Raw genomic sequence first — 72,089 nt, 5'->3', positions numbered from 1 at the left:
TGCAATGTCTATCATCTGCCCTAGAAACTGAGGAATTCTCATTTTCTTCTCTTAATTAAACATATCACCTGGAAAATTTGAGTATATTGGTGTTGTATCAGCCATCCTAAGTGGTATTCCAATATACTGTTCAGTGAGAAGGTAAAATGCAAGAGCATGTTGGGAAAACAACTTAACAAGAAGGCTCTAACCACTTTAGAAGTGTAAAAGTTCTTCCACAGGGGAGTTGTGACACTAAAACTTCCATGAAAGCATATGAAAATGTTATCAGTGGTCTGTTATCCCCTCATAAATGAACCAGACTTGGGCAAAGACGTTTGAGCAGTGTCAACCCTTGTCAAACCCATACCAAGGCCTGACATCTGTTAAATCATTAAAGACACAAATAAAGTGCTAACCAAGACAGAGCAGGGGAGGCAGGCAGGCTGATGGTATGTATTAGGACTGAAAGTAAGAGGCCAGGAAAGAGGTGATTAATCCCTGGATTTTGGAATATTGCTAGAGCTTGTTGGCTAAACTTTCCCAAGTTCCAAGTCACTGGCAACTACTCTGGTAATAAAACCACCATGGAAATCTGTAATAGATGGCTTTAGGGCTTTTAACATTGATATGGTTGTTTCCACACTAAGTGAATACCCTTTGGTTCTCCACATTCTCATCTTCATCCACATCCCCTGTTTCAATTCCATGGAATATAATTCTCCCTGATCTCAAAGAGAAATTTGTCCTTGAATCAGTTCCATAAGTGCAAAACAAAATATTTGTTATTAGTATTCATCCTGGTTTGATACCTGATTAAAGTAGATTCTACTTTCTCTGTTCTGAAAGCCCAGGCGCATACTACTTTGAAGGTTCCCCTCCCAGAAAAGAGAGGAGTTTCCTCATTAAAACTTGTGGCAGAGACAAAGCTAGGTACTCATCAAATTATTTTATTTCTATTTTCCTATGCACAAAGAATGACTACATGTCCCTGATTCTGCTGCAGGTACACGGGGCTTTTGCTTTTCATAGCAAACTTGGAAGTCAAGTTCTAAATGGTAGGAAGTCAGCTGGGGTCCTTGAGTCACCAGGTGGAGGAACGATGCCCAGCAGAATCACCTGATCCACACAGCATCACCTGATCCACGCAGACTGAGAAATATGATTTGATACCATAGTTGGTATTGATTCTTTGACCAATAAACACTGAAACTTGTGGGATAAATGTACCTTAAATGAATGGGGATGAATATGCATTCAGCTGAGCTCAAGGAAACCTGATGGCCTAAAAGGAAACAGAGAGAGACCAACTTCTATAAGTGAGTGAGTGCATGGGAGTCACTTCGGCTACAAGGAAAGTGGCAAAGGAAGCACCATTCCATACCCTTGGACATGCCAGTCAAGGAGGGGACCTTAAAAAGTGGCCACAGTGTATTATTAGTTCACCACAAGAGACTTTTGCTGCTGTGTGGGAGTCAGTCTAGGAAGGGAAAAGCAGGAAAATCGAAAGTAGGAAGAAATGTCAAGTAATCTGGACCAACCCACCCAAATCCCATACAGGCAGCAAAGCAGCCCAATAGCAGAGTCTCCAAAACACAAGACCCAAGTTTGTACCCAGGCCCAGTGATGCTAAGCTGGGGTGACCATGGAAATGGTATCAGTAAAGAGACAACTGGAAAGTGCAGCGTTTTGGTAGGAGTGAGCACTAGCAGCAAAAGCTGCAGAAGCTCCAGTCATCCCGGAAGGAAGTACATGAATGCTGTGACAGCCGGCCAAGGCTGAGGTTATAGCTTGGCCACAGTACAGAGGACTACTTACAGGATAATCCAAGAGCTCCACTGTAAGGTGAGCAGAGAAGACTGAAGGAGAAAGCAGTGATGCAGTACCAATGATCTAACTGGTGGGAGGAGCCAGGGAATGACTTTTCAAAGGAATTTATTTTTCCCCTCCCTGGCCAAGACTGTTCTAGAAAACAGTTTAGTGGGTCTCCCTGTAGCCATCTTCTTGAATCTGTTAAAACCAGGAGAGGAATCCAAATGCATACATTTTAACAAAGAGCTATCTTCTCCCTCCTTTCTACTACCCTTTCCCTGGGAGAACTTTAGGGAATTTACCAGAATGGCCAAGGAAACCATATCACAGGTGTAGGCAGACTCCCCCTGAGTCCCCCTCCCTGGACCAGATAAACCCCATTGCCGGTTACACATAGGAACCCAGGAAGACATGGATCAATACCCACTACTCCACCTTCAGAGAATGGGATAAATGCTCCCCCCACCTCCCACCCCTCTCTCATGTCATCATAAAGTTTACTTCCTTTCTGCCATATTATGTGTATTTGCTAAGGAAAGGAGTTGGATATTTGTTCTGGATTATCCAACCTATACCCCACAATCAACAAGCACATGACTGTGTGCACCCTAGGTTGAGACAAGACAGGAGGACTCAATGCGGAAGGAGACTTCCACGGACAGCTCCAATCCAAAACTTACCAGCCTCTCCCAAACAATGACAATAGTTAGCCTACCACTCTTTTTACACCAAAGTAATTTATGTTCTAAATGGAGGGTCAGATTTAATTCACTAAAAAATATTTATTGATCCCTGTGGGGCAAAACAATTTACTAGCTCTTCGGGGTACATTCATATAGACACTATCCCTGCACCTATGGGACTTTGGTCTAATAGAGATGATAAGAAATATTTCCAACAACTTTAACACAAGGTAGAATGTGTTACATTCCTAAAAGAAGAGGATATAAAGTGCTATAAGAGTTAATTCAGAGGAGAAAGAGATTGCTCTCAGATGAAAAACAGATTGAGGATCAAAAATGTTGGTGCTACATGGTGCCATAAGGACCATCTCATCTAAATACTTCAAGTAAATGCTGAGGATGTTAAGTGATTCCCCAAGCTCATGGAGACAGTGATAAAACCAACGAAGCCTTGAGCTCCTGTCTTCTGACTCCAAGTCCTTGCCTAGTCTGCTATGTCAGGCTGCTTCTCAGAGCTTAGTTGTGGGGCTGAGTCAAGCCAAAGCAAAGCATCTACTGGTCCAGATTCATCCAATAAATACATAACCATAATAAGGATTTTGACCTTGAGAAACTTACAATCTACTAGAAAAAGTCGAATATGCACACATACATCTCCATACTTAAGTCCAGATTCCTTTTACTTGAGATGTCTAAGATGCAACTAATCTTGGAAAGTATAGTATAGAAACTTAGATATGCTGAATTGATATTTAATCCATTATTAACCTTCAAATTTTAAAAGGGGGAGGGAGATGAGTTTATTGGGTACTGAGAAGTGGAATAGGGAAGAAGGAGGATGGACGTAAAGAGAAGCTCCGCTGAAGGTTAATAGTTTGGCTAGTCCTAAGTAGTAGATCCAGGAGAGAAAACTTGTGTCTTAAAATCTAACACCACTGCTGAGTACTTAGCAGGTACTCAGTTTAAAAGCTCTACATAGGGTGCACTGGGCTGCAGGAGAAGGTGGCTGTCTCCACAGATAAATTATAAAAACACAATACATGTCCTGAAAGTAGAATGTGGGCCCAAATACTTTTGACAGGGATGTCAAAAAGTCAAAATTCCTCCATAAATTAGATTTGTAACAAAACAATATGAATGGAATAAATAATTCCAGTGGAATGGTGGATACACAGAGCATACCAGTGTTAGCAAAGTGGCAAAATTCATATAGCAACAAAATTGTACTTCCAGAGCTACAACATCTAATGATGTCCAAAGAAAATATGAAGCCTCCACAACCACCAGAAGGACAAACATACCACAATTAATTTTAGTGGATTTCAAACTTGTCTTAAGTCAACAACCTTCTACTCGTGTTAATGTCTTGAGAGAATCACAATGCAAAATACCCACCCATTAAGTAAAAGAATTCCAGCTGGTAAACATGACCTAGACATTTGTAAGAATATATTTAATATATGTACACCCATTATGTTTTCAGATAACAGAAGAAAAAATGCAGCACAATTCTTTTTTCTCTTATCAAAGCACAGTCATCTAAGCGTAAACTGGAGTACTCAAAGTAGAATTCAGGTTTACAAGATGAAATGGCCAGAAGCATCAGATTACTATGGAAGGATATGTGTCTGAAAACTAATTTCAAGAAGGAAAACTATAAATGTCATGTTTTATCCACTTGCTTAGTGAAAGAGCTGCAGTTTAAGGTATTAATAGCAGGTGAAATGAATATTGCTGCAAATTGTGTTAATTTTTAAAGCAGTAGGAATGCTGATACTAGTAGTATCAAAAATAAGTCCAGGATTGCTTTGAACCTGTATTTATAATTTTATGAGCTGGAGTGTATGTTGATGAATATCCGTTAAAAGCTGTCCCTGAATGTTACATGTAACAGACATGTAACAGGCATGGTAAATAGTTGTTACCATCTTTGTTTAACAAATTATGCGTTTATGTTTAAATGAAACCAAGAAAAAGGAAATAGGTGTATGGGTATGTGATTCTGAGGTTAAAGTTAATCTTTAAACGTAAATAAAATGTTCAGTGTTGGGGGGTGGGGGGAGGACAGAGAAGGAGACTGGGAACAGAAGTGTCGTTTTGTATTGTGTTCCTGCCCCAAACCCCCAATACTTGTAGGAATGCTGACTTTCTTTAGCAACCTGCAAAGCTTAGTGCTACCCTCCACTGCCATCTTCTCCACCCCAACCCCCCCCTAAAAAAACAACAACAAACCTGATATATCTACATCCTCTTGGAGCTCATTCATGCCATGATTCATCCCAACATCACGGTGGTCGTCAGCCTTGGCCCCCACTAGTGACGAGTATTTGTGGCTGCTGTGCAGAGAGGCAGGTGGGCTGGCAGCCTCATGGACTAGCCTGCTCCCATCCTCGCTGGTGCTGGGGAAGTCAGGGATGTAGTCCAGCCACCATCTCCCAACCTTCACTACTCACCCCCCTTCTCTGTTGACTACAGGTGTTTCAATATGTTTCCATTCGGCAGCCCCGGGGCAGGGTGGCGAATGTTAGGTCTAATGTAAAGGTCTGATCCTAACTTAAATCTGGAAACTAGCAGCCCCAGCTACTTATCAGGGTGGGAAATCTCAGTGGCAGACTCCCCACCCCCTGGATTTTATAAATACTTTACCCTTCCGCAGCACAGATTTGTCTCTCTTCTCTGATGGGAAGTGGGATGTTTAGAGCTGCCATCCATGGAACATGACCCAAGCAGTGAGCAGATGGACTCTTCTGGAGACCAGCCACGATGGAATCTCTTCCTCTACTCTTTTGGACCCTTTGTGCTGTGTTAAGTAATTAAGTGGTCATTTGCTGCAAGTTTGTTTTGCCTGAACCTCTGTTCCCAGATGCATCATCATGTATAGCAACCAGTTCCACAGCTGGATCAAAGCAAGCCCATCTTACCAACAACCACTTCTCTCTCCCAGATACAGGCCCCACTCTTCAGGCACTACTGGCAAGTAGAGAGAGTAAGAAAGCTCCGAAACCTTACTCATCTGACTGCACAGACAGATCTAAGAGTCCAAATTTTGGCATTCTCATTTGCTCTGAGCCCCAAAAGTAGAAGTACTCTTGAATGCTTTGTAGATGTGGAAAGGAGGTAAGGAAACCAACATTTGTGGTATGTTGATAATAAAAGCACCAATAATTGCCTAACACTTACACAAATTTCTTAGGTGTCAGGCTCTGTGATATCCCCTCTAGCCTATGGGATAGGTTATCCCCATTTTCCAAAAGAAACTGGGTCTCAGAGAGCAATTAAGTGCCATGCCCAGAGTTACAGCACTACGTAAGTGCAAAAGCCAGCACTGCATTCAGGTCTTTCTGATATCAAAGTTCTAGGCATCAAATGTTATGCAGAGAAGCAGCTTTAGTCTAAATGTACAAAGCGATAATAACCCAGGAAGGGAAGCAGATGTAGCTAAAGTGGTTAAATGCCTGCTTCCCATATGCAAGGTCCTGGGATCAATCCCTAGTACCTCAATAACAAAACAAAACAAAACAACAACAACAATAAAAACAGACAGACAAAAACCAGGAGAAGTATCCATGTGTTTTAAGTAAGAGTGGTAACTGGTCCCTGAAATGGAGTGGCATGTAAAATATGCCATTGCTCCTGCTGCTAATATGATGATGATTATCATCACCTTTGGGAATGTATTACTTCCCAAGAGGAACCAACATGATTTCTCCTTGCGCTCAACGAAGACCATACTTCACTTTTCACCCTGGCTATTAGGAAGCTCAGAGACAAATTTAAAATTCTTCTTTAGTAACTATCTAGTACCGTCATGCCTATCAGAGTTCTTATTCTATTTTCATCTTGACCCTGGATTGTGATTTGTTTTACCTGGTCCCGATCTTCTACTTACCATTTACATATTTATTACATGTATTCTCATGAGACTTTAAAACCTTAGTGGAATAAGGAAAGGTATACATGACATTAATAAGAAAAATAATTTACCTAGGAAGGGCTTTCATCTGTAGCATTACACAGATTCTTTAATCCTTTGAATTCTATTGCTAAAATATCTGAAGAAAAATCAAGAAACCATCTGGCTGCTTTTGGAAAGACAGAGGTAATTCAGGTCTTTGATCTTCTCTGTACATGGATAGGAAGAGGGAGAGAGGACCAAATCTCCCTGACACAGACAATCGTTTGCTTTATTAAACAAATGTCTTGTATTACACACAGAGGAGAGCATTATGTGGACGCACACAAAAAAATTACGATGAAAAGTAGACACTGAGCATGCTGAGTACTTTGAATTTTGAAACATTAACATCACAGCTGTTTCTAATAATTTTTCTCCAAACTGCAAGCTTATTTCCACAACATGTACTAATGTAACTGTATCTGCCCCAAAATGTTTCTTTCTTTCATTTTTTTAAAATGAAGTCTTCTTAAAAATAACTATGCAACTGAGAGTCACCTTATATCGCCACCACACATCCAGGTTACTTTCCTCCCTTTTTTGTTGTTGTCGTCGTCTGCCATGATTCAAGATGAGGGTGGTTTGAAACAGTTGACTACTTATAAACTTGTGAAGTGTGCCTTTCTAAGAAAAGAGCAGAAAACATAACTAATGAGAGAAGTCAAGACAGTCATTAGACAGAGTGCCCTGGAATTCCCTCACTCTCTGGGGCGATGGTGATGGTAACATGTCCTTGGAACTTGGGTGGGAAATACCCGCTAGTTGACTCAGGGCTTGGGGAGACTTAATTCTGTTTTAGTTGGCTGGTTGGTTAGTTCAATTAAAACTCATGGGTTAACCCGCACTCAGATGGAAAGAAAAGGTACTACGTTGATAGTCCTTTCACTGTACTCCTGCTGATTACCTGGTTTTCACTTGTTTCCATCCTGGTGAAAGCGTCCTTTGTCGGATGGTTTTATATTTTTGTAAGGGGTTGTGGGACTTGATGCTTTCGAGTGTCTCTCCGTAGAGGCTTGATACGCAGTGGCGGGTGCCTTCTGAGAGGCTGGTTCACAGTGCCGGAGTCAGGGCCGCCGCTGTCCGGTCTGCGAATGAAAGCCGCCTACAGCGCCCTGAGATACTTTACTTTCAGCTTGGGTTCCGGGGGCATAGCTCCGGCCGCTCTCGCCCCTGGGGCCGCTCGCCGCTCCGGCCGGGGTTCTGGAGACCTCACGGCTGTTGCCCGCGGCTAAATGGCGGGGTTCGCGCGGAGAAGAGTTCAGAGCGCCGGGCGGTGTCGGGAGAGGCTGCTCCGCCCCGGCGCGGGCTCGGATCAGTGCTGCTGATGGTCCCCAGAGGGCGCCTGTGCCCCACCCGCCGCCCCGGCCGCGCCCTTCCACCCGCAGCTTCGGGGGCTCGGAGAAACCTAACGGTCCCTGGCCGTTTCTGTCCCCACGAGTCGTCGGGTCCCCGGTGCTGAGACCCCAGAACGTCCTCTAGCTAGTGGCCTGGCGTGAGGTGGGGTAGGATGGGGCGCAGGCCGTGGCCCACCCCAACCCCCAAATCTGCAAACTACAACACAGCGGAATAGTTGTCAGCCTCTCTGCCAACCTCTCTCCCCCAGGATATTATTCTGCCACCACCGGCGGACAAGCCAGGCAAGGATTAGAATCCCCGCTGGAACGCCGAGGAAGCCGGTCTCGGGGACGCTAAGGCCAGGCGCGGTCAGGGTCACACAACAGATACGCGCGGAATCGCGCCGAGAGCCGCGTCCCGTCGGCCCCCACCCTCCGCCGGAGCCCTGTGGAGCCGCGCCGGCCGCGGGCTGGGCCGCGGGCCGAGGCCGGAGGCCCGGGGTGGGTCCCGGTTTACTTCCGCCGGGGGAAGCGCTGGGCGGGCCGGCTGCCGAGGCCTGCGCGAGGCTGGGACCCGCGAGCCAAGGCCGGGAGAGGTCGCGCGCGCCGCTAAGCCTTGGAGCCACCAAGGGTCTAAGCATCAAGCACCCAGGGCGCGGCTATCCAACCTCAGCAGCCGGCGCAGCGGACGCACCCGTCGTGGGCGCTGAGACCAGAAAGCTCTGCTGCTCCTTCCCGGGTCCTAGAGTCCTCGTGGCAGAACCTTAAATTTGAGCCACTTTACTCTTGATCGTTTTATTTTCATTTTTCATTCCTAATACAAATACATAAGAGAAAGAATATCCTCCTTTTTAGCCACTCCACCCTGGTTTCCCAGAGGTAACAGATGTACAGCCTGGGTGAATCCTTACTCCCCCACCAACGCGCACCGCGCCGTATCTGGGACCTTGGTCGCCCCCTAAGCTGCACCCGCAGGGCGGGGACGAGGCCCGAGATACCGGAGCTTGAATTTGCCCTGTAGTGCGGTCTTATGGGTGAGAGAGGTTTCTGAGCTTTAATGGGCTTTAGTGATAATGATTATTTCCACTAGCAGGAACCCGGCCGCCGGGTGGGACGGGTGTTGCGCAGGCGCCCACACGAATCAGTAACTCTGCGGGCTCTGAACGGCGGGCCGCCGAGAGGCCTCTCCAAGGCAGACGCCGCGGGAGATGATGTATGTATTCTTCGCACTTGCTGTGCACAAAGCACGGAGAGAGGACTGTACTTGGCACTGGTCAACAGAAACCCGCGAGTCCGCCGGCAGCCGCGTGCCACCCCCTGTGCAACTTCTTTCGGCCTCTGTTTAATAACAGGTGGCGAGGCCCGCGGCGACCGGTACGAACGGCCGCTCGCCCTGACACTGCTTCCGGGGCGCCTCGGCGCGGCCGCTTCGCTCCCGGTCCTCGCGGAGGGACGCTGGGGCCAGGGCGCGCCGGGCAGTGCCTCTGCACGCGGCTTGGGACTTCCAGCAGCCCCGCCGCCGCCGTAGAGAGCCTCGAGGGGCGCGCCCGCCGAACTTGCCGGGGCGCCTTCCCCGGTTTCTTGTTTAAAAAAAAGACTTAGTTGTTAATGACCCATGCCTCTCCCTTTCAAGTGGCATGAGCAATCAGAGGTGCTCCTCCGGCGTCCAGAAAGACTGCAAGGTTGTTACCCCCTCTCTCCCCGCTTCTCTCCGCTTCTCCCCTCTCCCCCAAGTTTGCCTCCGGAGTCCTCTTTGATTTTACACACACACACATCACACACAAGAATTCTCGACCGTAATTAGGAGGTCGCCTAGGCGAGTCGTCCTGCCTTCCTAGCTTAACAAGCCCCTTCCCAGGTGACTCCCAGGGAGTCGGTCCACATTCTGCGCCCGCGGCGGAGCCCCGCTGCCTGCCGCGGGGCGAGCCCAGAGGCTGCTCAGAGCCGCGGGCGCCGCGGGCGCGCTCCTGCCGCCGCGCTGCTTCGCGACGCCACCGCGACAGTGATTTATGCTCCAGCGGCTCGGGAGAACCCCAAAGCTCTGACTGGGTTAATTTTTGTCAATTGTTCCTCATCACACGGAGATAGTTTGTAGCTTGAAGCGGTTTTTATTTATCACCCTGCATATTTGAAATACAGTCAGACATAAAAATAACTTACTCTGGGACTCTGGCGCAATATTGGAGCCGTCGGGGAATAATTTGGCTAACTGGCTTGGACGGTTCACCTTCTAAACAGAAATGCACCTCTCAGTCAAACTGTAAATCAGATTGTCTTCGGCAATGAAAAAAAAAAGTCACTCAAGCCAGAAGGGGACGGGAAACAAATGAAAGAAACGCAGATATTGACTAAAGCAAAACAAGCTTCAGAAACCCAAGCAGGGTTTTAATTTTAGTTGTGGGACTTCATAGGGAATGTGAATTCCTGAATTTTTACCAGCGAGATCCGCCTCAGGGAATCTCGGGTGCCCCGGAGAACTGGACCACTTTCTTTTTACTGTTATTGCTATCTTTATTATTAAATAAAAATAAATAAATGCCATCCTTAAAATATTAATAAACTCGAACCAAGCTCACTCTTACGTGAGATCAGGTTTGGATTCCCTTAAAAATCTCTAATATAAGTGGAAACGAAGCAACGCACAATGGCCTATGCAGGAAAAGGTGGGAGCTTAGGAAGCGACCAAAACCTTAGGAAAGAAAGGAATCAATAATTTCCCTGGCGCTTTCATTGTTTTCAATTTTTTTGTGGCTGGATAGTCTTTTCCTGAGCTTCAGGAATCCCTTTACCGCACCTATATCGCGGTGATCATGACTGCTCAATGTCTTACAGCCGCATGTAGACAGAGTAATCAAAAGCCTGACCAGGACGAGCCCACAGGAAGGCAGGAATTAGAAAAGAAGAAGAGAAAAACGATATGGGCCACCACTTACCAATGATCACGAAGCGGAATTCAAAACACAACCAAATGACACTTCTCCCCAAGGACGCACCTGCTATTATTTTGCATTATTCCCCCCCCCCCCCCCAAGGAAATTTCATTCTAGCGCGAAAAACAGAGACTAGTCTAGTGCCTGTTTCCCTAAATTTCCACAACGGAAATCTGAGGATAGTTTTCTTGAAGCGAACTTACACGACTGTAGGTACCTGCCCCAGTCTTAGAATATTTAAAATAGTTAAATATATTTAATTAAACTCATTTTTAAAAACCAAGACCATTCACAACACTTACTTCTAACATTTTGAATAAACTGGAACAAGAGAACTGAAACTCATAAAAATCCATAAAATTAACTTTAGATTTAAAGATACCACAGGGGCTTCAGGTAGAAAATTATAGAGGGATTATCTTAAAATAATTTTGAAGATTTTGGGGGCAGATACCTTGGTAGTTGGAACGTTTTTATACACCGATGTACTGAATGTGTAATATTAAATTATTACTGCAATCAAAACATGTGGCTTCAAGGGTTTTTAAAGAAAGAATTTAAATTAAATATTTTGATGGGCAAGCAGTTGAACGTTTTTCTCAAAAACAAACTGAATTGGTGTGGTTTTGACATTTGCATGGCCCAGTCCTTAATCTGGTGGTTTTTATATCGGCCCCAAGCTGGCTTTGCTCAAGTCCATGTCTCTGCTTCTTTGGAACCGGAACTCAATGAAATTCAGCACGCCCTGCTGTCAGGCAACTCCTGTGTTGTGTGTAATCCTTTGCCAATAGATGGCCTGATGTCCTTTTCTGTATAACCATCTGGGACCTGAAAGAAAAAGGCTTGCCTCCACAAATATTTATTTTTATTTGTTGTTGCTGTTTTCTTTATTTATAACACACAGAGATGAGATCTTTTTGGATCCCAAACCACAAGTATCCCCAAAAAGGTATATTTCAAAAAATAAATCTACAGATGTAATACATACTGTGAACCCTATAAAATGCGTTTACAATGCTGACTTAAAGAAAGAAATTTATAACTTTCATATGTACCTCCTTATGCAATAGGCAACTGCCATATGTTTCCGACTTCCATAATTCAGTTTTTCCTGGACATCTGTAGCAGGTAGTGAGTGCTTCTTAAAGTACATTTTATGTAATTTGAGAAGGAACCTGCACCAAAGACTAAAGGTTAACATTAAAAAGCACAAGTCTTTCTAGAAATGCTAGTTATTCTAAATTTACATTATCCATTATGCATGGCCTGAGATAGCTTGTTTCCTCCTTTCTTCATGCAACTGAAACTGGAAATGCAGTAATTTGGAAATGAAGTATTGCATATATTTTCTTTACCTGCAACATTTCCAAAACTATCTAACTGCTTTGGTAGAGTTCCTCTGGTTACCACTTACTATTCTTTAGACTTTTGTTTGAAGAATCTCACTTGACTCTCCCTAACAACCAGTTTGAAAATATATTCCAGTATGATAATTTTACTGGGGACAAAGTTTTTTTAAAAAAATTTTTATATTGTAAAAGGGAAAAATCACTTTGCACTCTTCCATTTTCCATGTTTGTTAATTGTACATGATGCACTTTTTAAAAGGTGAAAGAGTTTACACAAGTGAGGGGAGAAAAAACCACTAGAAATCACATAGAAAAGTCATAGCTGGTCAAACATTTTGCCCATGTGTTTAAGTGCAAGGTTCATTCCCAAAATTAATACAATTTTTCAATAACACACTTCTTTTTTGTGCAATTACAAGCTGACTTTAAATTAATCTGTTAAATGTCCTTTCAGCTGAAACTGAAATGCCTAATCTGTCAGTAAAAAATATGAATAAATTCCAGGCACATTCTTTATTGTTTATACTTTCAGCAGATTATATAAATGTGCACAAAATTTCCACTGTTTAAGAACCGTCGGCATCTACAGATGTGAAATACGGGAACAGGGTCCAATTTACAGCCAATTAGAGGGTGTAATAATTTTTATTAAAAGTTAAACACCAGATTTCGTGATTCTTAAATGGAGCCTAAACCAGGAAGTGTAGTTCTATTTTCAATTCATTTTATTAAACCAACAGACTCAAAGTAGCTTTTGTTTATAGGGGAAACCTAGCATTAAAAATTTTGTTCAAAAAACATGAAACTGCACATTTCAAATATAGTGTAAACATCATTTTATATGGCACAGACTATTAAAATGCCTGTTATTAACAGTTAGATAATATTATTTAATTTTCCCAGTCATTGTCTCGATTTGATTGAAGGCCATCTCGACCAGCTGCAATATTGGTACCAGCAGAGTCCATCTTCGGGCATTCATTTACTTCTGGGTGTTAATTGCATTACCTTCTTCAAACCATCTTATGTTGGGATCAGGTATAAGAGGTACAGACAAGTGTGGTCCTCTTGAACGATCCTGTTACTACCCCTTTCCAGTAGGACTGTGAAAGGAGGGTATAAGCAATAGAGGGTGCCGGCTTTTCACCCATAAGGAAAAAAAATGCAGTACCGTCTGGAGGCAGAACAGACAGTGCTGGAAATTGTTGGGACATGAATCTGGAAGCTCATTTGCCCAGTCGCGAGCTCACCGTGAGTTTCCTTCTCACATCACCAGGCTCATCACTTCTTCACTGCCCTTGAGTTGACCAGTCAGAAGGCCCGTTCCCCAACGCTTTTCTACCCCTTCCTTAAGCTGAAGTACAGGGAGAGGTTGGGATGAAGAGGAACGCCTCAGAGTATGCACAGCTGAGACTGCGCGTCTCCTTTGAGCCCCAGCCAGCAAGAAATGAGTTTTGATTGAAAAATCAACACCAGAAGAGAGGCTCTCAGAATCGCAAAGTGAGATGGGGCGTCCGGGAACCCCGCATGGTTCTTCGGAAGGCTACTGGGGCTCCTCTGTAGCGAGACCGCGGCTCAGCTAGTAGGAATAGAGAAGGGACGTGTTGTGGGAAGGAAAGAATGAAACGCAGTCGCCAATACGCGGCAGGTCACGTCTGTGAGCGCAAGTCGGCGACAGTCTCGAGCAGCCAAGGACTTGCGGCTCTGGATCGCTTTCTCCACCCGGCCTCGAATTGCTGATACAGCCCAGGACGGGCAGGGAGGCTGGCGGCGAGAGCGCGGCGGTGGAGATCCCCGACGCCTGAATTAACTCCCGTAGTCTTTGCAAATTTATGTAGTTATAACTTCGCATTTTTATTAACCGAAATCAGAGGGAGAGACGAGAAGATTAACTGCAAATAGAAGGACGCGAATGAGAAAGGGTAGGGGCAGGAACAGAGAAGAGAGGGAACCCCCGCCCCCAGAATGCGCTGCCTTGCGACTCTGGGAGGCATTTGATGTCCACGGCCCCCAGTTAGGATAAGATTCCTTCCCAGATGAACGCAGCCAAATACATTATCCTCTTTGGTGCTTGGATTTGACCCTTGCTCATCCCTACCCAGCCTTTTTGGGTATTTCTAGCTCAGTTAATCTTTAAGCTAAGAATAGAAGTCTTTTGTATGAGTGGGAAGTAAGCTTGTTCTTGCCTGTTTGGGACAGTCAGGGACCACCTGATGCACTTGTCCTGGGGCCAAGAATAGACCCTCAAGTTCATCTCCCAGGCCCAAGGGATAGACCCGAAAGAAGTCCGCTTTGCTAACTCTACCTCAGTCTTCAGTCCCGGCAACCAGACCATAAGGGTTAAAAACTCCACTGGGTATGCGCCTAAGGTGATTGCCAAGGGTTAAACAAACAAGCAAAAAACAAACAAACAAACAAACAAAAAACCGTATTTAAGAATGTAGTGCTGACACACGGGGCTTTTACATTTAGAATTTAAAAATAAACAATTGTTTAAAAAATAAAATGCGAACTTATAAATCAGGTAAGGTTTTTATATAAATAAACCTCAATGCTGGGAGACTCCAGGCTGAAAGCACAGCGGGAGTGGACAAAAAAGAATGTTTCAAAAAAAAAATCTGCCCAAACTGTCCACTTTTAAACTGCACCAAGAAAAAGGCGAGACTTTTTAAAAGTTACGTGTTTTTTTTTTTCTTTTTTGCCTTAGTGTTGCAGCTATCTGGCGGGGCGCCGATTCCACTATTCCACTATGTAGCGTTCTCCCCCACCTAGAGACGGAAAGATCATCTACCCTGCCCTCCCTCCGTCCCTGAGACAGACGCATTCTGATAATTTTCTTATCTGTGTGACATTTTTTTGAAATGGAGCCCGGCTGGTCTTGTGAGAAAACTGACAGAGCAATTCAGCTTTAACCTTTTCCCTAACGTAGATCACCCTCGGAAAAGACATTTTCTTCCCTAAAATAAGTATGGCAGACGCTCCCTGGTATATACCCCGTCACCCATATTTGCACGCGCGCAGGTGCATACACGCGCACGCTCGCGTACACGTGCACATGCTGACACGTGCACACGCGCGCGTGCACCCCGCCGAGCTCGCCTCCCCGGTATTCGTGCTGTCCTGGCTTCCTCTCTTTCAACTCGAAAGCGCAAGACCCTCACTTTTTTTTTTTTTTTTTAAAGGCTTTTCTATGTGACTGGCTTTGCCCTTCCTTGGAAGGCCCGCCTGCCTCTTTGGGGCGTCCTTCCTTCCGGAGCCCGGGAAAAATTGGACGCTCCCACGCTAAGAACGCAATGCGCTCCAGTCTGCGACTCCCTGGGCCACGGGGTCGGTGACAGATGGGCTGCTGGGTCCAGGAGCCCAATTCAACGCGATCCCTCGGTGACAAGCGGCGGCGTGGCTCTAAGGCTACGGTGTTCAGAGCTAAGTCTGGACCAGACTAAGGGGCGGGCGGAGCGGTCTTCGCTCTGCCCCCGCGCACTCCTGGAACAGTCCTAAGGGCCACGTTCTGACATGGTGGATCTTTTTGGGAGGCCCGGTTTTCTATGTTATGGTCTAGGCAGACGCAAGTCCTCGGGTGTCGGTGTGGTCTGGGCTTGAGCCTTTCACTGCCAGGGATAAAGACGAAAGAAGTGACGGAGGGCGCAAGGAAGGCTTGGGGCTACGTGATCTTGAGAGTGGCCTACAGGCCGGTGTATTCCTTCCTAAGTCATTTGGTGCTGCGGAGCACAGAGGGGCAAGAACCAATCTACAAAGATGGTTCGGATTCGCGCCTGGAAACCGCAGTAGTCTGGAGGCCTCCGGTTTCTCCCGACTGGCCGCTCCCCCTTTCCCGCCACAGGGTGTAAGTAGGCTCACGGGCTAGGTCGACCCCACCACTGTGCCTCAGTGCGTCTCCAGGGCCATAAAAGGCGCAGAGGCCTGTAAATGCGGCGTGAGGGGCGGCCCCGAAGAGAGCCAGTGGTCGCTGCTCCTTCGGGGCGCCAAGAGCCCGAGCCTGGGCGGGGCGTTCGGTCCTTGCTACCCGCCTGGGTGGGCTTCAGGCGCCTCTCCGAGCTCATTTTCACACGCAGCAACTGACCACATCGGTCGTCTACGCCCGACCCCCATTCTCCCCAAACCCTTGGGGCGGACTCTCCGCGCTCTCCGGGCTGCGTCCGCCCTACTCCCCTTTTCAGAGATGCAGTTAGCGCTCATCTTTGGAGCTAAAATACCGGCCCTGGGGCGCAGCTAAGCTTGGAGGCCCACCCGGGACCCGACAGCCGTAGACGGGTCACAAAACCTTTCCTTTACAAAGGTAAAACAACTCCTCCCACTGGAATATTTTCGAGCCTTCTCCGCCTCAGTCTTTTTTGACCCCGAGGCTGCGGGGCCCGGCTGGGCAGCATGCACCTTCTTCTGGGCACTGTCAGTTCAGGTTCCCGCTCCTTCGGTGCAGTCCGGCCTCAGAAGCAGCCCCGCGTTGCGGAGCTACCGTAAAAAGATCGCGGCGGCGAAACTTCTTCATGAATCAATCTCCCGAAAGCTTAAAGAGCCAACGGCTCCTTGAGGTTGAAGTGAATGGCGGCTGGGGAACAACCTTTTGCTGTCTACTTTATCCCAAAGATTATGAAAAATATACATCACGAACTTTATTATTCAAGAGATTTGCTTTATTTGCAAACCCATTTTTTTGTTATTGCACTTTAATCTGAACCAAAAAAATCGAGTTGAAACTACAAAACTGTACATATACATGTCTGGTGTCATTCAACTAAAAAGCGTTGTTCTTGTTTTAAAATTGGGGTTTCAAAGAAACAAATTAACTCTTTAAAAGCCTGAGGGAAAAGTGGTAAATTGTCAAAAGTAGGACAAACACGAAGTTACGAAGATTCACAGAGATTTTTAAAAAACGCAATGGGAAATTATATTGCACCTTAAAACATTTCATTTTGCGAAGTTTTAAGGGGTTTTAAGACTAAATCTATATCATTACAGTCATATAGAATCAAAATCCCATGGCCTAAGTTTTAAAATAACTACCACGCTTTGAAAAAAAGAGTGTGCTTTCTCTGACAGGTTTATATGAGGAACTGAGCGATAATATAAACTCTACTCCTCTAAATATAAAATATTTAAATATTTATTGACCATCTCTTCCCCCAGAAAAGTTCTCGGAGCAGAACTTAAATAAATAAGCCTAGTATCATGCCTGGTGTAGAGTAGGTGCTTACTAAATGCAGGAATGTTTAAATGAGAAAAGGTGGGCCTGGTGGCAGTGAATTCTTCCCCACCTTCAAAAATATTCAGAGTTGTAGCAACCTTAAGTGGTAAGGGAGTGGGACGGGAATTTGAGGTCCCTTTAAAGATTCTTGATAGTCTAACTCGGCGATCGTCTAAGTTTAAAGCCAGAGCTTGCACCTTTCCAGATCTTGGTGAGGAAAGCCAGAAAGTCTTCGAGGCTATAGGCGGAGGAGAGACCCTTCGGGCGTAGCGCGCTCGGGGCTGGCTAGTCCACGCCAGATGGCGGCGCTTTTCACCCCTTGTTTTCCCGACCTTGTAAGGAAGTGGGCGCGGGCTGCGCGGAGCCGAAGCCCTCTGATTGGCCAGCCGTCTCGATGATTGACAGGTCACAAGGCTCCGCCCTCGCCACTTTATTGACGCTAATGAGCAAGTTCTTCCCACCGCTCTCCTGCCTGGAAGTGCTGACAGATCAAGGCAACAAATTTCAATTACAATCCCTAATTTGTGTCCGCAGAGTGTTTTTACCCATGTTAGTCGTCTCTGGCGCATCAGTCGAGGCAGATCTTGGAGCAGCAGGAGGAGGGGGTGGGAGCGCAAGAGTCCATCAGTGAGAGCGCGCGCGAGAGACCGAGGGAAGGAAGCTTGGCGCGCGCGTCGCTGGTGCCTCAGATCCCAGCACAAGCGAGAGAGAGGAAACGCCAAATTTGTTCTTGCCTGCCGCGGGGAAGGGGGACGATCTCGGCCCGCGGGAAGTCCCGAGAGTTGTTTAAATCTTGGTGGGGAAGGAGAGCGAGTGCTTGTGTGTGCCGGCGTGAGTGTATATGAGAGAGGGGCGCGCGGCGGGCGGGTGGGCGCGGGGCGGCGGGGATGGCCGAGAAGCGGAGGGGCTCGCCGTGCAGCATGCTAAGCCTCAAGGCGCACGCCTTTTCCGTGGAGGCGCTGATTGGCGCCGAGAAGCAGCAACAGTTGCAGAAGAAGCGGCGAAAGCTGGGCGCCGAAGAAGCGGCGGGGGCGGCAGAAGACGGAAGCTGCAGCCGCAGCGACGGCGCTGGAGAGAAGGGCCCCTCGGAGGGAGACGAGGAGGCCGCGCTCCCGCCGCCTGCTGGGGCGCCGTCCGGGCCCGCCAGGAGCTGCTCAGACCAGGAACGGAGCTGCGGCTCCCGTGGAGCCGCGGGTGAGTCGACCCCTTTCCGCTTAACTTCTCCCCGGCGCGTCCTCGCCGGGGTCCGGCCGGCACCGCATCGCGGCCGAGAACCTCAGCTCCTGCGCGTTTGTGCTTGTGCGTGCGCTCCGTGTCCCTACGTGCGGGGGCAGTTTAGCCACTATCGCTGTTGACTGTGGGTGCCAGGGGCGCTAAGCTCGTTGCGACCCTGACCGCTCTCTCGGCGCACATCTTTGGTCACCTTCCAGACCGTAAAAATACCGCGTCCAGCGTCGCCTCGCAGGCTTCCACCACCCGCTCGGCAACTCGCGTTCTCGGCAGCGGCTGTTTGCAGCGCCGGGCGGTGGTTTCCGCAGATCTGTGGTTTCCGCATCTGCCTCTCTTGGGGTCCCAGCCAATAGGTGCTCTTTTGCTCCCCTAACTTTTAAAAGCACGGGAGAGGGGGCAGGCGACAGCATAGCGGCCCCCCCCCCTCCCCCGAAACCGGAACGAATGCCCGAAACCGCTAGTGCAAACTAGGAAGAGGGCGGCGTATTTGCCAACGTGGTTTCCCGGGGTAGCTGAGTCCTTCCCTTGCCTCCCCCTCTAGATTCTGGGTGTACAAGGCCGATGGCAGCTGCCGGGCTGCTCTCTGCGCTCTTTTAGCCGTTTCGCTGCAACGGCTGGTAGAACAGAGCGGCCCGAGAGTTTGGAGAGTTTGGAGAGTTTGGCCTGAAGAGCTTTCTAGAAGATGCCTCGGGCCCGGCCCATAGCGCGAAGAGAAACCCAGGCGCTTTGGACTGCTGGCCGGAGCACCGGGCATTTGGCCCTGTGCGCTTCGGAGCGTAGTTTGTGTCAGGGCCAGCACTGGGGTGTCTGGACGCGGGAACCTGTCCCAGACTCCATCGGCACGCGTCCCAGACCCGGGCGGCGGCGCGAAATTTCTTTTGAGGCCTTGGCCCGGCGGAGGCCGGGAGAGTGGGGTGGACGCTGCCGGCACACTGCTCTCCGTCTCGGGACTTGGGGGCCAGGCAAGTCTCGCTGGATGGCCGAACTTCTCTTCAGCGAGCGTTGTTTATCGATGGGCCTGTTAGAAGGACCCGCTGGCCCCAAAGCTTCCCCTTTTGTCCTGGCCCTTTCCCTCCCCTCAGCGGCCCGCGGGGGTCGGTCTGCCCGACCGGCTTCCCCTCTCAACTCCTCACCCGGTCTCCCCCTCTCTGCCCTTTGCTGCCCAGGCGGCTGTGAGGACGGCTTCCTGCAGGGTGCTTCCCCTCTGGCATCCCCGGGAGGCTCCCCGAAGGGATCCCCGGCGCCCGCCCTGGCCCGGCCCGGCACCCCGCTACCCTCGCCGCAGGCTCCGCGGGTGGATCTGCAGGGAGCCGAGCTCTGGAAGCGTTTCCACGAGATCGGCACGGAGATGATCATCACCAAGGCGGGCAGGTAAAGCACCAGTCGGCACGAATGCCCTCTACGTTCCCAAGCCTTGGTCTCACCCCTTCCTTAGATTAGACGAAGGGCCTGCAGCGCGGTGGGCGCTCTGGTTAGCATTTACAGACCGGATTTCCAAGGGCCGGGACAGTGGTCCACTTCTGAAGCGGCTGTGCCTACCCAGTACAGTCCTCGAGCGGCTCGGCACCGCGCCCTCCTGTTGGATTCCGGGGCGGGGAGGATAGGACGGGATCACTGTCGCTGCTGATGCTGTAGCCGTCACGGTTGATGTCCCGCACGAAAGGTAGTTATAGATTTGAGGTCATATTTAAGTTTGCCTGGGCATTTATTTAATAGGCTCTAGCTATCATTCCTGGAACGAGGGAACAGATGCCCCCACCTCCTTTCCTTAATTTTCCAAACGCAGTTTTACTCTTTAGCCGAACGTAGTTTGAACTTTTTCAGATTCGAGACTTCCAGGTTGTTCTTTATCAAAAGATTTTCTGGCAATTTGAGGACGTGATGTGTTGGGCTATTTTGGTATTTGACAAGGATGAAAAGGCACTGAAATCACCGGTGATACATGCTCAATTACACATAGCTGCAAAAATAACCACCCAGATTTTTAGAAATCATTGTTTGTACATTCACAGTTATGTGGTTATTATTTTTCTAAATGAAATCCAACACAGCCTAAATGTGATGAATATTAAAAAATTTTGTAGACATTATATCAGTTTTTTGAAGTGAAATTCGTATATATATGGATTAGTAATATGAATTGATTTGTTGGCTAGATAAGTATTAATTTGAGGAAGGCACAGGAATATTTGCATTTTTAAGTTTTCAGTTCATTTAGTGCAATGGAATCTATGGAAAATCTACTTCTTTAAAAGGAACTTAAACATACACATAGCTCTTTCAAGGAATACACATGGTAAAAACCTGGATAATATAAAAGTATCCAAACTTATTAGAAATTACAGAAACATTTTATTGAATCCATGTGCTACCTTCTACATTTTCACAGAGCTTTTATTAATGATCCAAATTCAGTCAACACCACAAAGCAACAGTTGTGTTATAAAGATGTAGTTAAAGATCTTTACTCTTTATCTTACAGGTGCACTGAAATAACACTGAAACAACCAGTATATTAAATTGTTCTCATGCCTAGTTAGAAATAATTGGCTTTCTTTTCTCGGGAAGTGGTCTTTAATGGCATTATTGCTGTAGAATAAAAATCTGGTAAATAACAGTACTAAAATTTGTATTTTAAGGTTAAATGAGCAAAAATTAGATTAACTGGAAAGGGTCCTAGACGTAAATCATTAGACAGGAGTTGAAAAAAAAACTGCTGTTTTTTTGTGTTTTTTTTCCTAGCGCACAACCAATAATTTGCTGTTGTATTAATTGCCACTGTGCCTTTTTAAAAGGATAGGGGCATTCACTTTCTCATCTCCTTTTACATGCATCTCTGGGAAGCCAAGAGAAATGGATATTTTCATTTGTTTTAATTAGCAAGTTTTTAAATGTGGTTAAGCAGAGTATTTTCAGGATACTGTGGGGGAAGGAATGATTTGGTAAATATACATTATGTTTGGTTTCTGCTTTCAATAAAGAAGTTTTACTATACCTTTCAAATTTAGAGCAACTTTTGCACTTCACCTTTACCATGCTGCAGACAGGAAGTCCTGTCTCAATAAAGAACATATTGTTTGGTTATACTATGGCACATTGGCTCCTTGTGGTTTTTTATAACCCTTTAAAAATTTCACATTATAATATATTTTATCACTTTCAGAAATTCCATTTTTAAATTTCTACCATTTGGTACATTTTATTGTTTGTATTGAAGTAAATATGCCTATTGATTTTTCTTTAAAAAATAACATGTTTTTTTAAAGTGCCATTACTCCGTCAATGTACTTCTCTTGCTTTTAGCTACACCATATTTCAGTAAACATGGAATGGATGTACAGGGTACAACAAATTACATATGTCCTGCATTCTGATTCCTTGAATTATATTACCAAATGTATGCTAGAAATTTGTCCGTATGAAAATTAGAGGTTTGAGAGGTTTCTTTGCTTATTCATTCTCCATACTTAATCTCAAGCAACAACAAAACCCAAACCCTTTTTCCCCCTTCTCCCTTATACCTAGACGCATGTTTCCAGCAATGAGAGTGAAGATCTCAGGATTAGATCCCCACCAACAGTATTATATTGCCATGGATATTGTGCCAGTAGACAACAAAAGATACAGGTACAGTGATTGGGTATAGGAGGATATGGAGTGCTGAGACTGCAGGCTACTTAGTGCCTATTTGATGGGTGAGGACTGTGATGTTTGTTTCCAGCAGGCTGTAGAATTTCCAGATCTGTAATCCAACCACCCGAAGGTTCTAAACAGCCCCAGCCCAGCCCAGTTCCTTCTCTTGCAGCAAATGTGGAAAGATAATTTTTTATTTTGTTTTTAATAGACAGAGAAATGTCTTCCAAGTATTGAGAACTTTGAATAGGAGCCACCGTTATTGCAGTTTGGTGTTGCTAAACTAAATGTGTCTTTTAAATTCATATTTTGATTAAAATTTTGAAAGGAAACATTAAGTAAAGTTTGTAAATATATTACACCGAATGTTCATTTTCTTCATGATTTTTTTGCTCCTCATATAAATTCACTTTATCTTGTTAATTTCAGAATCATAAAATTTGGACTTTATTTCTGATATTCTTCAGTTAAGAAAAATAAAATCTTATAATTAATGAAGTTATTAAGATAGCTTTAAAATGGCAATAAATTGTTACCTTACTGTTGTTTTTTTGCTTGACAATTAAGACTTTTTTTAAGTCTTATAATATTTAGATTTTGAAATAGGCTATTTAAATATAGGTATCAAGTAAACTTTGTATAGATGCACATTCTTCAGTTTCAAACCAACCTTCATTCTTTTTCTTCTGCAAGAAGATAAATCAACAGTTTTCAATGATATGCTTTTCATTTTCCCAAAGAGTTAAAAATGCTAACGATTTTAAAAGGAGGTTTGGAGTGCTTGAAAGATCAGAAGATATTGTTTTAAATCTTGGTCGTCTTTGCATTGGAATTTTTTCTAAACAGCTAGAGTAGTTTAAAAATTAGTATTTTCATAAATTTTAAAGGAAATCGAAAATTTAGGGAATTGCTTTCTTGAAATAGATTTATCGTGTTCAAAGCACATAGATTTTAATTGACACATGGAAGTATGGAGTACTACAAAAATGGGCAACAGAAAAGACAGTTTTATTATTTGTGTTTTATGTGTAAGTTGCATTATTTAGTTATTTTAATTAAATCATTAGGGAGTTTTGCTAAAATTATCTGACTGCATAACAGAAGGTAGAAGGCATTGAAGTCCATTCTTTAAATATGCTTGATTTAAAACCCATTGATTTCTGTGCTGAGGAAGATAATGTAATTCTTAATTAACTTAGAAATTATTCCATCCTTTTCTAAGTTAGTCTCCTATTTCTTTCTTTAAAACTTGTCCATATATTTTTTGATGGTTTATATTGCTTACCTAATTCTTATTTATTTTTATATAAAGCAAGGGCGTTTATTAAGATGTGTGATTTTAAAAGATTAAGTTGTAGAACATAAATTTGCCTTTGCTTATATAATTTCTCAAGAAATTTGATTTTAGCATTTGTATTTATAGTATTTTACAAAGAATGTGTAACACGTAGCATTCTCTTAGTATGGGTATTTGAACTATTCAATATGCAAGACTTTTTAAGGTTTTGATAGCATTTACTACTCTCCATATTTTGATAATGATCAAAACCATGTTCACAGAGCAATTTTTTCTTTTATTTCTAAGTTTTCCATTGTATTTTTTACATTTTTCAGGAATATTAGGACAATTTTTTTGTTTTATTCTCTAATGTCAAAGAGTGGTATTTGGTCAAGTTAAAAATGAATGTCATTTATAAGAATGTTAAATTAATATTAAAGAAAGCCCAAACTTGGGAACTTATTTTTTGAAATCACAGCATAAGAATTAGAGGAAAGTTTTTAAAAATTTAGTACTCTTAATTTTGTGATTATGTATTTTTCCTCAATGAAAGGAAATAAAGAATAGAAGCTATACTGAGAATTCAAAAAAGAATGATATGTGACCATACTTGAAATAAAGGGTCTCACTAGAGATGTATGTTCTGATGTTTCAGGCAGTTTTAAAAAGAAATTGGTAAGCTACACAGGTGGAATTTTCAGAGACTATTTGCAAATTTTTGCTTTAAATTGTATGCCATATTTTAAAACACAAGTAGGAAAAAAACACCTAAGTATATGATTTCATTTTTTACCCATTTGTAAGTGATTCATCAATATACTGGTCTCTAGTTTTTAGTGATTATATTTTAAATTAATGTTAGTAAATGATAATATGAATATACAAATAAATCTTACCTTATTTATTACTTGAAATGTTTAAAATGTATTATTTTTACTGAATTAACATTTTTGACATATACAAACAAACTGAATAGGATGTTTTGCCTCAGAATTGGAAAAGTAATATTAATTAGATATGCCATCATTTTCAAAGTTTGGTTTGTAGTTCCATTAGTGGTATTTAAAAACTGTTTGAAAAAATTTTTTTACACAGATCAAGAAAGAGAAACATAGGCCTACATTTTCTGATTTCATTACAGAAAATTTAAAAATTAAACTGAATAACTTGTTCTTGGTTTATAGTGTTGTAGCATTAAAAAAATTCTAAATGCTAAGAGGTAAAGTTTTTTTTCCCTGTGAAAATGACATGACTGGAATTTCTGACTATCCCTTTGCCTCAACCACCTATTTGGTCAGCCTGTATATAAACCTAAAATGGGAAGTGATCTTAAAGGAATTGAGATATGTTAAGATGTAATGCTCAAGTATTTTTGAGATCTGCCTAAGTTGAGTTCGATGCTGGACAACTTAATAGTTTTTTCAGATCAACTAAATGTCCAGATGAAAAATGGAAAATATTAGAGTATCAGGCGGAATGACTAACATGAATAAGTGTGATTCATAAGAAAAAAGAGACTTGCATTTATGGTGGTGATAATACGCACATTATTCACTCAGCCCTTAACTTACAGCTTACTCTGAGTTGTCCATCGGCCACTACTGCTTCAGTGAGTTTCTGAATAGCACTTGAAGTCTTACTTTATGCGTACTGGGTGTAAAAGAGGAAATCGGTTTATTTTGACTTAAAAAAAAAAAAGATACCTATTTTTTCTGATTCTACTGAGAAGATTCCAGGAACCTTATAGTACATATCCTGAGCTTTGTCATCGCCTTCTAGGTATGTTTACCACAGCTCTAAATGGATGGTGGCGGGTAACGCAGATTCCCCGGTACCGCCCCGGGTGTACATTCATCCAGATTCGCCGGCCTCGGGGGAAACGTGGATGAGACAAGTCATCAGCTTCGATAAGCTGAAGCTCACCAATAATGAACTGGATGACCAAGGCCATGTGAGTAAACGACTCCCTACATGCCACCATTGGCTAGCACAGCCGTATCAATACTGTGGATGTCTGAAGGAGATGAACTCTTCTAAGATCATAATATCCTTTTTTTGGTTGATTGGCATGTGCATAATCTGTGCAAAACCAAATACATGTTTGCATCAGAGACTATGTGCGTGGCCAGAAAATCCTATGCAACATTTAATAGGTCAAAACTAGATTTTGCCTTTGTACAAGACTGAAAGATGTTTTTCAGCTAAAACATTTATTTGAAATCCCACGAGGTGCTAATTATTATACTCTGGAAATGGATGCTAGGGAGTGGGGTTAACAAGGATAATGATTTATTGTGTCCTGCATGCATCCATCTCTTTTCCCATCTGAGGCTCTTTGCTTCTCAATAACTGGCCCAGGCTTACGCTGTTTGTGTGCTCTGTTTGCAAGCTCCCAGTTGTTTCGTAATGACATCTAATGTGTCAAAATATGTTTAATAATAATTCCTTTTATTCTTAAAACTGCTGAAACATGATATGTAAATCAGTGTTCAGCCATTCCAATAATATAGTCATTTTAACACCTTATTAATATTTATGAGATACTGTTCTTCTGCAATATTTCTGTATTATTATTTTTAATAAACAAATAGCTATGGGTACATGCTGATTTCCATTCAGAGCTAGTATTTCTATTAAGTTTTTGTTATATGAGAGGGTTTTGATTGAGGTGGGATTTAAATACCTTTTCAAGAATGCACGATTCATAAAAGGAATACTAACAACTGATTCATTTCTTTAAGAGTAGACATACAGATAGTATATTTACAAGCACATCTTTCAAAATAAAAATGCAAACTGTCATAAGTTAGTAATAGAATGATGATAGGATATTGTTTGCAAATTGCAAGACCTTAATGAAAACATTCAAATACAAATTTCATGTAGTGTCTAGATTTTTAAGACATTTCTAGCAAAACCTCACATTGCTAGTGCTTTTATTTTTTGTCTTTTTATGATTTAAAACAATTAGAAAATTAACAGCAGATTTCTTTTCTGAATTCAACTTCATGCCTTATATTTTTAATGCATTATGTCATTTCCTTTTTTTTTTTAAAACAGACTTATTTTTTATTTATTTCTCTGGTGGGCCAGCTCACCACATGGATCAGGAAGCCCTGGGTTTGAATCCTGGACCCTCCATATGATAGACGGACGCTCTGTCAGTTGAGCCTAATCTGCTGCCCATTTCCCTTCTTTTTATTCTTTGTTAACATTGTCAAGTTGTAACAATATTTTCTGCTCTGGATTCTCACCAGTATTCCCCTCTAAAATATCTCTGGCAATTGGAAAACTGAAAATCTACTGCAAAGGAAAAAAGAGTGGATGTATTATAAACCAAGATTGGTTCTCCGGCTACCCATGTGCAAATCTGCTTGCTTCTATAGCTATCATGCTTGAGAGAGTATTTCCTTCTTATCATATCTATCTTGATAGATCTAAAGAAATGTTTCCCTATTCACCTGGAATTTGCTATCTGGAGGGAAACATTTAGATGAGGATTTCTTTGAGGAATCGGGAGACACTCAACAGATAGTGATGCACTTACCTTAAGCCTCAGCAGGATTCGCACCTACAGCTTTGGGAAGATGTATGCCCAGGCAGCCCCCGCCTGAGGACCTGGTAGGGCCTGCACTCCCAGCTGCTGAGGATCCAGTGATACAAAGCCACCCTAGCTCTAGGTTTGTCCTCACCCTCTTCCCTTTTCTCCTTATAAATTGATGGGGAAGCAAGTTGTTACCCATTAGGTTGCCAAGTTCTCCCTGGTGAAAGGAACTTATAGTAGCTTAGAAGTACAAGGCATCAGTATTCTGGGCCAAGTCACTCTCTCGGAGGCTTTATTTTCTTGTATGTTATATTGGAATCAAGAATTCTGAGAATCAAATGAGTTGATGAACCTGAAAGTATTACATTTTTAAGGAGTGCTTTATATATGGTATTACACTTGAGATAAAAATATGACCACCTTGCTATGAAGACTATGAGCCAGTGTTACAGGCTGCATCCCTGCCTTTTAAAGTGAGCAGTATCTGGTCTCACCAAACTGCAGGAAGCTTACTTTTTTTTGTTATCTGTACTCCTTGGTCCTTTGCTTGACTTTTTGTGTTACTGGCATTTAGGCCATCTTGAGAATTTCTGAATTCAGCAGGAAGTGTTTCACTAATCAGCCAAAACTGTATGCAGCTGGCCTGTCTTATCAAACCAAAGGCACTTCAGACTTATCAGAGCAGAAATGAGTAATATCGTGCTTCTTTTGACTCACATTTAGTGCCATTAAAGTAGAAAAATGTGTATGAGCCTGCCACATGGGAAAGCACTCTGTATTTAGGGACCTTGGTCCATGTCACTATTATAAAGTAATGCAAAAAAGAAAGAAAAAAAGTCCTCTCTAAACAGAACAGAAAGCTTAGAACATAGAGATAAAATTATTTGAATTAAGGGGATGGGTATTTTCATTGTGGTCTCCTCTGGTTCTATTAAATAAGCAAAATAATATCAATCACTTGTAATTTCAGCCTTGAGAGTTCATTAAAAGGCAGCAATGTGCCTTATAAAGAAGAACTGAGACTTGTTTAATATTCCTTCTCCCCCCCCCAAATTCCCAGAGGTACACTAAATTCCTATAGATAATATTGAGAATATTTTACTTGAACAACTTTCAGATTACTAGTGGCAATTGTTCTTTAACATGCAAACAGGGCTACTACCCCGATGTACCCCACTTTAAATAATTTTTGAAATAAGGTGAGGCTATAAACAAATAAAATTAAAACGTTTATAGCTATAGGGGGAATTCTGCTTGAGAGAACCAAGACTTCATAAAACAGGTACCTGCTTTTTGTTTCATAAACAGAAACCCAAATCAGATTTTGTCTCATTCATTTCTAGTAAGTTCATTCCAGTCTTCTGGAATTGGCCATACACTTTTTTGTTTTGTTTTGATTTTGTTTAAAGGAGCTTTTTTCCAATTTTTGTTCTGCCCTGAGTTTTGCTTCTAAAAGGTATGCTAAATATTCCTGGGATTTTATAACTGATTTAATTTTGTTCAGTTTTATTTCTTACATCTGGCATTTTATTTCTTAACTTGGAGAAGGGAAAAAGTTTTCTCATAACCTCTCCTCTTTCCCCTAAAGATATCCAATTTTCTAAAGAGAGGTATTAGTTAAGAAATTAGAGTTAACATTAATTTATTATTATATAATTGGTCATTTGATGTTTTATATTCTTATTTAAAAGAGTATGTTAGGGAGAGTGGATGTAGCTCAGTGGTTGAGCACCTACTTCCATGTATGAGGTCCTGGATTCAATTCCCAGTAACTCCAAAAAAAAAAAAAAAAGAGCATGTTTGGGTAAAACCTTATCAAAATTAATGATTTGCAGGAAAAGGACCAGGACATTTATTCCAGAGTTAGGTGAAACACCAGTTGGGGCTTAATTACCAGTCTCCACAAGTTGAAAACCTTCTCTGTGTTTCCTGCATTGGGCCCCACACAATGGTGATGCTGACACACGCATTAGAAATTCAGTAGGTGAAGACACATAACCATAACAAGGAGCCCCAGCCAGGGAATCTGACTTCCGGCTCCAGCCCTGAGGACCCAGAACTTTCTAACTTTCTTTATCTCTAAATTGGGAGTGTTAATATGTCAGTTGTTTTCTAGACTTTAAGATGTCAAAAGTAATGTCACCCAGAACCCTACATATAAAACAGAAAAAGGGAGCTGCTGTAGCTGGAGTTCAGGGAGTGGATCCCAGTCTCTGCATCACCTACTTTCTTTCCACAACATGGCTTTGAAAAAAAATCATGACCGGGTCCAAATATCCCCCAAAGCCCTTTCAACCCTGCTGAGATATGGGGCTTCCAAGGACATGAACTTAGATTTCTAATATATCTTTAAAATGTGGATTAGTGGACGTGTCGTTTGGATAATATACTGAAGAAAGGAAAAAAAAATTCCAAATCCAGTAAAACTTTGTTTAGGATTTGCTGATCATTAGAATCATTAGAATTAAATCTTGCTCCTCAGTTTTTCAAAGGTTTTGAACTGACTCAGGGCAAGACATGCATTCTGTGACCAAAAGTCAACACACATGCATATACTTCTTGATAACAGAAAAAGTTTCAGAAAACATTACTATCCTTACTACAAGCAGTATACTCCATTTTCTATGCCATTTCACTTTATAATTTTCTTTATTTAAAAATGTGGTTGTAATTCTTTAAATTGATTTTTTGAGCTACTAATGGGTTATTGAAATGCTGTCCCTTTTTTTTTAAGATCTGGAAAGGAAATTTACCAAAGGTTTCACATTTGTATGTTTTTGTCCATGTGATGATTGGGGCTATTATCTACGCATACTGATTCCCCAACAAGCATTTTGCTGGAAACTATCCAGGCATATCTTCCTCAGATAGAAAGAAAAACTTTAGGGTAAAAAAACCAAACTGACCACAGTGCTGGTTACTACTAGAGAGTAAAGACATCCTCTTGGGGCAGTAGAGATGCTGTCTAGGTATGGGACTATTCGTGTTTGAGCTGACCAAAGGATTTGGCTTATTAAATTGCCCCCATCTTGAAAAACATGAGGCAAGTCAACCACTGTGTTTTTCTAAGGGTCTTTTTTAAGGGTTTCCCCTCCAAACTCACAATACCCCCAAACCTCAAATCAAGTCCAGGAGCTCAGGAAAGATGTAGGTTTGCAAACTAAACTAATGAATAAATACCTAAACATGGAATCACAGCAGCAAATAGAAAATCCCATTGGGTGAGGCTATTTCTTCACTTTGCCTACTCAGGTTTGAAAGCATAGACTATATAAAGAAAAAGAAAAAGCTCATCTATGATCCCATCACCCAGAGATAACCACTGTTCATATCTTTGTAGGGGACTTTTTTACTGGGCCTGTAGTTTGTGAGGTTTATACGCAATTTGGGTCCTGTTTTTGTCATTTAACATTGAAAAAGTTAAATTCACTGTGTTGCTAAAAATTTCCTAAGCACCATTAGTAGTGACTGCTTAATATGGTACCCCATTGTGTGGATTTATTTTCATTTACCTTACCAGTTTGCTAATGTTGGACATATAAGTGATTTATAGTTTTTCGACTATTAAAAATTTTTTTGATGCATATCTTTGTACATGAAAAGCTTTTCTGAATTTGGAATATTTCCCTAGGATAAATTCACAGAAGTGGAATCACTGGGTAGAAGGGTATACATATTTTCAAGTTTATTGAACCTTATTGTCAGATTCCCCCAGCAGAATCTAAGCATGCCAACTTTTCTATTCCTGGGCACCTGAGTTTTGCAAGCCTTGTTGTGATGGAGGTAATGACACTGAGCTCTCCAGGCAACCTAGAGATTTTGAGAGCCAAATATACCTACTCGGACACACAGGAAGATGTGGGTGTCTTTAAAATTCCCTTTTTTCCTTCAATAGGCATGTAGTACTGTAGAAGGATAAAATGCCCACTGTAAAAACCTCATGTGGAAATATTTGTTTTTAGGGGATGGGTGTGTTGGAGTTTAAATAACCATTTAATCTCATTTTTCAGTTTCATTGGTTTGAACTTTGTTTTCTATTTTGCTACTGATAAATAAGACATTTAGGAATTTATTGCTGTTCTTTCAGCAACAGAAAATTTGATGTTAAGTTCACATGATTTTACCCAGGCTTTCACCAACAAAATGATTTGATTTCCTTTCGATTTTCCATTTTTGTGCATATTTTGCAAATAACTTCTTAGCCCTCTCCCTGTAATTTTGACATATTTTATTAGCACTTTTGCATTCTTGGAAGTTTTAATTTTTAACCATAATTTATTTTACATATTAAATATTTAGCGATGGTGTCAGGATTGGGCAGAGGTTCCTGATAAATTTGGCTTTTCTTTCCTTGATGTAGATAATTCTTCATTCTATGCACAAATACCAACCACGAGTCCATGTCATCCGTAAAGACTGTGGAGATGACCTTTCTCCCATCAAGCCCATCCCATCTGGGGAGGGAGTGAAGGCTTTTTCCTTCCCAGAAACTGTCTTTACAACTGTCACTGCCTATCAGAATCAGCAGGTAATGGTCTCAGAATTGGTATCCTCTAGACTTTTCATTTCAGGCTTAAAGAGAAAAGGAGCTATCCCCTTCACTGTTATGATTTCTTATAAAGTATCTGCTGCATATGAAGTCTAAGGAATATATATTGTAATCACAATTACTTACCCATATTTCCCCAAGTAAGGCTACTATAGTAAAGACATCTTTAGATGACGTGTGTCTTGCAAGTGACTGTGTAGGTTTATTTTCTACTTGAGATTCTGAATCATGTTGTCAAAACTGAAATTAGAAAGTGTGTTTATTGCCTAGGAAATTAAAAGGTAAAATATGGAAGATTAAATTCTTGCATGGTATGGGATTTAGCAGCTCACTTTATTTTAAGAGAGTTTATTTTAATTATAGCCCATGTATTATCAGAAATATTTCAGAACTATTTCTCCTATGTTGTCATTTTAGGACATATATCTAAAAGGGTTACTTCTTTCATGATATGCTTTAATTGTAATAGAGATTGATGGACATTCATATAGTCTGAGAGATCAGCAATTATGGAGTACTTTTTTCATAAAATTAGAAATATTGAGAAGTGAAATACATCTTTTCTTTAGGAGTACATGTATATATAGTACGTTAAGGCTGTGTGTACATGTGCTAAGTAGGTGAAGAATCAAATCAGAGGCAATTATTTAATTCATGCAATCCAGGTCAAGTTGTGTAAGAAATAACTACATTATTGAGGCTGATGTGGTCTATGATAGGTTTGCTTTTTAAAATCATTTCAGTGGTCAACAGAGCTATTTTCGGTCTTTACTTCTCATTAGGTTTATAGATACCTCAGTTAAGAATTTAAGACTTTATAGACTGTCTGTTGTGGTATCTGTGTTTGAAAGCTTAAGGGATTTGGAACCCATCCTCTGCATTCTCCCATAGAGCTAAGAGACTCAGCAGCTCTCATCTGCTGGGGAGACCCCAGTGTCCTGCACTTCCCCCACACTCTCATCGCCACCCTTTAATAAAAGCTTTTGGGGTAAAAAAAAGAAAGGCTAAGGAAGACACAGGAAATGTAACCTTTAAAAGGTCTAGAGATAATTAGGAAGATATTCTCAAAATATACAAGGGGAAGTAAATTATTTTTAAGGAAAAAAATTTTGCATGATGAGAAAAGAACAGACATTTAGTATCTTTTTAATAACCCAAATTCAGTTTTTCTCTCTCTGTCCCTCTCTCCTTTCCTTTTTTTAACATCTACACAAGCAAATTAACTGTGTTACATGAGTATTTCTGCCAGCCTTTGTGGTACAATAAGCGAAATGCAGTGAGCTTTTGGTACATGTTGGTAACTAAATCACCAATTAGCAAACATTGACAAGTCAATTAAGAGGGTGGAAAATTAGGAGCAGGGAGCTTGGTAATGATAAAATGCATTCATGCTAGTGTTTTAACTTCCCAACTACTATTTTTAAGAACTGGAGGAAAACTAATAGGCAACGGAGTCTAGTGATTAAAGGCGTGGGCTCTGGCCAAGGGTCCTAGGCTACTTCTACCGATTAGTAACTGTGTGATCTTAGGAAAGTTACTTAAGCCTCACTTTAAAAAATAAAAACAACAACAACAGTAAACTTGAGGTAATAACAACAACATACGTTGCTGTAGGAATTGAATGAGATAATATGTGTAAAAGTCTTTGCACAGCATACATAGTATACTGTCAATAAATGTGATGTTAGTAATAATAATGATTATTATTGTGATATATCTCTAGACAAGGGACCATTATATAAATATAAATAAGTGCTCTTTAAAAATATTATTTAAAAATACTTGGAAATGAGCAGCAAATTGAACCTTAATTGTCTGTAAAAGAAGAATTACTTGAGTGACAGTGGCAGACATGGTGAATTAATTAGCAAACGCTTTCATTATATAATTCATATGTAGCTTTACCCACATACTAAGAAAATATTATATAGAACGCATGTTTTAGGTGTTGTGTGGCTAATTGGAAGATTGCTGAGAGTATGCACAAGGACAATATAGGGAGGTGCAGATGACTTTTTGAAGATGCCTTTCTTTGGCTTAGAGTTATTCAACAGTTTTTAGCCAAAATGGTATAATCAGAAGAATGTAGATTTCATTAAGCCAAGGGAAATAGAAAGCAAAGCATGACAAGCTTCCTAGAAAATAGGCCATACATTCTATTGGCCAAAGTGAGATCTGATTAGAAACAGACATTATTTTGTTTATTAGTGTCAAATTCAGGGTGGTATATCTAAATATATAGACCACTGCACCATTTGTAAAACTTTGCTCCCCAAATTTTGGATCTTTGTGGTCAAGAAGCTGGTTATGAGTCAACAAGTTAGCACTGTAATTAAAATTAAAACAATTTATTTGCACTACATGTATAAGATTTAATATCTTTAGAATCTTCAGTAGTGCATACTTTGGGTTAGACATTCTCTGCAGATATGAGAGGAAAGAATAAAACTTCCAGAGGAGAGCCATAAAGATGAGTAAAGGAGGGACATAGACATTTATAGGGAGGCAGAAAAGTGAAACAAGTATGTGTGACCCAATTCTGAAGAGGAGAGGCTATGTGGATGCCTAACAACATTCTGGCATTATAAAGGGGCTTAAAAAGAACTTGATTTTAGCTGTTCCCCATCACCGCTATTGCAAGAGAAGGAGGATGACACTACAGCACAAAGTTAAAGAGAAGAACTCAGTTCAGAGGGGATTGTCTAACTTTGGGCACATTATTGACAGAAGACTCAATCTCCTGAGATTAAAATCAAAATAAATTTTTACTTATTTATAGAGTTTGAGCAGGGGCAGAGGAATGTCTTTTTATAGATGAATTTTTGAGATGATTCTGAAATTTTCTTTTAGCTTCTAGGATATTAGAAATCTGGTCGAAAGAGAAGAGGAATGCAAATACAATCCTCCAGAAGTTTATTTTTGAGTTGTTTGTATTTCTGCCATCATTCCTGTTTATAATAACCTAATTTGGCATTTATATAAGATCTGATGTAATTTTTCTATTCTGCAGATTACTCGCCTGAAGATAGATAGGAATCCGTTTGCCAAAGGCTTTCGAGACTCCGGGCGAAACAGGTAAGACTTCGTATAGATCATTCAGGCCATGATAAATACGTTTGATTTCTTATTGTGAATTTTCTATTACAAAGTGAACAGTTAAATTTACTGACCATAGTATTGAAATAACTTCTGATGAGGATATAAACTTGTTAATACTACTGAGCTTCGTAAGCACCTTATTTTTTGGTGTAATGGTTCACCTTTCCTAACGTAAACTTCCACGTGTGGTCCTGGGGTGAAGGTGGAAGCTCTCAGAGTATACCTTGATTGCATGCAGCTCCTGAAGGCCCCTTGGAAAGCCTGCCCATTCAGGCCTGGGGGCCTGCGTATCCCAAGTCAGTGTCTTCTCTGCTTCTGCTGTTGGTTTAGAATTTATTTAGGCATAGCACAACTATATATTAATTCTGTCTTCAGAATTTGATAGTGTACCTTGTTCCCTGAGACTTCCAACTAGAACATGAAACTACTACTCATTGCCAAGAGAGCTGATGTTCTTTAGTTTCCAAATTTGTCTTGGATCCTCTGACAGCCACACACTTGTTTATTTTTTCTATGTCTTCTTTTGTGGTGTTTGTACTAAGTAGGAGAGCTACAGTAATGAATTATACTTTATTACTTTTATCAAAAAGCAGATCATTCAGTCTGTGTGCCAAGAGTTTTTGGATTTATCGATAGTTATATTCCAATACAGTTTGGTGCAACATTTTCTAAAATAACCATTAATAGTATTAGCAGTTAATAATAGACTAATGTTCTTGAAATAGTGCTCCAAATAGACTAATGTTCTCTAGAGAGAAACTGCCTTTTCTTGTTTTTTAAAAATAAGTATTTGAGCAATTCTTATTATTTTGCTTCAGAAAATATTCTAATACTCCTTAAAAATTTGATATTAATACGCTATTTCTACATGAAATTAAAAAACCACCGAATATCTAATTTTAGAAACAATTTCATTTGCAATTTTAGAGAGAAAACAATCATACAGTAGACCAGATTTTTAGTTTTCTTGGCTTGTTGATTTGGCAAGGTAGATATAGACAGAGACCTTTTTCTCAGAATACACCCAAGTACTTGCAGACACTTGGTTTTCATCTCCCACAAGAACTGACTTACAGTAGGGCTTCTCTTTTAACATCTTCACTTTGTAACAACATTTGCAGATATTCCTAATACAAAAAGAAGTTGTCTGCTGTGTTAAAATTATTCTGTCTTTGTAGAAGTCTGCTTCAATGTGGAAGAAAACATTGCATCTGGAAACTGCTTGGCTTTTGTTGTGTTGTATTACCTCCTGGTTAACCTTGCTTCTCAGGGGAGGTTTTGAAAATTGAGTGTAAATTGAACCCATAATTTAGTAACCTGAGATGGTCACTAGTGAGGAGACTGAAGGAAACCTTGGGGATGGCTCCTTTTTTACCTTGTCAAATACTTTGATAGAATCTTCTTATAGCTTTGGTTTTTAACAAATTATAACTTACCCATTTAAGTTGCATTACTTTAAGTTCATTTTTGAAACCATAATTTTAAAAATATTTTAAAGGCATATTTTGGGTGGATAATTATAGTTAATGAACCTTTTACAAATAGCAGCAAGATGATAGATACACATGAAAACTTTTCAGGAACAATTTTAGATATATCAGCATAATGAAAAGACGTTTGGTTATTTAAATTTGTTCAGTGAAAAAAAAATCAGTGGTATTGGCAAAAATAAATGATGAGGACTGTTGTTTGGTGTGGTGAAGTCAAAAGGCTAGGTTTGATAGGAATTTTTTTACCTCCCTGTGACTGTTTTGGGAATATGTAGACATGATGTTCACAGTGCTTGCTATTATTTTTTTTTCCCCCTGACTCCAAAACTTTTAATGGATGTACAGAAAATAATGAATTATATTTTAATGCTTTTTAACTTTGGTTAAAATTTAAAATTTTAACTTTGCTCTAAATATTTAAAATATATCTTCATGTAGGAAAAACATTGAGTCTACACATAACTTCTTACTAGTTAAATGGATAATTTCACTTTTTTCTTCATTTTTATATTCCTTCTCCTGTTTATTACAGATAAGTTGTTTGGAATGCTAAATATTTATAAATCAATATTTTCCAGTTTTTAAAAAATGCCTTTAACTTTTTTCACTGACAAATGCAAAAGATAATTCTATGGAGAAGAGAAAATTTGGTCAGATTTAAACATTTCTAACATCTATTATTTCCTTATTATTTCCTTAAAATAAAAAAGAACTTATTATATGTAGACTTGGTAGAGGTTGTGTTGATTTCAGGAGCAATATTTTTTAATATATTAATAGGGAGAAAGGCATGAGAAAAAGTTCAATATATTCCCTTATAAGGCCTGGTTCTGTTGTGCTGTTGTTACTGCTTTTTAAAACAAGGTCTATTTATATTTTTCCCTATACATGAAATAAACAAATTGAGCAAAACAAGAAATAAAATGGGTTCCTGATTGTTTAAACTACATAAAATAATTTGCTTACTTAAAAATTATTCCTTTCTGGCTATTTATGACTCCACAGCCTATTTTATAGCAATCAGTAGCTTCAGCCCTTAAAAGCTCCCCTGCAAGATGTTTGCTATGTGAGAGAGAATTTATGTGCTGAGAATAGTTTCATTCTTCAGTTAGGCCTCAGGTTTGACCCTATAAAATTTTTTATTCAGGAAGGTACAAAAATTTCTTCTCTTTAAATACTTCAGGAAAAACATAACCATTTTACTAAATAAACTTGGCCATTTGATAGCATAAATTAGAGTGGTGATAAAATGTGGAAATTGTTCAAAGGCATCTTGTATAAATTATCACCTTGGCTGCACTCCTGCAGGAGGTGCCTTTTATCTTTTCTTTAACTAGACGGGAAAGTCTCTGTTACTGGAGAAAATGAAGAGGTTTTTTTTTTTTTTTTTTCAAGTCCAGATTCAGCTAATAAATACTTTATAACTGCTTCCAGCAAAATATCTGAAATCCTTTCTGGAACTTGCAGTGTGAAACAGCAGCCTCAGGAAAATATCAATAACCCCAAATCACATCACTTGTAGATATGTCACCTTTCAGAGCACCTCTTTAAGGCTTAGGGTTATGTGTATGTGAGGACCAATAACGTCTCCTTAAGAGTTTAGTCTGTGGATTTGTATTTGAAGTATAATGAAGTTTATACTTCTAAGGCAAATAATGTGGTAATGCTCATCTTTATGCTTAATAATCCAAGTCCAGTGGTTGCTCATTAAATATTCTTATTAAACTCTGCTCAAGACTACTGCATGATCATTTTTGTATCAGTATTTAAAATAATTAATATAATTTTAATATAATTGTTAAAACTCACCTGTGTGGTAATAAAAAGCAGTTTTTACTAAAGCTGTGTCCTAATATTCTTTAGCATTTATATCTTTAAAGCCTGTTTCTAGAAAATCATAAAAATTTAGAATTAATATAAATTGAATATAGGATGATCAGCTAACCAGCACCCAGCACTCATTTTCTAGTATTAAATACAACCTACCAGACACATGGGGTATTGAGGTTGACCAAGCCTGTCAAATTGCCCAGAAATCAAAACTTCATTGTACAGAAAATTTTACTGAATGGAGCAATCTTGGATTTGGCTCATAGTCCAACCACAGATATAATTTCTGATTTGGGAAAAATCACTTAGTATCAAACTGTTTAGAACTGGGAGAAGTGTCAGAAAATTTGTAGTCTAATCCTCAATTTATAGGAAAATGAAGTCTGGGAAGATCAAGACATTTACTTAAGGCTAAACAGAGAATTACAGTGAGCTGCATCCACGGTTCAATTCTCCTCAACTTCAGTCTAGTGCTGTTATCATTAAATAATTCTTGTGACACATTGATTATGTTTGAAGCCAGATTCTGTCCTTTGTTCTCAGTGCAGCCCAGGTAGGGCATATACCAGTCTGTCCTGTGCCTTGCTCTTCCTGTTGGCAACTCAGTACCAGTGCCTGTGGGGCTGGCAATGTCTTCTTGAAGTGTGCCCAAGGCACCCTTCCCACCTTAAAAGAGGGGGGACTTAAAAGAAGGGGGAGGTCCTTGTGTGCACTCATGTGAAGATGCATTCATACATGTAAGCATGAACAGGCACACATGCCACCCATCTGTACAAACGGCTGTCTCCTATCATGAAGATAGTAGCAGTGCTCCTCATAGAATGATGACAGATCCCCACATTAATAGAGAGAGAGACTACACTCTAATGGCTCTAAGCACATTCATGTATAAAACCTTGGAACAGAAGGATAAGTAGTCTGAGATGGGTTCATCTATAGAAATCACTTTTCTCAGGTGTTTAGAGAGCTTTCACTATGTTGTGTAGTTGGTATGGTTCTTTGGGGTAGTTTCTTTTGGTCTTGTTTGACAGTTCATCATGATTTGGGGATGTGGTGAATCCAGAAAAGGAAGCACCTTGGGTCTAAACTATTAAAGGTAGACCCTGCAGCATGTCTGATGATCACAAGAGTGGCTGAGTACTGCTTGACCCCCCAGGAAGCAGGCATTTTCTACATGGGAGCTATATGTTTGATGAAAAACACAATGATACCGAGATTAACAAATTGCTTAGGACTAAGAGGGTTGAGGGAAGAGTGGTGGGGTCTCAGGTGCAGCTGTCTTGGGAATGGGATACTCGAATGAAATATTCATTCTCAAAACCTAGAGGAAGAGAAGACTGTGACTCAGTAATGGTAGGAGGTGATTTATGTAGATGAAACCATCTTAGAGTAGTTACCCTTCTGATCACAGTTTTAAAATATACATTTGTCATGTTAGTAGTCCATAACTACTCTTTAAGTATCCATTCAACAAGTATACGTAGAGACTTTAATTTTAAATGCCATCGTAGATCCATATACAAGGTGGACCTTTTAGATCGTCTTCTCCTTGCTTTCCCACAGTGGCTTGAGAAGCCAGTGCTGCCCTCTGTTGGACCTCATATTGCTGGAGGGAGAGCCCAGCTTGGCTGTACTGGGTGTCATGGCGATTTACGCCTGCGTGAGGTCGGCCTTCTGTGGATGAGTGCTCCTTTAAGCTGGATGCCTAGACAGTGAATGAGGGGACAAGAAAAGATGTGGCTTCACAGGGACATGCTTTTGTGACAAAGCCTTCCTTACCAGAGGGACAAGTATAAGACAGGGGAAGAAGGTACCAAAGCAGACCCTTGGACCTGCAGCATCTAGGATGCACACTCTTCATTTCAGCTCCTTGGCAAAGGGGACAGATTTTTCTCTCCCAAGGTTTGCTCAGTTTTCTGAGGATGTTAACAGGACGTCTTGTATGGTTTCCATTCTTTTGTGCTCCTGGTGACAGAATGGTAGCCCATCTCTGGAGCATTTCTTTCTGCCTGTGGTAAGCTCCTGTCCTGCCAATGTGGGGGATTCCATCCACACCAATGCTGTTTTCTGAGATTCTTATTCGTGGTGAAGAGTATGAAGTACCAGCTGTGCCTGACTAGACTTCTTTTGTCTGCCTCCATCCTGACCCTTCCTTTTAGAATGGGTTTGGAAGCCCTTGTGGAGTCATACGCATTCTGGCGACCCTCACTACGGACTCTCACTTTTGAAGATATCCCTGGAATACCCAAACAAGGTAAATCACAAAGTCTCCAGGTTTCTGTGTGCAGCCTGCTCTTGCCTAGAATCTCAGGCACTGAAATATGCACAAGTCATTATTTACACCCACAGTGGTGACATCAGCACCGGCATCCTTCTGCTATGGATTCCATCTGTTTTCTCTGTGGTATGGGAATGGGCCAGGAAAAGAGGCTGTCGTGGTCATAGGTTAAATCTTGAGTGTTTTAGGTTGTTTATATATTGCATGACCTTTACCTCACCCTTGAATTTCATATTAAAATTAGAGGTGGTCTAATGGGTTCTGGTGCCAGGTGCATGTCACAAGAAATTGTTGGTGCTGGTTCTAGTTCACCCTTTTGTGCCAGCTGCTTTCTTTTCTTCCTTCAGCAGAATTATTTCTAAGCAGAGTTCTCCTGTTAGTTTTTTGACCACAAGGTCTGGCACATTCTCCAGGGCCCACATTTGAATATTTCCCACAAGTCTTGTTTCCTCAGAGGTTGCTGCCCAGGAAGGGAAGGACCTTCATCTCTGGTCAGCTCAGTAGGTAGGAATTTCAGCCTGCTGCTTTTTTTACTCTTCATCTTACCTAGCTCTCCAGTGAGAACTCAGCATCCTGAGTTTTAGAGAATCATCACTGGTTGGACTGGGCTTTTAGACTCTTTTGAGAGGCTATATACAACACTGTCACTAGAGCAATGAAGGTTTTATAACCCGTGCAGTCCTTTGGAATCCCCCTCGCCCATTAAGTCCTGTCAAGTTTGCAAACATCAATCTGCCAGCAAATCCGGAGAAGGGGAATCGGCGGCCATCCCAGTTATTGACTGGTTGCAGGGTAGACCGCCCTTTATAAGATTCCCAGGACTGTTTGCTTGCGGGACCTCTGCTCTCGTGTTAGCATGGGATTCAGCAGCCTGTTTTCTGGTTGGAAATATGATTGTGCCTTATTGCAATAGCCAAGACATGCCAAGACATATATCAGCTCTCAATGGGAAGCCCCCAATATGTTTGAGGCAGGGTATGTTGGTTTAAATCTTTTTCAGTTGCTTCTTTTTCTGGCAAGAAATTATGTTGATCCAGAGGTGGTAGAAGAGAGGTGATAGTTACAGTTTTGGAAATAGATACAGAGTAAGGTGAAATTTATATTTTATAAAGTTGCTCTTAAAGTCAGTATTTTTAATAGTTAATATAGTAAATGAGAAAGCACTGAGAAAGCTAACAGAGGGAGAAAATGTGAGAACTCTGTGCAGTATCAGTGTCCTAATATCTTTTGCAATTAATAAATGCATCATCCCGTGGTAAGATAATATTTTGATCTTAAAATATTAAGAGAATCTGTTTAAATTATTTCATCCTGAATTCAACTAAATTATAAATTCATTAAGAGCTGAGACCATCTCCTTTCCACCTTTATAAAGTCCATATCACACTAAGCCATGCCTGGCTTGTCTTTAAAAAATTGCTGTGGAGTTGTTGCTGTTTACATTTCAACTTCTTTTGTAGGAAATGCAAGTTCCTCCACCTTACTCCAAGGTTCTGGGAATGGCGTTCCTGCCACCCACCCTCACCTTTTGTCTGGCTCCCCTTGCTCCTCTCCTGCCTTCCACCTGGGGCCCAACACCAGCCAGCTGTGTGGTCTGGCCCCGGCTGACTACTCCACCTGCGCCCGCTCGGGCCTCACCCTCAACCGATACAGCACGTCCTTGGCCGAGACGTACAACAGGCTCACCAGCCAGACCAGCGAGACCTTTGCCCCTCCCAGGACTCCCTCCTATGTGGGCGTGAGCAGCGGCGCCTCCGTGAACATGTCCATGGGCGGCAGTGACGGTGACACCTTCAGCTGCCCACAGACTGGCTTGTCCATGCAGATTTCAGGGATGTCACCCCAGCTCCAGTATATTATGCCTTCACCATCCAGCAATGCCTTTGCTACCAACCAGACCCACCAGGGTTCCTATAACACGTTCAGGCTACACAGCCCCTGTGCCTTGTATGGATATAACTTCTCCACATCCCCCAAACTGGCTGCTAGTCCTGAGAAAATTGTTTCTTCCCAAGGAAGTTTCTTGGGGTCCTCACCGAGTGGGACCATGACCGATCGACAGATGTTGCCCCCTGTGGAAGGAGTGCACTTGCTTAGCAGTGGGGGTCAGCAGAATTTCTTTGACTCTAGGACCCTAGGAAGCTTAACTCTGTCATCATCTCAAGTGTCTGCACATATGGTCTGATGAAAACTCTAAACTGCATTTGAATTTGCCTAATGTATTTCCTTTCTTCCTTTTTAAAAAAAGCAGTGTGGAAAGAAACTATTTGTAGCTTGTAAAATGTACATATAAATAGAAATGAAGGCTCACTGATTTTTTTTACTTTTTCATGGTGAGATTATAATTATCTGTAGTAGATATGTAGTCTGTATATACACAGCATGTGGAATTTTGCAGCCTACAAAACCACACTTTCCTTTTTTCCCCCAATTCATCCAGTTTCACAGAGTATTGGTATAAATGTAGTATGTTTAACCAGTGTTCTCAGATCACTTAAAACCCAAATGGTAAATGTAAAAATTGGCTATAATACCAGATTAAGACTTATAACTTAATTTTTCAAAAATAAATGTGCCAAATACTTTCATTCTTCAGTATTGATAAGCAGAAGAAACAAGCATAGTTTTGTGATTTTTCTAATTATTGAACTACTAAGTATGAATACCTTAAATGCAAAAAGCCTGTTGAGGTCTTAGTATTAGTTCTGAGGTATTTATAATAATGAAGGATTAGATTTTGTGTTCAAGCTTGTTCTTATTTACCACAGATGTCATGTGATGTTGGATCCGTAGAAATATATAACCATAAACTTTGTTATTTTCTTAAGGCAGGCAGAGGAGGGGCTTGTTTTATTTTATTTTTTCACTTTCCATTGGGCATATAAGAGGTACTTATATCTGCAGGGAATAAATGGCTAGTATTTTGAATTTCTGTTCATTTTATTTAGCTATTGAACTAGACCATTAAAGAATATTCTGTAATCATTGTAAAATTCTAATTTTCACAAGGGAAGGAATATATGATATGAGTGGAATGGCAAAAAGAAAATAAATCCACCTCAAACCATTTGATTCAGATAAGAAATTTCTGTCTTTTTAAATCAAGAGGAAAAATATTGTCTGTTATCCCTTAGGTTTTTGCATAGTTTGGTTTTTCAAACTATATAAGCAAACTTTCATAATAAGATTTTTTTCAAATTGCTTTGAGATTCCTAACCCATGGTGTATAAGTAGAGAAAAAGACATTTATGTTCCTTAATTATGTCTCACAACTCCTACAGCTTGAAATATCCTCTTTCCTTAACCTTGTCCCTCTGTCTGAATCTTTCTCCAAACAGATCCTAGGCCTTTAAAAAGAGTGCTGGAAGGAATTTCAGGCAGTTATCTCCAGGAATCTGTCTTTTGGGGGTTGTAGTGCAAAGGCCAGACCCCATTACCATAAAGGCCCTCTTGAAAGACTAAGGAGGAAGATACTAATTATGATAAAGAAATTATAAAACTTTTAACCTCAATGCATTTTTAACCTTGAAATGGGAGAACCAAAACAGCATTCATTTTTTAAAAAATCCCTAAAATAATGTATACATGGCATAAGCTTTCAAAACAAGTAACTTATTAGTATATTATAAGATGAATGGAAAAGGCTAGGACTACACACTGAGGAACTTCGTCATGCATCTTTTGAGAAACTGAAATAACGTGTGTCATTGACTCATTACATTTCATAAATTTGCCAAGCTAAAGGAGTATGATTGCCTTTCATTGCCAAGCAGAATTGCTTTAACTCATCTTTCGTTTGGATGGGAAATGGATGTAGTTCCTGATTTGCTTCTTTACTTTAGTATAATATCACTGTTAGATATTTAAGGGAATGTACTGTTTGAATGGAATTTGCAATGGATGTGACTTACATTTTTAGGGATTGACAAATTTCCTCATGAATTCTGTAAAGTTCCTCAAATTAGTATTGAATTTTTATTTAAGATTAGCATGAAGGAACGTGAAATATTTGCAATAGGTAGATCTAGATGAGATGCTTGTATATGGTATTAATAGCTTGACAAAGATTTGGACAAAGGCTTTGAGAATGAGAAGAGTCCTCATGAGTATACCTGAGCCTTAATGTTTGTTGTCTTTCAAAGAAAACGAGAATTTTCCATCTTGAGATAACGTGGAAAATAATGACCTCTACCCTTATGTATTAATAAGAAGGGCATTTTCCTTTTTTGCTGTTGGTATTTTGAGACGATACCACAATACGAGTAGGATTTTTATTAATTTTTTTTTGGTAAAATTTAGCAATATTGTACAAATGCCTTAGATTTTTACTGTAAATATTAACCACCATGTCACTTCAAAGACTAGCCTTTTATCATTATATTAAATGACATATATACATTGATAATTGAATTATATATCTGTATTCTATTAAAAAGTACTTAAGAAATTATATTAAAATGTGTTATTAAACCCCTTTATGATTTTGGAGGTTAATCATTCAAAGCGTCTGAAAATACTGTTTCAAGAGTTAGCACACATATGCATAACCTAGATGCAAATTCTGTAACTCTGAAATAGAAGGCGGGGAGAAATGGGTCTGGTGTTCATTTTTCATGTGTTAAATATAATTTCTTGTAATGACCATTGTCATTAATGGTGAAGGCCCTGACAAATGTTGAACACATGGAAATTCTAATGTGAGAGGATGAGGGCAGAGGTAGTATGTTTTGTTTCGGGTCCAGAGGAGAAGGGCAAGGATACAAGAATAAGCTACTTGCACCACTGACCAGTGATGACAGATCACTTCTAGGCCCTTTGACTAGAAAACATTCCAAGGGACGTTGTGATGGGGTGAGGTCACTGCTATCAAGACCAGTCACATTTTGAAAATGAACACTGGCTTCCATACAAGTTCTGAACCAGAGGTCAGCAACTTTTCGCAAGTGGGGAACCCATTGCTGATCCCTGATTTCTGGAATGTAGGGGGTCAGGAGACCTCAGTGGCTCCCAAAGGAGGTTGGGGCCCATTGTTGCCCGTGTAGTGAATGATCACACTCACTCTTTTCATCAGTTAGAGAAAATTTGAGCAAGTAAACTCACTTTTAAAATGCAAATACATCATTTTTACCCTCAGACTTAAATCTATCAACAATGTGTGAAATAGATAAACAGATGCTTTGGAGATAGCTGGAGGTCTGAATAGGAGAAACAAGTGATTTTTGGAACAAGGGCAATTCCAGAAAGGTTTAGATGGTAAGGAGAAGGGTGCAAGAATGGCGATTCCTGGCCATATTCTTTCAGATGTTCATGAAATCCTGTTGTAGTCATTAAAATTAATCATTTCATGAGCCTTCTTTCAGGAATCATGGCAAAGTTAGTAGATACTACACTGATGCTCTCTCAATTTAAATTTAAATCTTTATTTAGTCTAAATAATCCTTTATTTCAAAGTGTAACACAGTGCAGGGGCTCTTCATGGGGGGATTTATTGGCTTCCAAAGCCTTCTGTTGAGAATTAAATTAATTTTATTAAATTTTTATCATGTGTTTTAATCTGCATTAATTGCCATTCTTAAAAATATTTAGGTGCTCAGATATGTTGAGAATGATGTTGAATATGTGAAAAGCTAACTAGACATATGTGATTGCAGCTGTCTAGAAGCTCAAAACTTAAAAATTAACATTATCAGTGATAGAAATGAACAAACACATTCAAACAAATATCCAGCAGATACATAAACTGAATATCCCTATGCATGCCGGTATATTTTCAAATAATACATTTATTTTTCATGGAATTTTGGTATGAGACATCATTTCCTTGGGAACTGGGAGATTGGTTTCAATCCATGGGTGTCCCAGTTATGATTTTGGGCAAACATATAATCATTTTGGGTATCAGTTTTTCTGTCTAAAGATTTGCCTATTCTGGACATTTCATGTAAATGGAATCATAAAATAAGTGGTCCTTTGCAACTGACTTCTTTCAATTAGCATAATGCTTTCAAGTTTCAACCATGTTGTAGCATGTATTAGTACTTCATTGCCAAAAAATATTCCATCTTATAAATGACTGCATTTTATTTATCCATTCATTGTGATGGTTCTTTTAGTTATTTTCATTTTTTGGCTATTATAAATGAAGTCGCTACGAACGTTTGTGTACAAGTTTTTATGTGAACATATGTTTTCATTTCTCATGGGTATATCCTTGGAAGTGGAATTGCTGGGTTATGTGTGAACATTTTTGAGAAACTGCTAGACTGTTTTCCAAAGGGGCTTCACCATTTTGAATACCTATCAGCAGTACACGAGGGCTCCAATTTCTGCACACCCTTGCCAACTTGGCACTTGTTATTTTCTCTTTTAGATTATTACTGTTAGAGTGGGTGTGGAATCGAATATCATTGTGGTATTCATTTGCATTTCCATAACGGCTAATAATGTTGAGCATCTTTTCATGTCCATATTGGCCGTTTGTATATCTTATTTGGAAAAATGTCTATTCAGATCCTTTGCCCATTTTAAAATTGGGTTGTCCTTTTATTACTGAGTTGTAAAAGTTCTTAATATATTTTAGATGTGTCCCTTATCAGATATATATATGATGCAAATATTTTCCCCCATTCTTTGGACTGGTTTTTTTCATGTTTAGTGGTGTCCTTTGCAACAGAAAAGTTTTAAAATTTGATGAAGTTCAATATATCTATTTCTTCTTTTGTCACTTGTATTTTTGTGTCAGGGCTAAGATATTTTGATGAACTTTTAAAATCTCCCATTACACACTTTTTTTCAAAACATGCACCGTTGTTTTTTGTACTTGCTGTCTGCTTTCTCTGTCCATATGCTGTGTGTTCTTCTGTGTCTGCTTGTCTTCTCTTTAGATGGCATGAGAAAAATATCCTGAGACCTTCTGGAGTGGGAGAGAGGCACTCAATCTCTTGTGCCACCTCAGCTCCCTGGTCTGCTGCATCTCTTAGTGTCTTTCCTCTGTGCCTCTTTTTTGTTGCATCATCTTGCTGTGCCAGCGCTCCGTTCAGGCTAACACTCCACGTGGGCCAGAATTCCTGTGAGGGCCAGTATTCTTGCACAGGTCAGCATACTGCACAGGCCAGTTTGCCTTCTTCAGGAGGCCCCAGGAATCGAAACTTGGACCTCCTATATGGTAGACAAGAGCCCAATTACTTGAGTCACATCTGCTTTCCCCACTATACACTTTCAGTAGTAGTAACAGAAGTGCATTTTTTCATTAGAGAAGTTGTGTGTTTACAGAACAATCATGCATAAAAGACAGGATTCCAATTTACCATCCTCTTATTAGCACCTTGCTTTGATGTGGTACATTTGTTACAACTGACAAAAGCACATTTTTGTAATTGTACTACTAACTGTAGTCCATGGTTTAACATAGGATTGTGTTGTGCAGTTCCAAAGGTTTTTAATTTTTAAAAATTCTAGTAACATATATACCACCTAAAACCCCTTTAAGCCACATTCAAATATATAATTCAGTTGTGTTAATGTTCACAATGTTGTGCTATCACCACAACCACCCATTATCAAAAGTTTTGATGAGTGGATGTAGCTCAGTGGTTGAGCTCCTGCTTCCCAAGTATGAGGTCCTGGGTTCAATTTTTGGTACCTTCTAAGAAAAAAGAAAGAAGAGCTTAAAAGTTTTTCATTGTCCCAAATAGAAGCTCTGTACATTTTAAGCCTTAACTCCCTATTCCCTACCTCTACCCCATCCCCTAGTAACCTGTATTCTAGATTCTGTGTGAATTTACTTATCCTGATTATTCCACATCAGTGAGATTGTACAATATTTATCCTTTTCTATCTGACTTATTTCACTCACTATAAGGTCTTCAAGGTTCATCCACACTGTTGCATGTATCAGAACTTCATTCTTTTTTATGGATGTATAATATTCCATTATACGTGTATACCACATTTTTTCCCCCATTCATTAGGTAATGGACACTTGGGTTGCTTGCATCTTTTGGCAATTGTAAATAATGCCGATGTGAACATTGGTGTGAAAATATCTGAGTCCTTGTTTGGGACTGCTGGGTCATTTGGAAATTCTATACTTAGCTATCTGAGGAACTGCAAAACTGTCTTTCACAGTGGCTGGACCTTTTTACATTCCCACCGGCTATAGTTGAGTGTTCCTATTTATCTCCATCCTCTCCAATAGTCACAATTTTCAACTTTTTAAATAGTAGCCATTCTCGTGGTTGTGAAATGGTATCTCATTGTGGCTTTGATTTGCATTTCCCTAATGGCTAATGATGTTGAGCAAAGTTTCTTATGCTTTCTGGCTATTTGTATATCTTCATTAGAGAAATGTCTATAAAAGTCTTTTACCAATTTTTAAATTGTGTTGTCTTTTTATTGTTGAGTTGAAGGATTTCTTTATATATTCTGGATATTAAGCCCTTATTGTATATATGGTTTCCAAATATTTTCTCCCATCATATAGGTTATCCTTTTACTTTCATGATAAAGTGCTTTGAGGCATAAATGTTTTTAATTTTGATGAGGTCCCAATTATCTAGTACTTTTTCTTTTGTTGCTTGTACCTTAGGTGCAAAGGCTAAAAAACTGTTGCCTAACACAAAGTCCTGAAGGTGCGTCCCTATGTTTTCTTCTAGGAGTTCAATGATTATTGCTTTTATAGTTAGGCATTTGATCCATTTTCAGATTGTTTTTATATATGGTGTGAGGTCAGGGTCTTCCTTCATACTTTTGCCAGTGGAGATTCAGGCTTTCTGGCATCATTTGTTGAAGTGAATATTCTTTCCTAATTGAGTGGCCTTTGCCCCTTATAAAAAAATAAGTTGGTCATAAATAGGAGGGTTGATTTTTGAGCACTCAGTTCTAGTCCATTGGTTTATATGTCTGTCCTTGTGACAGTACCATGCTGTTTTGATTATTGTGGCTTAGTAATAAGGTTTAAGGTTTGGAATTGTGACTCTTCCAGCTTCATTCTTTGTTTTCAAGATGACTTTGGGTATTTGGGCCCCTTACCCTTCCATATAAATTTGATGATTGTCTTTTTCATTTCTGCAAATATGGCTGTTGGGATTTTGATTGTGGTTGCATTGAATCTGTAAATTGCTTTGAATAGAATTGGCATCTTAACAATATTCTGTCTTATAATTCATGGACACAGAATTTCCTTCCATTTACTGAGGTCTTCTATGATGTCTTTTTATTTTTAAAGATTTATTTTATTTCTCTTCCCCTTTCCCCCTTCTGTTTGTCTGCTCTCTTGTGTCCATTTGCTGTGTGTTCTTCTGTGTCCACTAGCATTCTTGGTGGCACCAGGAATCTGTCTCTTTTTGTTGCATCATCTTGCTGCATCAGCTTTCCATGTATGCAGCACCACTCCTGGGTGGGCTGCACTTTTTTTGTGCAGGGTGGCTCTCCTTGCATGTGGGGTTCCCCTACATGGGGGACACCCCTGGGTGGCATGGCACTCATTGAGCGTGGCAGCACTACGCTTGGGCCAGCTTACCACATGGGCCAGGAGGCCCTGGGTTTGAACCCTGGACCTCCCATATGGTAGCCAGATGCTCTATCAGTTGAGCCACATCTGCTTCCCTGTGATGTCTTTTTTTTTTTAAAGATTTATTTTTTATTTATTTCTCTCCTCTTCCCCCCACTCTTTTGTCTGCTCTCTGTGTCCATTCACTGCATGTTTTTCTGTGTCTGCTTGTATTCTTGTCAGCGGCACCAGAATCCGTGTCTCTTTTTGTTGCATCATCTTGCTACGTTAGCTCTCTGTGTGTGGTGCCTTTCCTGGGCAGGCTACACTTTTTTCGTGCTGTGTGTCTCTCCTTATGGGGTGCACTCCTTGCGCGTGGGGCTCCCCTACGTGGGGCCACCCCTATATGGCAGGGCACTCCTTGCATGCATCAGCATTGCGTGTGGACCAGCTCATCACATGGGTCAGGAGGCCCTGGGTTTGAACCTTGGACCTCTCATGTGGTAGGCAGATGCCCTATCCATTGGGCCAAATCCGCTTCCCATGTGATGTCTTTTTAAACGACGTTTAGTAGTTTCTGTGTACAAGTCCTTTATATCCTTGGTTAGATTTATTCCTAGATATTTGATTCTCTTAGTTGCTATCATAAGTGGATTTTTTTTTCTTGATTTCTTCTTCAGATTATTCATTACTAATGTATAGAAACACTACTGATTTTTTTGGTATTGATCTTGTACCCTGCCCCTTCGCTGACTTTATTTTTTAGCTGTAGGTGTTTTGTTGTGGATTTTTCAGGATTTTCTGTATATAAGAGCGTGTCATCTGCAAATAGGAAAAGTTTTATTTCTTCCTTTCCAATTTGGGTGCCTTTTATTAATTTTTCTTGTGTAATTGCTCTGGCTAGAACTTCTAAGTCCAGTGTTGAATGGCAATGGTGATAGCGGGGATCCTTGTCTTGCTCCTCATCTTAGAGAAAAAGCTTTCAACCTTTCACCATTAAGTATGATATTAGCTGTGGGTTTTTCATAGATGCCCTTTATCATGTTGAGGAAGTTTACTTCTATTCTTAGTATTTTAAGTGATTATATCAAAACAGGATTCTGGGTTTTGTCATGTGCCTTTTCTGTGTCAATTGAGATAATCATCGTGTATTTTTTTTCCTTCATTCTCTTAATGTGGTATATAACTGTATTAGTTGGCCAAAGGGGTGCTGATGCAAAATACCAGAAATTGGTTGGTTTTTATAAAGGGTATTTATTTGGGGTAGGAACTTACAGATACCAGGCCATAAAGCATAAGTTACTTCCTTCACCAAAGTCTATTTTCACATGTTAGAGCAAGATGGCTGCTGATGTCTGCAATGGTTCAGGCTTCCTGGGTTCCTCCTTTCCAGGGTCTTGCTTCTCTCTGGGTTCAAGGTTCCTCTCTTACCTGGCCTCGCTTCTTCCTGGGCTCAGGGTTCCTCTCTTCGTGGGGCTTGCTTCTCTTTCCTCTGTATGCTTACTTCCTGGGACTCTAGCTTAAGGCTTCAGCATCAAACTCCAACATCAAAAACCCCCTACTCTGCCCTCTGCCATGCCTTTTATCTGTGAATCCCCACCCACCAAGGGGTGGGGACTCAATGCCCTAATGAAGTGGCCCAATCAAAGCCCCAATCATAACTCAGTCACACCCAGGTACAGACCAGATTACAAACATAATCCAATATCTGTTTTTGGAATTCATAACTATATCAAACTGCTACATTACAATAATTGATTTTGTTATACCATTGCATACCTGGGATAAATTCTACCTGATCCCGTATAATTCTCTTAATATGCTGTTGATTCAGTTTACTAGCATATTGTTGTAGATTTTTGCATCTATGTTCTTAAGAGATGTTGGTCTCAAAATTTTCTTTTCTTGTGGTTTCTTTATGTGAATTTGGCATGTGGATATTGTTAGATTTTTGGAATACATTAGGGAGTTTCCCCTCCTCTTCAATTTTTTGGAAGAGTTTGATCAGGATTAGTGTAAATTCTTCTTGGAATATTTGGTAAACTTTCCCTGTAAATCCTTCTGGTCCAGTACTTTTCATAGTTAGAGTTTTTGATTAGTGATTCAACTGCTTTCAAGTAATGGGTTTATTGAGAGCTTCTATTTCCTTTTGAGTCAATATAGGTAATTTATGTGTTTCTAGGAATTTGTCCATTTCATTTAAATTATCTGATTTGTTGACGTGCAGTTCATAGTATTTTTAAAATTTCATTTTTATATTTTAACTTTATTTTTAGAGAAGTTTTATATTTACATTTACAGAAAAATTATGCTGAAAATATAGGGAATTCCCATGCACCCACACAAATAGTTATACCTATTTTTGACATCCTATATTAGTGTGGTATATTTGTTACAGTTGATGAGCCAATATTGAAACATTGCTACTAACCAAAGTCTATAGTTTACATTACTATTTTCTCCAGTTTTGAGGTTAGATCTCTATGTGAGAGCTTTCTTCCTTTTTAATACAAGCCTTTAGAGTTATATATTTCTCTCTCAGCACTGCCTTTGCTGAATCCCGTAAGTTTTGGTATGTTGTATTTTCATTTTCATTTGCTTCAAGATATTTCCTAATTTCCCGTTTGTAATGCATTGGTTGATTAAGAGTATGTTCCTTAATTTCCATGTAAATGTGAATTTTTCATTTCTACTTCTGTTACTGATTTTTAGCTTCCATTGTGGTAGGAGAATAGATATTGTATGTTTTCAATATTTTTAAATGTTTTGAGACTTGTTTTTATAAACTAAGTTATGATCTAACCTGCAGAATGATCCATGTAAACTGGAGAATAATGTGTATTCTGTTGTTGTAGGGTGAAGTGTTCTATATATGTCTGTTAGAGTATTGTTCAAGTCTTCCATTTCCTTATTTATTTTGTCTATCCATTATTGAAAATGGTATACTAAAATATCCTGTTATTAATGTAGAGTCATCAATTTATCCCTTCAAATCTGTCAGTTTTTGCTTCATATGTTTTGGAGTCTCTGCTGTTATATGTATATATGTTTATAACAGTACATCTTCTTGTTGAACTGACCCCTTTATTGTATATAATGACTTTGTCCCTTATAAGTGTTTTTTACTTCAAGTCTATTTTATCTGATATTAATATAGCTACCTGAGCTATCTTTCAGTTACCATTTGCATCATGTATAATATATGATATATGATACATGATATTTAAGGTGAGTCTCTTATAGACAGCATGAAGTTGGGTCATGCTCTTTCACTCATTCTGCCAGTCTCTGCCTTTTGACTGGATAGTTTAATCCATTTACATTTAAAGTCACTACTGATGATGCAATAATTTCTTCTGTCATTTTGTTATTTTGTTTTTGTAAGCTTTATACTTTTTTGGTCCCTTGATTCTTCTGTTAATGCCTACTTTCATATTTATTTGATTTTTTGCATTGTATTGTTTTGATTCCCTTCTCATTTCTATCTGGATATGTTTTTTCATATATTTTCTTTGTGTTTAAAATTTAGCATCCTAAATATATCCCAGTCATAAATGATTTGATATCAAGTGAACTTCAATAGCATATACATACACTGTTCCTATACCTTTCCCCCATCTTGTTTTATGCTTGTTACAAATTATATCTTTATAGGTTGTAAGTCCAACACCATAGGCTTATCATTGCTTTTTTTATGCATTTATATTTTAGCACCTGTAGGGAATAAGAAGTGGAGTTACATACCAAAAAATACATTTGCATTTATAATTATGCAAATGGTTATACCTTTACTGGAGGTCTTTATTTTTAATGCTACTTTGAACCCCTGTTTTGTGTCCTTTCCTTTCAGACTGAGTAACTCCCATTAGCATTGCTTACAGGGCAGGTTTCTCTCAGCTTTTGCTTATCTGAGAATGTCTTAATCTCTCCCTCATTTTTAAAATCTTGCCAGATATAAAATTCTTGTTGTTGTTTTTTCCCCCAGCACTTTCAGTATTTCAAACTGCTGTCTTCTTTCCTCCATGGTTTCTGATGAGAAATGGGCACTTAACCTAATTGGAACCCCCTTATATATAACATGTTCCTTTTTCTCTTTTTTTTGTCTTTATTTTTTTAATATTATATTAAAAAAATATGAGTTCCCCACATACCCCTCATCCCCCTCCCCCCACTTCTCCCCCCATAACAACAATCTCATCCATCCTCATGAGACATTCATTGCATTTGGTAAAAACATCTCTGAGCACCGCTGCTCCTCATGGTCAATGGTCCACATCATAGCCCAAACTCTCCCACAAGCTTTCAGAACTCTTCTCTTGCCCTTTGATTTCAACAGTTTTATTAACATGTGACAGGTCACATTTTTCTTTAAGTTTATGCTGTTTGGTGTTCTCTGGGCTTCTTGAATGTGCATATTCAAGACTTTTGCTAATTTTGGGAAGATTTCTGTTGTTATTTCTTTGAAAATACCTTCTTTGCCTTTCTTTTCTTTCCCTCTGGGACTCCCATAATACATACACTAGTATGTTTCACGGTGTCTCAGAGATCTCTTAGGCTATTTTCCAAAGCTTTTTATAATTCTTCTTTCTTTCTGCCTTTCAGTCTGACTCATTTCAATTATCCTGTCTTCAAGTTTGCTGATTCTTTTTTCTTCTAGCTTCAACATGCTGTTGAAATCTTCTAGTGAATTTTTCACTTCAGTTATTGTGGTTTCAATTTCAGTCATTCTGTTTGATTCCTTTTTAGAATTTTTATCTCTTCATTGAAATTCTCATTTTGTTCATTCATTGAACAATACCTGATAAATTATTGTCCCTTCCAACAATCTTGAAATGCTGTTCTTGGAGAAATGAATTGTAATATGTCGTTTAGTGTCTTAAATGGAAGGTAGAAGAATCCCAAAGCATTACGAACTTTATGACCATAGAAAATAATTGTATTTTCATTATTTATTTATTCCATAAGGATTTATTTAGCATCTATTAATACTATTTGTTTGATTGTTTTAGATAGAGTACAGCAGTGAGCAAAACTGTTGGTGTCTCCAAATACCTCATAAAAGTTGAAATGCTGGTTTCCTAGAGAAAATACTTCATACCACAATATGTCATACTTGGAAGGAAAAAAATTGCCTTTTGGATTCTTTATTAACTGGTGTTCTCCCCCTTATTACAATGTTACATATCCCAGATGGTCACTGTGATATGCTTGCTCCTGTGCCAAGGTACAACAGGGAAGCATTATCACCTTAATTCTGAGTATGTTTTGTGGTTTTCTTTGGAAACCCTACTATCATTTAAATGCAATTTTTTCCACCTGGCTCTGTTTACAGAACTATAAGATATTTCCCTATGAATGGCAGGAAGAGAAAACCTTGCTTGTTTAGGGTTTTGCATGCTTTTCCTAAAGGTATTTGGTGAAATGGATTGTAGATATTTACAGATTCCTTTTTCTTAATTTGGCTAAATGAATTTTAAGGGAAAATCAGTTGAGCCATATGTTTTTCAGACAAAATGGAAGCTGTCACTCAGCAGAAATAAAGAGAATCTTAAAAAGCACTACCATCAAGAAATGTTAGAAAGTTCCAGTAGTCCTTTGCCTTGGGGAGGGTTGGCTCAGAATGAAAAAGCATCGTGGTGGGCCTCTTATAGCTTCTGCTCATTTTGTTTTGCTGAGTTTGGTGATCTCAGTGTGTGGGAAAGGGAGGCAGTAGGAATGATACATGTTTAAATGGCTACTCTCTATTCTGCTTCTCTTTGAGGAGACTGACAGGTTGGGGAGACAGAAACATAAAGTTTCCGAACTAGAAGGTCCTTAGGGATCAAGTAGGAGAGTTGTATATGAGGAAGCAATTTCAGTGATAGCCCCCATCAATTACATTAAGCATTTTCTTACTATAAAAAGCAATTTCTTTCCTCACACATTCCCTCTCAGTCTTCAGTGCCTTTTCCCATCAGCATGCCCAGTTTTAAAGACTTTCTCAAATGTTTCCTCAGTGAAGCCTTTTACAACCTCTGTTCCTCCCATCTTCCTTTCTCCTGGAAAAGCGAACTCTTCCTCTAATATTACGCCACAGCACTCTGGGCATACTTCTCGTAGGTCAACCAGCCCAGCTGGAGTGGGAGGACATGAGGGAGATACTGTAGCTCATTTACTTTTGCCATAGCACTTGGCAAAATGTTGGTCACATAAAAAGTTAATAAAGGCATGAATACATAAATAAATGTTTGAATAAATGAATAAATGAATGAAATTCATAGGCCTCAGATGGAACCTCAAATTTGGTAGGTCTGGAGGTTTTGCTGGATGAACTGCCAGTTTGTCGTGTGAAAGACAATTTCCCACCATCCTAACCAGCTGAGTCCATATCAACAGAGACACAGAGGACTGTAGTTTCCTCATAAAGAGACAGAAAAGACAGAAAAGGAAAAGCTTTTTCTACTTGAGCAGAGGTTTAAGAACAGAGGATAGTGACTGGTACCCAAATGAGAGGATCCTTCTCCCAAAACTGTAGGTATTTTATCATGAAAATCTTCCAAAGCTATTCGGATGCTACATGAGTGTAATGGGAAAATATTCCTAAGGGAATAAGGTATTACATGCAACTCGGAGCACATTCAGCCTAGGGAGTGTCTGCAGGGTCATCTTTACTCTCAGGAATTCTGTTGAAGCACCTCCTAGAGCAGGGGTTCTTAACAAGTGGTCCATGAGCTTGAATTGAAATTCAAAAAACATTATTCTTGTGAGGATGTGTTGGTGCGGGTGTGATATGTTTATTATCAGTGTAGTGTGGACTTAGTAAGGGGTCTGTGGTTTTCACCTAACTGGCAAAGGGGTCCGTGGAACAAGAAAGGTTAAGAACACCTATCCTAGAGGCTTGTCTAGAAATAACAAGTGAGGCTTTCTGCATACTAGGAGACATGCAACAAACCACAGATGTTTTGTTGACTGCAGTGAGAAAGGGTGATAGAGAAAGCCAGGTTTCAAAGGAGAAGGACTATTGTGTCCTGGTCGTAAGGGCCCATTCACTCTAAGTGGATTTTCATTTGGGTTGCTAATATGGTTACTTCTAGGTTATTAGTTGTACATCTATGCAAGTGAATTGCACTAAATACCATTTTATTTGTAAAAAGAAGTGTTTATTATTTTCTAATACAGAATAATAAAATTACAAAAAGGGACCTTAGAGCTCTCTCCAATCTCCATGATCATAGGTTGCTCTGTCAGGTAAAAAATATTTTTTTTTTCTCCTGGTGGAGACCCAAGACACTTTGGAGAAAACTTTTGACATGAGAAAAACTATGTCAATGCAATTGACCCAATAGTTGGGGCCATCTTGGGAGTGGGTATAGGAATAAAAGGAAAATAAAGTTTTAAATGGCCTGCATAATGGCCAACTGAGGGTTTCCAGCCAAGTATATCCAGTTGGGAGTGGATCAGCAATCTGATAAATGTGGTAGTCAGCACTTTCATTTACTATAGTAATCATCATTTTCATGACATGTTATGTAAGCCTCATGTGTATACTATGCAACCAATTGGCTGGTAGCTACTTTTGTGTAAAAAAGGTATAAAAACTGATGGTCTGGTCACTGGATAGAACTGAATGGAAAGGAAGGTGATGATGATTAAACCATGAGCACTCTACCAGCTGCCCTGCCTGCTTTCTTGCAATTCACTACTGGACCAGAGCGTCCCTCACTCGCTAAGCAACTTGGATCTGACATTTGGTATAGTCGGCAAGATTCAGTGAGTGAGCCCTCTGCTCTGGACTACCCGGAGTCTGAGAGAATATGGCTTCCCACAGAACTGTAGCTATTTTGCTACAGTGGTCTGCTCTGGAAAGCTGGGAGCATGTTGACCCTACTCTCCAGTCTATAGCCAAAGCTCTGAAAGAGCTTGAAGCTGGTTTCTCAGCTTCACAGAATGGAGGAATAGGCAAGGTGTCATGGCTCTTCCTTACTATGTTGAAAGAGAGCATAAGGAGACTTGACAGCCCAGGCACAGTGCAGAGGCTGCAGACTACCCAAGCTAGAGTCTTGGATTCAAGTCCTGGAAGAGGAGGCAACTATGCAAGGACTGAGTGGAGTTGAGACAGTGCTGTCTTGGGCAAATGCCCCTCCATTGCTACACTCACGCCCCATAATAAAATGGCAGATCGAGCATGATCAATCTATAGCACCTGGTAGTAGAGTGGCAGGACCACCCCAGGTACGTCAACAAACTACTGAAACAGCTTATACACCAGAGGAATTGAGGGATCTGGTCAAGCAAAAACCTAGTGAGACTCTTCCAGCATGGTTTTTGTGTTTCTGGGTTGATAGGGCAGATAACTTGGAATTATTGGGGGAAGAGATGTAACAAATGAGCTCCATTACCACCTATCTGTCTTTGAGACAGCATATACAGACCAGCCGGTGGATGGTGCAAGGTAACTATTCTATTATGAATTGGTTGATGAGTTTGGCTCGCCAAATATGATGAAACATGGGTGAGCTCCCTGAAATTATTAGTAAGTGGACCATGTATATGAATCTGGTGAAGATGATATGGGAAATGGGAATGCAACAAATGATTTTCCAACAGCTATATCATGGTCCAGACAATGAATTGTTCACTGCCCGCATGAAAGACATGATATTAGCTACAGCCCCTCCTGGAACTTTCGGGGCTTTAGCTGCTGTTTTAGCCCCATATATGGACTGTAATATACATAAGGTAACTACCACTATGACCCAATTAGGAGATGTAGAAGTATGGGAGAGAGAGGGGTACATCCAATAAAACCAGGGGCAAAGTGAGTGGATCTGAAACCCCAGGCTAAAAGAAATGAAGGTCCAACCAAGGTATTCTGCTTGCAAATGTGAGTAGACCTTTTAGCTGCAGGGGTGGATCCAGAGAAAATTGATCAGCAACTGAAAGAAGTGCTGTTGGCCTTATGGAGAGAATTGGCTCCTGAGCAATGGTACATGAAAATGAAAGGCAAGAAGGAGGTAGACGATTGTCCCTTATGGTTACGGGATGTTTTGTGGTCCAATGGTGGAAATAAAGCAGACTTTTTTGACTAACATGCTGGCTGAGGGGCCCAGTTGGGGGACTCAGGAGACTGGAGGCTACATGTAGAGTTGTCCATTTATTGGTCCCTTCAAAATGTACAATGTGTTTTGGCTTTGGTAGATACTGGAGCTGAATGTTCTTTATTATATAGAAATCCTGGCCAATTTAACTGTCCAAGAACTTATATTGATAGATATGGAGGCTGAACAATCCAGGTAAAACAAGTTACAGTGGTTTTGGGAATTGAATGGCTCCCACCCCAGGCATGTACTGTATACATTTCCACTATCCTCTAGTATATAGTGGGCATAGACTTATTGTAGGGCGAATGCTTGGCTATCTCAAGGTGAATTCTGGCTGTGTGTAAGAGTTGTTAAGCCTGTGGTTCGCAGGTATCCACATCATCTGCCAGTGCAGCTGCCTGCACCTAGGTAGATAGTGAAAGTATGACAATACCAATTACCTGGGGGGCATGAAGAAATTAGACAGACTATTTTACAGCTGGAAAAGGCTGGTATTGTGTGAACATCACACAGTCCCTATGACTCCCCTGTATGGCCTGTCAGGAAACCCGATGGGACATGGAGGATGACCGTGGACTATTGACAGTTAAATAAAGTTACCTGCCTCTTCTCATTGCTGTACCTTCAATAGCAGGTCTAATGGACCACTTGACAGCCTCATTGGGACAATACCACCACATGGTGGACTTGGCTAATGTATTCTCTCCTATTGATTTAGCTCCAGAATGCCAGGATCAATTTGCTTTCACTTGAGAAGGACAACAGACTTCTGTGGTCCTACCCCAAGATTATGTATATAACCCTACCATCTGCCATGGATTGGTGGAACAAGATTTAGCCACTTGGGAGGGAAACTTAAGGTTTCTTTGTATCATTATATTGATGGTATTATGTTAACCTCTGGTTCTCTTGCAGATTTAGAAGAAGCAGCAGACAGTTTGCACTGCACGTTGGATGACTGGGGATGGGCAATCAATGAGGCAAAGGCCCAGGGACCTGGATTTTCTGTCACATTTTTGGGAGTTGTATGGTTGGGTAAGACCAAAGTAATCTCAGAAGCAGTTATCAATAAAGTTCAGGCATATCCTAGACCAACTACTGTAAAGCAGGTCAGGCCCTTTTGGGTCTGTTGGGCTATTGGAGAGTGTTTATATCCCATCTAGCACAAATACTGTGCCCCTTATATGCCATAATAAAAAAAAGAGACTCCCTGGGACTGGAGAGATGATCAGGAAAATGCATTTATGGTTGCAAAGAGCAATAGCACAGGCCCAAGCTTTACAGATAGTTGACAAAACTATCCCTTTTCAGTTAGATGTTACTTCTCATGATGCAGGATTTGGATGGGAACTCTGGCAGTCTCAGGGTAAACATGGAGTTCCAATAGACTTTTGGTCACAGTTATGGAAGGGAGTGGGATTTAGGTATTCACCTATTGAGCAGCAATTGGCTTTCATGTACACTGCCTTACAAACTAGTGAACCAGTCCCTGGCCCTCAAAAGGTAACGTCCGCACCCCATTATCCATTGCAGGATGGGTGCGGTCATGGGTAATGGCTCCCCATACCAGAGTGGCTCACTCTTCTACTTAAGTGAAGTATGGAGCCTATTTGGAATAACGTGCAGCTTTGAGTACCAACCCCTTCGCCATGCAGTTGCAGACTCTCTTAGGCCCAGTAACATTTCAGGAGATGCCAGGATATATTGATAACTTGGTGCCTGAACAGCCTACCCTGTACAGAGAAGTTCAACCCTCTATACCACTTGAGGCCTGGTATGTGGATGGATCCAGCTGAGGTCATCCAGCCCAATGGACTGCTGTGGGAATATAGCTAGATACAGAAGTCATTTGGTTTGAAAGTGGCACAGGACAAAACAGCCAATGGGCTGAGTTATGAGCTGTGTGGATGGACCTTTGAGTATATGTACAGACAGCTGGGCAGTGTATAGGGGACTGACCCTATGGTTGCCTCAGTGGGTAATTCAGAATTGGACTGTGAGTGGTCACCCAATATGGGGGCAGCCAATGTGGGAAGACTCGTGGAAATGTGGTGACTACATTCAAGTCACTGTGATACCACGTACCTGGACAGCAGCCACATTTCTACCAAGGTAATGATGCCGCGGATGCCTTAACTAAGGTGCATGCATCACATACTCAAGGAAAGGAAAAAGCTATATGACTACATAAACACAGTGGCCATGTTGGGCCCCATACTCTTTTGCAAATTACCCGCAGATATGGCATACCTATTTCCATGGTAGAGGCGATGGATGCTAGTAAGGCCTGCCTTGCATGTGCTGCTAATGCCCCACATCGGCGTCAACTCAAAATGCAAACAGGAGTAATTAAAAGAGGAGATCAGCCATTGCAGCACTGGCAGGTCAATTATATAGGGCCTCTACCTTCTTCTTCAGGGTACAGATATGCCTTTTCAGCTGTAGATACCAATATCGGGCTACTATTCATGTACCCTACTAGAACAGGCCCACCAAAGAACACTAGAACTTTTAAGTTCCCACTATGGAAGGCCATTGGAAGTAGCCAGTGACAGAGGACCTCATTTCACTAGTTTTGAGATGAAGAAATGGGCAGAAATGTTAGATACAATGTGGACATTACATGTTCCATACAGGCCACAAGTGGCCGAAATGATTGAGTGTTGTAAAGGTCTCTTAAAGGAAAAATTGCAGGTTCTAGCCCCAAGAAGCCCTATGATGAAAGGATGGGTTTCTTTTTTTTAAAAAATTATTTATTTATTTTATTTATTTCTCTCCCCACCCCCCGGCAGTTGTCTGTTCTCTGTGTCTATTCGCTGCGTGCATGTTCCTCTTTGTCTGCTTCTGTTGTTGTCATTGGCATGGGAATCTCTTTTTTTTGTTGTTGTGTCATCCTGTTGTGTCAGGTCTCTGTGTGGGCGGCGCCATTCCTGGGCAGGCTGCACTTTTTTTGCACTGGGCGGCTCTCCTTACAGGGTGCACTCCTTGCGCATGGGGCTCCCCTACGTGGGGGACACCCCTGTGTGGCAGGGCACTCCTTGTGCCCATCAGCACTGCTCATGGGCTAGCTCCACACAGGTCAAGGAGGCCCGGGGTTTGAACCGCAGACCTCCCATGTGGTAGACGGACGCCCTAACCACTGGGCCAAGTCTGCTTCCCAAAGGGTGGGTTTCTTGAGTGAATACCGCCATTTGTCTCTTGAACGAACAACCGAGGAGAACGGGATACTCACTCTTGGACCTAGTGTTAAAGGGACTAGCTCTGCCAGTATGTATTCAGATGGAAGGAAGGGATCCGTTAGAAAGGCCCTGCAGCTGCAAGCAAGAGAATTGCATCCATCATCCATGTGGAATCTAAATCCCCTCTTGATGTAGAGTGGGACTGGACATAACCATCCCAGGTCCACAAGATGGAGGAATAGAGTATGGTTTAGAGTGGACTTACTGGTGTTCTGCTGGGGAAATATTGTGATTAGTAAGGGAAGAAATTGTAGTAGTGATGTGGAGAGGGTGGCCACGGTGGCTGCCGATGGTTGGGAGATGGAAGAAGAGATATGGTGTGGGGGAATTTTCAGGATTTGGAGTTGCCCGAGGTGGTGCTGCAGGGACAGATGCTGGACATTGTGTGTCCTTTTGTGGCCCACTGGCTGGACTGGGGGAGAATGTGGACTACAATGTGGACCACTGTCCATGTGCTGCAGCGGTTCTCCAGAACGTATTCACCGGGTGCAGTGGATGTGCTGTAATGATGGAAGAGTTTGTTGATGTGGGAGGGGTGGCATGGGTGGCGTGGGGGGTATATGGGGACCTCATATTTTTTGAATGTAACATTTAAAAGAAAATAAATAAAATAAAATAAAATAATAGATCAAAACATTTAAAAAACAACACCACCAACAAAAAAAGGCCCTGCATTTGGGATGGTGCCCTTTTACTACCCGTACCCTGAGCGTTGACACCCAACCTCAGGGAGGAACGGGTGTGGCCCTGGAAAATATGAAATGAAGCCCCCTCTTGGGCTGTTTGCCTTTTGCCTTGGGGAGGTGGCTTACAGGCGCAGGCTTGGGTTATTAAATGGCCATCTCCCGTGTGTGTATACCTTCCTGATGATGGAAAGGCTCCCTCTTATGGGGAACTTATGTGCTTTATTTCTGGCTATTACCTTTGATGCCTGTTGAATTGCACCCGCCACCAGATACAATATCTTGTGTCGACTTGGTCTGGTATACTTGCCTGGGGCAAAAGCCCCTGGCTGCCACCCTTCTCTCACAAGATGCTCATATAGCCTGCATTTTGCCAGATGGAGGGATCTACCTTTGATGGTATCTAAAGCTTTTTTGTCTTTTCAGCCAGGGTGATTTCGGCTAACAGTCTGGTCTCTTGGGTGTATACCTATGCACGCATCCACAATGTTTCACATTGGTGGGTATGCACGGAGTTTCCTGTGAATGTAGCGTGAGGACTACCATGGCAGATACATCTTGCTACTGCAAGCAATTGGACATGGCTTCAAACTACTGACCGCAGTACCCCTGAATGGGAAGAAATAAGATGAGGAGTGGAAAAACTGTTGCATCGAGATGTGGACAATTCTCCTCCTCCCATTGGGTATGCCATCCAATAGGGATGGGATTGGCTAGCTGAAGAACACGTGGACTTGAGGGATGAAGCACCTGCAGTACATTGAACAAAACTTTGGGGATGTTTAGCAGGTGGTGGGACAGATATCTAAATTTTTATGTAATCACACCGTGGTATCTAAAGTCCCTGGATACTGGTGGAATGGACAAAAATATGTGGGTACTAAACCCACTGATAGGCTTCCATGAGGATACCTTTGGGTGTGTGCCAGACATGGCTGGCCTTACCTACCTGCTAATTGAACTGGGTGTTCTATGTGGGGCTGACCATATATACCAGGATGGATTACGACTTCTCTACCAGAAACACCATATAATTGGGGTGCAGTTTAATCATAAATGGCATTGCCAGAAAAGAGTTGCTTAGTAGTGTTACCCTTTAGCTCTTTTCTTGCCAGAAGGTGGTGCCATCAAGGTATAATTAGATATTGAGGCTTTAGCAGAGCATACTGCATGAGCCCTCAGCCAGACCCACCAGGCTTTAACTTTAATGATGGATGAAACTACCCAAATAAGAGAAGTTGTGCTGCAGAATCAGATGGCCTTAGACCTGACAGCTGTAAAGGGTGGAACTTGTGCTTTAATACATGTAGATTGTTCTGTATATGTTTCTTACCATAAGAATTCTGTAATTGAAGCTTTGATGGAGAAGTACAGGCCATTCAGGCTTTCTCTAACGGTGGACTTCTTTAACCACCACTTGGCAGTGGATGACTGCTGTGTCGGCTGGAATAGCAAGCATACTGTTCATTTGCTGCTGTTCCTTATATTGTTGTGGTCTCTGGGCACAGAGAGCCGCGTTATGGCAAAAAAGAAATACCCCTTAATGCACAGGCCGTTTAAGGGGTGGAATGTAAGAATAAAAGGAAAATAAAGTGTTAAATGGCCCACATAATGGCTGACGGAGGGCTTCCGGCCATGTATATCCGGTCAGGATGAATCAGCACTCTGATAAATGCAGTAGTCAGCACTTTCATATGCTGTAGTAGTCAGCACTTTCATGATATGTTATGTAACCTCACATATGTACTTATGTAACCAATTGGCTGGTAGCCACTTTTGTGTAAAAAAGGTATAAAAATTGATGGTCCAGTCGCCAGACAGAACCGAAAAGAAAGGAAGGTGATGATGATTAAACCATGAGCACTCTACTGGGTGCCTTGCGTGCTGTCTTTCAAGGGACCAGAGCATCCCTTGCTGGCTGAGCAACTTGGACCTGACAGTGGGCAGCTTAGATGAATATAGCACTACATTTTGGGCTACACATGCTCTTTTTTGCTGTCTGTCTCATTCCTTTTCCTCTGGAACATATGAGTGTATTTTGGCTTGGTTTTCAAAAGCCTAGTGATATGGTCCACCTAATAGGTTGTGGGTGAAATAAGCATAGATTGGATGGATGAGATAGAGAAAGCAGGAGAGCTCAGAGTTCCCTAGCCCTGTGTTTACCATTCCTCTGCTATAGCTGTCGGGTATTATTTATGAATCCCAAAAATAGATATTGGATTATGTTTATAAATTGTTCCTCTGGTACATTAGATGATATTGGATTCAGAGGTTTCGCTCTTACTTAATTATGATTAAGGCTTTGATTGGACTATGTCAGTAGGATGTTGCGTCCCTGCCCACCAAGGGGGCGGGTACTTACAGAGAAAACAACAAGGCAAAAGTGTTCATTGGAGTTGGGAGCTGGAGCCTGTGAAGTAAACATGCAAGAGAAGAACACAGAGGTATAGAGAGAGTTCCATAGATACAGCAGAGGCGCTGGGAAGAGAAAGACAGCTGTCCAGTATGGTAGCCACTAGCCACATGTGCCTGTTGAGCACTTGAAAGGAGGCTAGTGTGACTGGGAAACTAAATTTTTTTCATTGTATTTAATATCAACTAATTCAAATTTAAATTTAAATAACCACTTTGGTTAATGGCTACCAGGTTGGACAGTGAAGATCTAGAAACTCAGCAAAGCAGAGAAATATGGGCAATGGGGAAATTAGCTCCCTCAATACACAGGGCACCCACTATGTGGAGGGTACTTCTTGAGGGTTATTATGAATGAGTAGACAGTGACTCTATGGTCAGTAAAACCTACAAATGCTACATGACTGTGCTAGGGAACTTGTTCATGGCGTAGATGTTTATTGAGCACCTATGTAAGTCCCTTCTGTCTCCCAGCACAGTCAATCTTGTCATGCAATCATCCATCGATGACTCAGCCTTCATGTCATTTTCCTTTTCTTAGGCAGAGGCCAAAACATTCCTTTTGGGAGGTTTACATGCTGTGATTCCTTTTGCCAAGGTTTGTTTCGAGAAGAGCAGTTGTTAATTCTTAAACAGTGATGACCTTCCTTGCTTAGGAAACCCTATATCCTGTCCCTTTCTCTCTGCCCTACTCTTCACTGCCTCCATGCAGCACTCACTAAAGAACCACTGGAGAAAAGGAAGAGGCTCCTCATCTTCTTCCTTTGTTGAACCGGGATAAAGCCTGGCTAATCACTTAATGTGAATATGATTCTTTCTCTTGCCTTATGTCCATCAAATGCATTAAGAAGCCCATTCTTCCCAGGAAAGACAGAAAAAATCAGTCCAGAGACTTCCTCATATGAGGTATAAAAAGGCAACTAGAATTTGCACAGCATTTTATAGCACATACTGCAAAGTCACATACTTTATTTCATTTAGTCTTAGCAGCAATCCTGTGAGACAGGTTTATCCTGTTTATTCTGAGACTCACAGAAGTTAAGGATTTCTCATGAGTACCTGGCCATCAAGTGACAAGGCTGGGACTCAGCCTCTGAAGCCTAAGTGGTGTCCCAACAGCATGGAAGGAAGGCAGTTAGGGCAATAATAATGATTAGGGAAATAATAATTCTGACTGGAAGATGAGAAAGAGAAAGGAAAAGGGAAGGAAAGAAAAAAATGGAGAAGAAGGTGATCTTTGCTACTTTTGTGTAAGTAAAATATGAAGCTCCTTTCAGGGAAACAATTGGTTAGAAAGATCAATTGCCAAGACATGTCAACACAACTTTCCTTCTTCTTGCCACCTGCTTCCAGTGAACAGCATCTTCCCATGAATGGGTGGTTGAGGGATTTAGACCTGAGGAGAAGCCAATGGGAAAGGCTTGATTATATCAAGAGTTTGCCCTTGGGGATAGGAAAGAGGGAAATGGGACTGAGAGCTTTCCCTCTAATGATGATGATCCTCCTGCAAATGTGTGTTTGGAACCTCAGAATGCCGTGCAAAATTATTTCTAGTAATGAGGTCTTCATTTGAGAAAATTCTTTTTTTAGACCTCTTAAAAAAGGGAACAAATATGTTGAAATAGTGAAGATCAAGAGCAGAAGAATGACATCAACTGATTTCTTGAAGGTGAAACTTCATGCCAAATTGTCACTGATCTTTTAGCTGTGTTGGCCTACATTCAAGGAAAACTTCACTAGCTTAAAATTTAAATCTTATAATTGTTGACATCACTGCCTAACAATTTTTAAACATGACTTGTAATCCCAACACCCCTTTTCATATTTTAATTCTCAGTATCTATACACAGAAGGCATTATTTAGCAAACTGCAGAAAAATAAGGAACTTACCTATTACCTAAGTCCACTAGCTGGAAAGGAGCAAAACCAGCATTTTGAAATCAAATCCATCTCATTCCAGAGTTGTTTTCACAATAATTACTCCATTCCAAAATATGCTAGCATGTGTATAGCACTGTGCTGATCCTAGAGACTAAAAATAATCCTCATAGCTTTTAGAAAATAAATAGCACAATAATTTTCATTCATTCTTTTAATCTTTAACGAATATTTATTGAACATCAATTATGAATTAGACATTATTGTAGACACAGAATACTGTGGTAAATAAGACAGAGAAGGGTACTGACTATCAGAGAGTATAAGGTCTAGGAAAGGAAACATCTTAAATAATCACTCAGATAAATACAAAATGATCGTTTGGTTAATGTTCTCCATGAAAACACATCAACTGTGCTCTGAGAGCAGATACTGGGGAAATATGATTGAAGGAAAGATTACTTTCTTGGTCTTGATTCTAAATAGAAAAGTCTGCTTGCATACCAGGTGTACTATATTGCTATCCCTAATATAGCTTGAGTAGCATTGGTTTTCTGATGCTTCATTTCCACAAGTCCAGTAATTTGTGATCTTGCTTTCCCAGGAAAGAATAAGAAGTGTGTCTTGTGTGACTTCTAGCTTCTGGGGATATTCAACACAGAGTATGGCACTGAAAACACAAAAAGCTGATAAGTGTGATAAACAAATGTAACTGGTATGTGTTTGATTATTATCTAACAGGCAAGCATTTGATTCTCTGGCAATCAAAATAGTTTATAAACATTATCTATGATCATTTTTATTAGAACTTAAGGAAAAAGGGAAGATTATATGCTTTTATTTGCAGGCAAGAGGACACAGGGAAATTTTAATTTTCTGTACCTGCTTACCTGTAAGAGATTGTGATAAATATTTTAAAACAATTATTTTAAAAAGTAAATAAGGAAATATATGAGTTTTATCCAAGGATCTCTTATGTCTGAAAAGAGAGCACTTGACAATTTATTATTTGCTAAAAGACAAAGATGTTCTTTCTGAATGTATCACTGGAGCCCAAAATATATTTAGACCATAAGCTTAGACACGACCTCTTGTTCCACTCTTTAACAGTCTTGTGTTTATGTATTTATTTATATACTGAACTCATTGGAATATAAGATGTGTCATTTTTTGAGCTACTAAGAAAGAAAGCATTATGCCAATTAAACTATGACAAAAAGCCTTTTCCATGGTCCTACAGAATACATGAGTCAATCATGCCAGTCTCTCATTGCTTTAAAATTTCTTGTGCCTTCCATTGTACTGCTTGTCATACAATAGACTGTCGTTCTGCACATGTCTCAAACAAACTGTAAGATGGCTTTATCTCCTTGTGGATAATATCCTTCTACAGGTCCTGTAAGCACTTTGTTGTTGTTTTATAATAAACTATTAATTAAATGTTATGAGAAACTCCCATTATGACTATTTGCATCACTAATGTCAAATTTATGCCCCACCATGCTCTTTTTATGCCTGTTTTTCTGTACAATAATCTTTTGTTTCAATGCTGTATCCCTGATGTAACCTTCTTGAAGGCATCGTATTTGGCAGTTACACTCAGCCATTATAGTACCAACAGTGCAGAGAACTCAATGAAAGTGATTAAATACAAGCAGCCACTACTGAGTGTGCACACGCGAGGCAGTGATCAACTCATTGTAGCTGCTACCTGGTCTATAATGATTGTAAGATACCATTTTGTAATCAACTGTAAGATGCATTCCTAATTGAAAGATGTTAAAAAGGTAAAACGTGTGTGAATATAAATATGCATATGTATTAGAGACAGTTCAGATCTTTGAAATATGGTATATTATAAATTATTCAATATATTGTATAGAATGTTTATGGAAAGTTTCATATCTGAAAGTTAAATGGGGGAAGCAAATTTGGCTCAATGGCTAGAGCATCCGCTTATGACATGGGAGGTCCTGGGTTCAAACCCAGGGTCTCTTGACCTGTGTGGTGAGATGGCCCTCATGCAGTGTTGATGTGTGCAAGGAGTGTCGTGCCATGCAGGGGTGTCCCCCACATAGGGGAGCCCCATGCACAAGGAGTGTGCCCTGTAAGGAGAGCTGCCCAGTGCGAAAAAGCATAGTCTGCCCAGGAGTGGCACCGTACACATGGAAAGCTGATGCAGCAAGATGACGCAACAAAAAGAGACACAGATTCCTGGTGCCGCTGACAAGAATATAAGTGGACACAGAAGAATAGACACAGTGAATGGACACCGAGAACAGACAACTGGGGGCGGGGGAAGGATGGGGATGGGGAGAGAAATAAATAAAAATAAATTAATAAATAAAAAAGAAACAATATTAAAAAAAAGAAAGTTAAAGGAAATGAAATTAATGTTATGTCTGATCTCAATTAATACCCCCACTCTCCACCCCCACTTTGCCTCTCAGTCTTTCCAAGACTTTTCTCTCCTGAGACAGAGGTGACTTTGCAGATAAATACTCTGAGGTGTTGTCATGAACTTAAACCTTAATTAAGTTTGGTGAGAGAGACACCTACAGTAAATGCTGGAAGGCTTTTCTTCCTCGTCTGTGAACACTTGGCAGAAGCGTTGATGACAGTTGCAAGAACCTGATGCACAGCAGTATCCTTTACAGCAGTTTAATCTGTGTCATCAAATCCCCAGAAACCATGATTAATAGCAGCACTTGAGTTTGTTCTCAAGTTGTGTATTTGGCAGTGGTGAACTCTGATCTACGATTTCACTTTAAAGAATCATTATGACGCAGACTTTTCCTGTAATCCTTCCATCTGATTAAGCCCCACACAAATGCCAGGTGGGGGGACATTTAATGCCATTGCTACAAGCTGTGTGTTTATTACAATATTTTTAGGACTTCGATAAGGTGAGGGGCATGTCATTTCCAGGCATTGAGTAGTCAGTGTCACACAGAGCAGTCTCATCACACAAAAGAAGCCGAGTACAGGGTTTCTCAAGATCACTTTTGATTAGGAACAGGGAATGGAAAGTGAACCCATAGGGAATAATGAGCCTGCAATTTAGACTCAGGTAAGATTATTTTCCTTTCATGTAGATAATTGGGATAAATTAAAATTTTCCCGTTTTTTCTCGTCAGCCCTTCTCTCTCTGCATTGTAATGTACTAAATACTCTGTGTTCTCTTTATAATTCTCTTTCTAGAACTTCCAATAGAAATATAATGTATTTATACATATGTAATTTAAAATTTTAAAAAAGAATAGTGAAATTAATTTAAGTAATATCTAATTTAACGCAATATACCCTAAATAGGATTGTTTTACTGTATACTCAATGTAAAAACCGTTAATGAGATACTTTACATATATTTTTTTAGACTAAGTCTTTGAATTTCAGTGTGTATTTTAAACTAACAGCACATCTTAGTTAGTTTGGATGTTAAATTTTCAATGTAGTTTTTCCAAAATAATAGTTTATTGGGAAAATACTTTATATTGCTCCTGTTTCTAAATTTCACCTTAAATTAAGATTGAATAAAATTACAAATTTAGTTTTTCTGTCACATTTGCCTATTTCAAGAGCTCAATAGCCATCTGTGACTAGTAGCTACCATATTAGACAACAAATTTTCAAGCATCAGTAAAAGCCATTGTTCTATGGTTTAGGAATTTAATTTCACTTTGTTACACATTTTAGCATATGTTATTTTATTCCTAATTATTGGAAAAATGAGAAGTTCAAGCATAGGAATTCCTAGGAGGGACTTATGAAACTCAGGGCTAAAGGGAGGACTTTATTTTATTTTTTTAAAAATTTATTTATTATTTTTTTAAATTTAGGGTTTTTTTTCTTTATTTATTTTTTTAATATTACATTAAAAAATATGAGGTCCCGATATACTCCCCAACCCCCCTCACCCCACTCCTCCCTAAAGAGAGGACTTTAAACAGAAGCCTATAGAGCTGCGACACTGTATCATGTACTCCCTAAAGTAAGGGCTCAAGCTGGAGCCGACCAATTCCTACTCTGTGACACTGGGCAAGTTACTTAATATCCAGGAGCTCCTTAATCTCTTCCCCTCTTCCCCTCTCTCTTTCTCTCTCTTTCTCCCAATGTCCTTTTTTTAAATTGGAGAAGTTGTAGGTTCACAGAAAAATCATGCAGAAAATACAGAATTTCCACATGCCCTTTTCACCTCCCAATTTTCCCTACTATTAATACTTTGCATTAGTGTGGTACTTATGTTACAACTGATGAAATAATATTATTATAATTATGCTATTAACTATAGTCCATGGTTTACAATAGAGTTCACCATTTGTATTGTACAGTCCTTTGGCTTTTTTTTTATTAAAATTTTTTTTGATGTGTATCATTCCTACATAAACATACATAAACAATAAGTGTATAGTAGAAGTTGTGAATTTACAAAACAAACATGCATAACATCATACAGGGCTCTCATACCTCACCCTACCACCAATACCTTGCATCGTTGTGAAACTTTTTTAACAAATGATGAAAGAGTATCCTCAAAATATTACTACTAACCAAAGTACCTTACATTTGGTGTATTTTCCCCCCAACACACCCTATTATTATTATTTTTAATTTTTATATTATTCACACATGGACATACATAAACAAGTGTAGCATAAAAGTCATGAACTTAACAAAGCAAACATGCATAATATCATATGTGAACCCATACATGAACCCAACACCAACACCTTACACTGTTGAGACATTTGCTACAAATTATGAAAGAATATCATAAATATCTTACAACTTACTATAGTTCATATCTTACATTTTGTGTGTTTTCCCCCCAGCCCACACTATTATTATTTTGTAAAATATATTTTTATTACAAAAGTTGTGAACTTACAAGGCAATCATGTTCATGTGCAGAATTCCCGTACAACACCCCTCCATCAACACACTACACTGTGATGGGATATTTGTTACAGACTGTGAGATAATATCATCAGACTATTATCACTAACCGTGGTCCATAATATACATTTGGCACACTTTTTCCATTCTCCCCCATTATCAACACAGTACATCTTTGGCATAGAGGCATAAATACAGTATTGCTGTTAACCGCAGTCCGTAGGTCACTTCAG

The 72,089-nt window shown here is 40.4% G+C and overlaps 1 protein-coding gene and 1 long non-coding RNA gene across 2 annotated transcripts; one reads left to right on the top strand and one right to left on the bottom strand.

The window, feature by feature from the left end:
- Positions 1-6,635: 6,635 nt before the first annotated feature.
- Positions 6,636-7,761, bottom strand: LOC131280498 (uncharacterized). The gene is made up of 2 exons (XR_009188110.1): positions 7,334-7,761; positions 6,636-7,053 (listed from the first exon to the last, which is right to left on the bottom strand). It is a non-coding gene; the product is annotated as an uncharacterized lncRNA (long non-coding RNA).
- A 9,932-nt stretch (positions 7,762-17,693) lies between these two features.
- Positions 17,694-44,651, top strand: TBX18 (T-box transcription factor 18). The gene is made up of 8 exons (XM_004462627.4): positions 17,694-18,439; positions 19,642-19,846; positions 22,001-22,102; positions 25,167-25,338; positions 31,292-31,459; positions 34,491-34,555; positions 40,059-40,153; positions 41,638-44,651. Exons 1-8 carry the CDS (start codon positions 18,133-18,135, stop codon positions 42,360-42,362), a joined length of 1,839 nt encoding a protein of 612 aa, XP_004462684.1. The 5' UTR covers positions 17,694-18,132; the 3' UTR covers positions 42,363-44,651.
- Positions 44,652-72,089: the final 27,438 nt, after the last annotated feature.

This window comes from Dasypus novemcinctus, chromosome 11 (assembly GCF_030445035.2).
Source record: "Dasypus novemcinctus isolate mDasNov1 chromosome 11, mDasNov1.1.hap2, whole genome shotgun sequence".
Taxonomy (NCBI): domain Eukaryota; kingdom Metazoa; phylum Chordata; class Mammalia; order Cingulata; family Dasypodidae; genus Dasypus; species Dasypus novemcinctus.
This window is presented reverse-complemented; position numbering and strand designations above follow the sequence as displayed.

Excerpts from the sequence above, each read along its gene's own strand:
- TBX18 (XM_004462627.4), top strand. The coding sequence starts at position 18,133 with ATGGCCGAGAAGCGGAGGGGCTCGCCGTGCAGCATGCTAAGCCTCAAG. Across the intron at positions 22,103-25,166 it reads GTAGACAACAAAAGATACAG|GTATGTTTACCACAGCTCTA; the intron begins GTACAGTGATTG and ends ATCGCCTTCTAG. Across the intron at positions 40,154-41,637 it reads CCCTGGAATACCCAAACAAG|GAAATGCAAGTTCCTCCACC; the intron begins GTAAATCACAAA and ends CTTCTTTTGTAG.